The 58,040-nt window shown below is 40.1% G+C and overlaps 3 protein-coding genes and 5 long non-coding RNA genes across 19 annotated transcripts; 5 read left to right on the forward strand and 3 right to left on the reverse strand.

The window, feature by feature from the left end:
• The first annotated feature begins 1,697 nt into the window (after nt 1–1,697).
• LOC109200890 (uncharacterized) lies at nt 1,698–3,366 on the forward strand. Its single transcript, XR_002060946.1, has 3 exons — nt 1,698–1,953; nt 2,097–2,132; nt 2,217–3,366. It is a non-coding gene; the product is annotated as an uncharacterized LOC109200890 (long non-coding RNA).
• Nucleotides 3,367–5,501: 2,135 nt separating this feature from the next.
• On the forward strand, nt 5,502–14,846 carry LOC102079021 (leukocyte elastase inhibitor). 8 transcript variants are annotated; one of them, XR_003218752.1, is made up of 12 exons: nt 5,502–6,046; nt 6,154–6,447; nt 8,392–8,510; nt 8,947–9,060; nt 10,060–10,200; nt 10,542–10,659; nt 11,603–11,748; nt 12,310–12,387; nt 12,518–12,607; nt 13,702–13,882; nt 14,257–14,393; nt 14,514–14,602. XR_003218752.1 is itself a non-coding variant. In XM_025905116.1 (11 exons), exons 1-11 carry the CDS (start codon nt 6,001–6,003, stop codon nt 14,756–14,758), a joined length of 1,572 nt encoding a protein of 523 aa, XP_025760901.1. In that variant the 5' UTR covers nt 5,502–6,000; the 3' UTR covers nt 14,759–14,846. The 8 variants fall into 8 exon arrangements, 7 of the variants coding, with proteins under 7 accessions (XP_025760901.1, XP_025760902.1, XP_025760903.1 ...); XM_025905116.1 differs by lacking the exon at nt 14,257–14,393 and having other exon boundaries at nt 14,514–14,846; XM_025905117.1 differs by lacking the exon at nt 14,257–14,393 and having other exon boundaries at nt 11,606–11,748; nt 14,514–14,846.
• On the reverse strand, nt 7,290–8,331 carry LOC109200895 (uncharacterized). The gene is made up of 2 exons (XR_002060951.2): nt 8,238–8,331; nt 7,290–8,103 (listed from the first exon to the last, which is right to left on the reverse strand). It is a non-coding gene; the product is annotated as an uncharacterized LOC109200895 (long non-coding RNA).
• Nucleotides 14,847–17,644: 2,798 nt separating the features above from the next.
• On the forward strand, nt 17,645–22,526 carry LOC109200897 (uncharacterized). Its single transcript, XR_002060953.2, has 3 exons — nt 17,645–17,767; nt 21,877–21,943; nt 22,396–22,526. It is a non-coding gene; the product is annotated as an uncharacterized LOC109200897 (long non-coding RNA).
• Nucleotides 22,527–22,671: 145 nt separating this feature from the next.
• LOC109200891 (leukocyte elastase inhibitor) lies at nt 22,672–39,905 on the forward strand. 5 transcript variants are annotated; one of them, XM_019356466.2, is made up of 9 exons: nt 22,672–23,066; nt 25,011–25,125; nt 25,501–25,682; nt 34,771–34,868; nt 35,125–35,242; nt 36,410–36,555; nt 37,086–37,163; nt 37,294–37,383; nt 39,512–39,905. In XM_019356466.2, exons 1-9 carry the CDS (start codon nt 22,745–22,747, stop codon nt 39,737–39,739), a joined length of 1,377 nt encoding a protein of 458 aa, XP_019212011.1. In that variant the 5' UTR covers nt 22,672–22,744; the 3' UTR covers nt 39,740–39,905. The 5 variants fall into 5 exon arrangements, with proteins under 5 accessions (XP_019212011.1, XP_019212012.1, XP_019212014.1 ...); XM_019356467.2 differs by lacking the exon at nt 22,672–23,066 and having other exon boundaries at nt 25,011–25,129; nt 34,779–34,868; nt 39,512–39,902; XM_019356468.2 differs by lacking the exon at nt 22,672–23,066 and having other exon boundaries at nt 25,026–25,125; nt 34,779–34,868.
• On the reverse strand, nt 23,909–24,950 carry LOC109200896 (uncharacterized). Its single transcript, XR_002060952.2, has 2 exons — nt 24,857–24,950; nt 23,909–24,722 (listed from the first exon to the last, which is right to left on the reverse strand). It is a non-coding gene; the product is annotated as an uncharacterized LOC109200896 (long non-coding RNA).
• Nucleotides 39,906–47,554: 7,649 nt separating the features above from the next.
• LOC102082812 (uncharacterized) lies at nt 47,555–50,397 on the forward strand. Its single transcript, XM_019356476.1, has 6 exons — nt 47,555–47,693; nt 48,269–48,449; nt 48,559–48,726; nt 48,805–48,959; nt 49,084–49,239; nt 49,437–50,397. Exons 3-6 carry the CDS (start codon nt 48,702–48,704, stop codon nt 49,749–49,751), a joined length of 651 nt encoding a protein of 216 aa, XP_019212021.1. The 5' UTR covers nt 47,555–47,693; nt 48,269–48,449; nt 48,559–48,701; the 3' UTR covers nt 49,752–50,397.
• LOC109200893 (uncharacterized) lies at nt 49,686–54,349 on the reverse strand. Its single transcript, XR_002060950.2, has 3 exons — nt 53,742–54,349; nt 53,240–53,367; nt 49,686–49,859 (listed from the first exon to the last, which is right to left on the reverse strand). It is a non-coding gene; the product is annotated as an uncharacterized LOC109200893 (long non-coding RNA).
• Between the last annotated feature and the right edge of the window lie 3,691 nt (nt 54,350–58,040).

The following is a 58,040-nucleotide window of genomic DNA, read 5'->3' on the forward strand; positions in this document are numbered from 1 at the left end:
GTAATTAGGCCTCAATATATAGAAGTCATGACACAAATATCTGAGATCATGATGGAGCTGTGTCATGTCTGATATGACATGGCTTTATACCAGCTCTGAATCAATTAATGTGTCATGTTATATCCTTGTGCTTTGACTCCTCTCTCCTTGTCTCTTCCTTGCTTCCTTTGTACAGGTTTTACGCAGCAAATGTACAAGTAATCCCTGTGAGCCAAAGCTCAGATTTCAGACTGCTCTAAAGGATCCGTTTTACTTTTTCTGCTCTTATCCCTGCGTGATATTCAGAAAGAGCAGCTTTTACGTTAGGCTTAAAATGTTCCTTTTTGATAAACATATATTAGTGCTTGATCAGGTAAACCTGAATCCTCCCATAGTTATGCTGCAATAGGGTGTAGGCTGCAGCTGGATTTCTTCTTCAGTCATATTCTCACTCAGCAAGGAGCAGACGGCCGAGTTTATTAAACTCCACAGACACAGCGGTGACGCAAATCTGAAGGCTAGACCGTCCCATTTCACAGCCTCGCACTTCCGGCCTTCTCGGTCTTCGAAGGACCCGGCCCACGTAGACCGCGAAGGCCGGGTCCTCCGAAGGATGCAGCCGACGTTTTGGGACACAGCTTATGTGTTAACAGACCTCTCTGCATTGAATCATACTTGTTATTTATACTGGTTCTCTTCTACAGCATTCCTATGATCATGCCAAAGTGCTTGCTCATAGTTTCTGGGGAGGGAGGGGGGGTTACCACTATGTGTCACTTTTTTGGCTCTGGGCCCTAAATGTGCCACTCTGAGGAATTGTTGGACAAATACAAGTAGTTGTATTAAAATACTCACAATCATAAAATTAAATAAATATGACAAACGATTTCCCAACTGTTGCAGTAGAGTGCATGCCCAAAAAATTAGTGTTAAACATGCCAGAGGGAGAGGCAGAGTTTCTCAGGAGTAAAGATGGATAGAAGTTCACTATTCTGCAAAAAACTGTCTACAAATTGTGGAAAACATTCAGAAAATGTCATCAATGTAAATGGTGAAGAAGTCTTTTATGACACAACTCTTTCAAATGTCCTACATTCCTCATCAGTTTCAGTCTTTGTGCTGCTCATTTGCAAGCTCTTCTCGCAAGTAATGCACTAGATCCCTTTGGGGGCTGTCATATTTACACTTTTATTTTAAGTATATTTTTGCAATATAGTTCATATGTCTTTTTCCTCATAGGTCTGATCAGATTAGTTGGATCTGGGTCCACTCTGTGCTCTGGAAGAGTTGAAATATATAAGTATAACTCTTACTCGTCCTGGGGAACAGGGTGCGAATAGTGTGAACAGTATAATAACTGTTTTCTTCATGTACTCATCAATACTTAAATTCTGGTTTCTTTTCATTCCATCATATTTTACTTTCCTAGTTATGAACAGATGTTCAAATGTCTTGCTTGACTACAATTTGCCTTTTGAACATCTCTGCAGTGTAGTGTATATTTAAATAGATAACACCTCATTTGGATCTTTTAAATATATAATTTTAACCTGTTAACTTTCTTATGTAAACATTTTTTAAAGTGTTTTCCAATAAAAATGTAAATACAAATCAAGCTGGTTTTATCTCATTAGAATATGGGCATAACTGCCAGCAGACACTAAATCACGTACAGCAATAAAAGAAAAAAGTGGTAGTCAGCTGCAGAGTGGTTTCAAATAACACTCCTTAAATGAGATTTGTCATTTACATACATAAAGTAGTATCAGCTAAGCCATGAGCCAACATGGCAGGCACTAAAATGACCTGATCTGTGCATGACTGTGCCCTGTCTTATCTAATACAATATCATTTTTTTTAGAAACCCTCCAAGAGCACATGATCTTCTTGTATAGAGATAAGACATCAAGCAGCAGCCTTTTTTCTCAGTCATGGACGGCAGAGAGAAGAGAGCGCTTCACTTCTTGATCTTCGGTAAAACAGATTTTCGATAATGTTTAATACTTTTCTTTATTACAGAGACCCTCTAAAAAACTTTATAACAACTTTTCTTACAGTATTTTTAGACTGAATAACTTTATGTCCTGATAATATTCAATTTTTTTATTTTCCCATAGCTGCTTATCTCGTGGTCTCATCTTCACCTTCTGCAGGTCAGTCTGTTCTAACCTGTCATACTTACATTTTAATTTTAAAGACATTTTGCAACATAGTTCATATTGTCTTTTTCCTGATAGGTCTGATCAGATTAGCTGGATCTGGGTCCACTCAGTGCTCTGGAAGAGTTGAAATCTATAACTCTTACTCTTACCCTTACTATTCCTGGGGAACAGTGTGTGATGATGGCTGGGACTTACAAGATGCTGAGGTGGTCTGTAGCAGAGCTGTGGGATAGCTCTGGAGGCTCTTGGGTCTGCTTACTTTGGTCAAGGTACAGGAACTTTCTTGCACAGTAATGTGGACTGTTCAGGAAGTGAAACTTCTCTAGACAATTGTAGGTACAGCAGCTATATTAGTTATTCCTGTCACCATGGTCGGGATGCTGGCATCGTCTGTTCAGGTAAGAAAACTTTTCTATAATGTTTATGGTCTTATCACTTTACAATAGCTGTTTTTTTCATGTACTTGTCAATACTTAGATTCTAGTTAGTTCTCATTCCATCATATTTTACTTTCCCTGAAAATATGTTCAAATGAATTAAACAAACAAATTTAGGTGTTTGTTTCATTACACTCACTTTGTCTGTTGAACATGTCTGCAGCTTAATGCATATTTAATGAGATAACTGATTTGCATAGTTTAAAGATTCCATGTTAACCTGTTTCTTACTGAAAAAATGTTTTAATAATATTTTCCAATTAAAAAATGTAAATACATATCTTTAACGGTGATTTTATTTAATTAGACAAACAGAATTTTCCACTTCAGCAGCAATTAGACACACCAAACTTTCTGATGTTCTGACCTTTATTTTGAAGGCTTGTGAAGAACTTTGAGCTCAGACGTCACTTAAAGCCTAATTTACAGACTTTTCATCTTGAAAAAGCGTGTTACCGTAAAGATCCTAAAAATGTGACTGTTGACAGTATTTTCTAATTCATGCAATGTTTAGAAAAAGTCATTTTTCTTTTTAGACAGCATTACAATATGTGCAGCGCAGCATTTTCAGTGCTTGTCCAAAAAAGTGAACTCTTTAATTTAAACATTTCTCTTTAGCAGCAATAACTTAAAACTATTGTGTTCAAAAAGCTGCAGGGTTAAAAAAAGTTTCCACCTAAGCCTAGACTTGTAGTCAAGACCGCCTAATCCGAGACCAAGACAAGACCAGAGGGTATCAAGACCAAGACAAGACCAAGACCGAGACAAAAAAAGTCTTTAAACTGCAGCCAGATGCTGCTTCGTTTACGGGTGTCAGGCATATTTATGTGTTTTTGCTTTCGCACAGCCCTCCTCACTGCTGTCTACTGTCTCACTCACTTACTGAGAGGACAGACGCACGCTCCACTTGACTGTCCCGTCTCTCACCCTCAGTGTTTTTCACATAATGATATTATCCTATATCCTTGCATGTGATTGGCCACAATATGGAGGGATTGGAGCATAGCTCAGCCACTGTGTGAGAGCTGAGCAGCGAAAGGAAATTAAGTGAGGGTACAAATGACTGAAAGATTATTAGGCTCAGTTTTGAGTTTTGTTAAAAAAGAATGACTTCATATAGGAAAAAAATATATATCACCTTAAACTAGTTTTTTAATTAAGCAGCAAGGCAGAACAAAGTCGGGGCTGTATCAAGACACGAGGACTAAACCCCAATTCAACCAGACCCAGAACTGATCCAGAATTAAAACAGGACTACAACAGTTCAAAATCAGGACTACTTAGGACTTAACCAAGACAGAACCAGAATCAGAACTAGATGATAGTAGCACTAAAATCATCATAGACCTGCACTACACTTATTTTTAATTCTACCAAATTTAGATTCAGATTCAGAAATGTTTATATAATTATTTAGCCTTGTTGTGCAAACAAGCCTGCATAACTTAACAAATATAGAAGTTGAAAAGTAACAAATGGTATCTTAAAAGTTACACTAGGTACTAGATACATGTTCTGATGAGTTTTGGCAAACAACTATTTGACTAACATGTGTGTCTCACCTGCTCTTGTTCCATCTCCCTCTCTTTCCTCTCTCTCCCTCTTTGTGCTGACAATCAAGCCAAACACCAACATCATCAAATATGCAGTTGAAACCAGATATTTACATACTCTTCAGATAAAAACACAAACACTTTTTTAATTGTAACATCAAATCAGACTAAATGTTTATTTTTTTAGACTGATAAATATAAAAAACATATTTGTTAACTTTAAGAGTAAAGAGAGAAATTGTTTGTATTTCTTAATTGCAAATGGCACCAAATTGTATTTAAAACTGAGCCACACTTATGGAGCTCCACAATTCTTTTCCTGGTGTTTTGGTTGACATCTCTTGATTTTGTCAAAGAAACAGGCTCTGTGTTTTGCCTTATATGCATCCACAGGTGTGTCACCAATTTACTCACATGGACTCTACTAACCAATCAGAAGCTTCTTCAGCTCAGAGTGGAATCTTCTGGAGTTTTATTAATTAACAATAAACTTAGTGTATATGTACTCCTAAATTTGATGAAAGTGATCACAAATAGACAGCTCTCTCTCTCTTTATTCTGACATTTAACTAATTCAAAAGATATTTCAACATTTATTTATCTAAAACAAAACAAGTTTACTCTAAATTGATGTTTAACAGTAAAAAAAAAAGTTTTTATGTTTTCTCCCTAAAGTGTATGTAAATATCTGGTTTCAACTGTGAATATACTGCTGTGTATTGAAATTCCTCTTGTTTTGCATAGAAATATACTGAACAACATACAAAGCATAATATATAAAATAACATCTACCTGAGTTTTTTCTTTGAAAGAAGCCCCTTATTCCATTGTTGTGTACATCAGTACATAACTGAAACCGATTTAGAGAGTTTGTTTAGCCGTGGAGGGTAACAACTGAAAATATGAAATGTAGGCTAAGACTCTCTCTAAAAAAAAAAAAAGACGGCATTGTTGTTTGGCTTTTTATTTATCCATTTGTTGATTCACTCGAAGAGCAAGTAACGCAACCAAGTGATCAGTTTGATATCAATCTTTTGTGATACACCGTCATATTTACATTATTTGTACAGTACGAATGATTTGCTTTGGTACCTGGTCAAACTTAAGCTCTCCTCTGTCTGCAGCAAACTCGCAGGCAGTCGCCTAGTGCCTGAGCTCGGATCATACCAAAATTAGTGGGAATTTACGACGGTGAGCTCTGTGCTTCGTGTGTTGTTTTTATTTTATACAGTTGTCAGTCAGGCATCTAACTAACAAATTACACTCCAAAAGACCCCATGCTTCTGAAAAAATGAGCTGGGCTTAAGCCCAGTAAGCCACCCCCTCCCCCCCCCCGCTCCGCTGATGGCTGACTCCAAATCTCCCGAACACTATGTCGATTTGAGAACGCAAGACCGAGACAGCGAGACCAAAGTCAGTCGAGACCAAGACGAGACCAAGACCACGTAAAAGTGGTCTCGAGACCAAGACCGGTCTCGAGACATCCAACTCTACCTAAGCCCCTCAAGTTACTGAGGTTTTTCATTTCCATACATGCAATGATATCAGCTAAGCCATCAGCCAATACGACGGGCACTAATATGATCTGATCTGAACTTGCCTGTGCCTTGGCTCATGTAACACCATGGCATTTGTTTTTTTTCAGTAAGCAACCCAGAGCCCACCATCTCCTTGTACAGTAATGAGGTCACCTGGGGTCAGGACGTCAGCATCACTTGCTCAGTCTCAGAAAAGTTCTCAGGTGGAACTTTTATCCTCCAGAAGACTTCAGGCTCATTCAGTCAGAGTCAAACATCCTCTACGAGCTCTGTTACATTCAATCTTCACAATGTGAACTTTGATCATGATGGACTGTACCAGTGTCAGTACATGAAAACAAGTCAAAGGTTCAGCTCTTCCTCTGTCAGACTCACTGGTAAGAAAAAAATCCACTTTGCCAAGTTCTTTGTTTCATTCTCTTCTTTCAATAATAGAATCAGTAACCTGGTGAGATAATGCTTTCATATGTTGATATTTTTTCAGTGAGTTTTCCAAAACCTCGTATTTCCATTTGCCCTGTTGGTGAGGTGACCTGGGGTCAGACTGTTGAAATCACATGTTCAGTCTCAACTCAGGTTTTAGGTGGATCGTTCACTCTGAGTCAAATTCAGGGTTCATTCACGAGGAGCCAAACCTCCAACACAAACTCTGCTACCTTCAGTATTCCTAACGTGGACTTTGATAACGAGGGATTGTACCAGTGTCAGTATAAGAAAAGAGGCTCAAGTCGTGAATTCAGCTCCCCATTAAGTGATTCGGTCAGACTCTCTGTTACTGGTAAGAAAAACAAGTATGGACTAACTCTTGGAACAAAGCGAGAATAATAATAGTGACATGAATAAGTGATTACTGCGTTTTTATTATCGATCCTTTGGTTTTTATAAACTGTAACAAAGTTATTAAAAGAGTTTTTCAATCATAGCTTTAAACATATTTAATTGTTGTATAGACAAACAATGTATTAAAGACAGGATCTGTTATTCTCTGTAGTTTTGAGTCACTTTATTTATCTGATATTTTCACTGCTTTCTTTATTTTTGGCCGTTATCAAAAATGCTCTCAAAGCCCACTGTAGCAAGGAGCAATCAGACAGTATTAGAGGTTAGTTATTGGAGACTGAGTGTTTAGCAACCAAGGAATCAAATTTAGAGTTTGCAAAGATCTATAAGAGTGAATTGTTCACTCTTTGTTTCATCAAATCACAAGAAGCATAACAATAATATGTTAATGCTGGTCCATAGCTACCGGGTGTGTAAACAAGAAACTAAGTGTTGTGTTTGATTCTGCTTCCTTCTTAATCCTGGTACCTTTTATTCCCCAGTGAGACTGCAGACACCCAGCATCTCCCTGACCTCTCCTAGTGCAGGTCTGGGCTGGGGTCCTGAAGGTGCAGAGATCACCAGGGGTTACAGTTTTGTCCTCATTCAGGAGTGAATGTGAGTGCGAATGGTTGTGTGTCTCTGTGTGTTAGCCCTGCGACAGACTGGCAACCTGTCCAGGGTGTACCCCGCCTCTTGCCCTATGACAGCTGGGATAGGCTCCAGCACCCCCTTGAAAAGGATAAGCGGAAGCGAATGGATGGATGGATGTTTCTAAAATCATTGAAATTTCACTTTGGAGATGTTTGAAGCAGCTTATTTATTTTGTTGTGTGTAGAAATGTAAAACAGTGTTTCAGGTACAATTCAAATATGTACAAGTGTCCTTCCTGAAATGCCAGCAACAGGGAATAACATCTTTTCCTGTCCAATGTGATGTGTTGAATTTTCTCACAGAATCACATCAATTAAAGGTTGCATCTGATTTTACTCTAAATTAAGTCCTGGGTCATTTGACCCAGCGTTTTGTGTTTATTATTATGATCTTATGTTCCAGTTTATTCTGTGTATGTATTTGGGTTTAGACTTTTTTAGTGTTTAGGGTTTTAGTTCTGTGCTCCCTCTGTTCTCTGTCCAGTCTGTGTATTTCCTGTTTTACTTTGAAGGTCCGTTCCTGATGTCAGTGTATTCAGCTTGTGTCCTCCTTGTCTCCTCGGATTCATTAGGTTCAGCTGTATCTCCCTCCTGTGTGCTGTTTCCTCGTTTCCTTCTGTGTGTATTTATAGCATGTGTCCTCTTGTGTGCGTTATTGATCCGTCTGTGTTACCTCCCTGCGTCACTCCCTCCATGTCTTCCTGCGGATTCAGGGTTTAGTTTTCCCAGTCTGGAGTCGTTCCTAGTTCTGTTTCTCGCCACCCTCGCTTTTGGTTGTATGTCACTCTGCTTCAATAAAGCATCTCACATCTCAGCCAGTGCCTGCGTTTTGGGTCCTTATCTCACCTCCACACGGCTTGCTTCGCTAGCGTGACACGTAGCTTATGACAACAGTATTGTGCGCACAGTAAAAATGCCTCTTTAATGCGTTATCCTCCTGCTTATTCAGAGGGATAAAAGACCTGTGCAAAAATGTTCAGTTATCAAGTTTAAGAAATTATGCCATGCGTAATTGTGCAAATTATTACGAAAAACTATAAACACTGAAGATTTACACAATGTAGAAAAAAGAAAGAAATTTAGATTTCCTACTAACCATTTGGGAAATGTGAAGAGTTTAGACGCTACCGGAAAACTTTAGATCCTCCTACTCCTCAGACAGAGAGATCCGAGGGCATGGTGACGCTGTTTTCCAGTTAACTGATTGGTTAGTAGGTGACGAGTTCATTCCCGTTACTTCTCTTATCCAGAACGTAATCAGTGCCGGGGGAGGTTATGGTCAACGCGAAACCCAAACAAACAAAAAACGCTTCAAGCGGAAGCCAGAAAGAATCCTGACCGTCTGACGACGAAAGAAAAGTGGATGTCAGTAAGTCATGTAACTTTATTCAGTTTTTTTTTTTTATAAATCACGTCTACGTGGTTACTACTCATAAATTACCCCACACAGTGTATCTTGTGTGTATAACTGTAATCCTATTGTAGATTTTTTTTTCCTCCATGTGCACTCAAAGAGTAATGCTAACCCTTTCAGCTGTTTATAACTCATTGACTTATCTGGGAGCTTTGTGACTAAATCTGCATACACACCATGAAGGATATCATTTTAAACAAAAACCCTGAATAACAGCCACCGTAGTTTTTGTTTTGTAATTTTTTGGTAAAGTGAACCTCAGTTAGATTTAATTAATCTTGCTTGGCACATTGAAGAACTCTCTGCCCCCTTCTTTGTACCAGAAACAATGGCATCAGCAACATCTCTGCCCAAGGACAACACTTCCTTCTCTCTGGCTTTGCTCAAACAGCTGAGCAACAACAACAAGACGGGAAACATCTTTTTCTCCCCGTTCAGCATCTCTTCAGCCCTGGCTATGGTGATGCTGGGGGCCAGAGGCAACACAGCCACACAGATGTCAAAGGTACAGTACACATGCTCACACACAAACATTAAAATTATAGTGCAGAATAGTTATTGTAGTGGTACTCATTTAACACATGCAGGATGCTCTGGTGTTAATTTAAGCAGCTGCTGGAAACCACTGTGACCATTATAACTGTATAAATGACCCTGACTTGTCTCCAGTGTATCAGTGTGATATTATTATAGTCTGAAACCTAATGTGAGCGACTGAGCTGGTTAGACATGAGGGCACAGTAAGTCATACAAAAGTGATGATATTGGACCCTTAAAAGAGGTCAAATAAACTAAACTCAAGTCAACATGACAACATAAATGAGCAAAGTAACTCCAGAGTAATGTGGAAAAATAAACTGAGACTGAAACCAAACCAGTTTTCTGAGATTTATTGAAAGTTAAGAAAGAAAGTTCAAATCTTTCCAACGGGATCAATGCTGCACAAACAGTCTTCCTACTAACTTTGAGAAATACACAAAATAATAACAGCTCCATTGTGTGGATACAGTCTTTGTCTGTTCATCTGTAGGAAGCTCAGTTACCACAGTCATGTAGGGACCAGCCTGATAATGAAGACACAAAGTGAGCTTGAATGCAGCTTACAATTAGTTATTTTTATTTTCACAGACTCAGAAAGTTGTAAAAGAAAGTTACAGTTACATACTGTTACCACACAGAGGTTAGGAGAGTGTCTCCTTTAGGCTGTGACACAGTAAGCTCTGTCTTTTGTTATTTGTGGCTTTTATTGGATAGTGAAGATGGAAACGCAGGGCTGTTGTGAGCACTTATTGCCGATGTTAGGCTAAGTGAATCCAGATAACCGAAAGGTTCCCTGGGTATGTTGAAGAAGCTGGGCACTCAGAGGAAACAAATAATAACAAATGATCTCACAACAAAGAAAGAAAATCAAAAGTTAGTTTGATTTTCTTTCTTTCTTGTTAGATCCAGTCCAGTATTTTCTTCTGAGTCCTTCTTTGAATCCACTAATGTGTTTTGTCCACAGTGCTTGCAAACCAAGGATTGTTGGGGTGATGTTCACAGCAGCTTTGCCAAACTTCTCACTGAACTCAACAGGACAGATTCTCCATTTACCTTCACTGTTGCTAACAGACTGTACAGAGAGAAGTCCTGCCCCTTTACTCAGGTCTGTTTCTTCTTCTTATGTAGAGTGTGATTCTTCATGAGCTCGTGTGTTTTGGAGTCAATGAGAGGCAGAGACAGAAATGCTGTGAGTTCTGTAGAGAAGGATGATGAGAGCAGCAGGTCAACATATAAGCAAGTAAAGTAGAAACTCTCATTGTACTCCTCTGGCTCCTCAGAATGACAGATCAGAATCTGTAAATGTGTTAGTGATTGATGTGAGGTATGTGTGATCATGTGATTATAACTGTGTTTTCTTATCATGTCAGCTTGAAGTAAATCAGAATCAGTGATGTCAGAGACTTTGCTGGAGTCAATTTACAAATGTGTCGTCTGTGGTTTCAGGAATTCTTAATACAAAGCAAGAAACATTACAGAGCAGAGCTGGAGTCTGTGGACTTCAAGACCAGGTCTGAAGAGGTCAGGATTGATATCAACAACTGGGTGCAGCAACACACACCAGGTGGATCACATTTACACATGTACACACAATCACTTCATCTAATGTCCAGTTCAAGTTCACATGTTTTCCATGAGCAGGACTCACTGCTCCTGCTAAGTCCCTCTAAGGTGAGGAGTGTGCACCTGTAAGGATACCATGAAAATACTGAATGACTTTTTCCTCTTCTGGTGTTCAGAAGTGATGGTAGATGTACTTAAGATAGTTTTAAAGAGTGAAGAAGCTTTACAGACCTATGACCAGGGTTTGTCAAAGGGCTCCTTCCACCGTTATTCCTGATTTAACCCACAGTGCTTCAGGCAGTTTCAGCAGTGATCTCTGGATCCCAGAACCACCTTCCTCAGTGTCTGCACAGTCCTCTGTTCACTTGTTTCTTTTCAGCCACTGTTTCCCTGCCTGTTTGTGCTGGCATAGCTTTCACTTCCAAGGTCGCTGCCAGGCACCAGAATGCTTTGTTTACATCCAGATGTGTTGACCTTGACTGAAAACTCAGCTCAAGTATATGCAGAGCATTGAGGGTATGCATGAAGAAATATAGAGAGGAGCACCATCTTGTAGAACAGCACATTAATGCTTGCTACCTGCTTACCTGATGTCCCTTGTTTACCTCATTCATCTTATCTCGTGTAGAAAAAGCAGGATTTTTAAATACTTCAATAATGAGTTGTTACATGTGTGCTGTAGTGATTAGCCAGAATGGCTGTGCATCCTTACTTGTTCTAAATATTCACATGTTGTGCTGATGAATAGTATCTTCAGGTTTCACTAATAGTCAAAGAATATACTCTGATTAAACAGCATTTGTCAAACTCATCATGTTTCTCTGGCCTACAAAGGCTGAAAGAGTGTGGGGTCCATCATGTTTCATAGATTTGTGGATGAAAACTTTGCTGCAGCCTTTGAGGCTTTACTTCTCAATGTTTACATTTGGTTTTACTTTGGTCAGCAGGTAACATCACAGAGGTGGTGGATGAAGATGATTTGAATGAACTGACCAGGCTGGTGTTGTTCACTGCCACCCACTTCAGAGGCAGCTGGAAGAAAGATTTCTTGTACTCTAAAACTTATGATGCTCAATTTTGGCTCAACAAGGTAAAAGTGCTCATAAAAACAGAACACTGACTATGAAACTATAACCTTGTAAAGTCTATATACCATTGCACTTGTGGCTGGTCAACATGGACAGTTTAAATCATGAGCAAATATACAAGTAATCCCTGTGAGCCAAAGCTCAGGTTTCAGACTGCTGTTAAGGACCGGTTTCAGTTTCTCTGCTCTGCGTGATGTCAGAAAGATCAGCCCCTCCCCTTTTGTTAAACAGGGACAGCCAATCAAAATGGCCTCAAGAGGAGGGAACTTTAAAGATGAGGAGCTAAAATATTCACGTGAGACTGCATTAAGACCCAGCGTAAGACAAATAAGATTTGTTTGGGAGTGTACGACATGCAAATCTTCTTTACAAACTACTTTAATAAAAGACATGAGAATACATCTGTGACTGGAAATGAGTATTCATGACACACAGCTTCAAAGGCAAATTTTTGTCTTTTTTATTTTCAGAATCATTTAATCCACTTTTGCATCCAAGAAATATTTCAATGTATATATTAAAAGAATGTTATTTCAGGTCAAAAATGTCTTGTTTGTCTTCAGAATGACTCAAAGCCTGTGAAGATGATGAAACAGGAAGAGAACTTCATGTGTACCTTCATCGAAGAAGCAAACTGCAAAGTAACCATCATATTTATCATATTGATATAAATCACTGCATAATCAGATTTCACTGAGAGACTGAGTGATTGCAATGTATGTGTATCAGTAGATTTATGTGCAGTAATGCTTGACACCCTCTGCTGGACAGATTCTAGAGATGCCTTACAGTGGGGAGGAAGTGAGCATGCTCATCTTTTTACCTGCAGAGATCGAGGATGATACAACAGGACTGGAGAAGGTAGAACACTTACACACTCGGGATGTTCCTGGTGACTCATTTCTTAGTCAACTACATAAAGAAAAAAAACTCAGACTAACCGAAAATGTCTAAAACTGACAAACACCCAGATATTAAGTGAAATTTGAAAACTGCTTGACGTCAAAAACTGTGTAAACAAAGTAATTTGAAACTTTTAATGACATTCTTGAATGAATCATGCTGCTTAACTGTGCAGGATCTCACATCGCACATTTACACACGTTAAACTCCAAACAAAAAACGAAGAAGAAAAACACTTGAAATATATTAAATATGATATGAAAACATGTTTCTACAAAAGATGTTCACGCATTGTCAAAATATGAAAAAGTAACAACTGAAAAATGAATAAACTGCGGCTGAAAAGTGTGGCACATTGTGCCATGCATCATGAATGATGGATGTCATTTGAGAATTCATGACAATCACTTCAATAAAAGTTTAAATTTAAAATAACAAAATAATAAATCATCCATCCACTTTCTTGTGCTTATCTGAAGTGTGGTATTACAGACAGCAGAGAAGCCCAAACTTCCCTCTCTCTTTCAGCTTATCTGGGGCCAGTAGATATATTCTCTCCAGCAGGTCACAGTGTATGCCTGGTGGGAACACCTTATCCTGGAGGTGCCCCCTCAGCTGTCTCCTTTCAAGGAGTAGCAGCTCTACTCTGAGCCTTTTTTGAATAACTGAATTCCTTTTAGAGAAAGCTATTTTCCGTCGGTTGCAGGTCCTATTTTTTTCATCTTTAAGTACCAAAATAGGTAATTAAATAAAATAATGTTAACAAAAAGGTCAGGCCAAGAATAACGAATTTATGGCATTTCTCAACAACAGTGCTCTATTTGGCAGCAGATGGCTGCATAACATTTAGGACACAAAAATGTACAATTTATTGGTAAATTTACTTTATCAATAAAATGTAAACAGTAAAACTGATTAAATTACTAGTACATCTGATACTAACTAGTGACAATAGCAATGATTACTTGACTAGTTGTGCACAGCCACCAATACACATAAACAACACACACACACACACACACATCTAATGACTGATATTGTTTCCATCCCAGCTGGAGAAGGAGCTGACCTATAAAAAGTTTGTGGCTTGGACTCATCCAGGCAAGATGCAAACATGTTACATTGATGTGAGGCTGCCTCGATTTACACTGGAGGAGACGTATGACCTGAACACAGTCCTGAGCAGCATGAGCATGGTGGACGTCTTTGATCACACAAAGTGTGACTTCTCTGGTGAGACATACGTTTGCAGTTTATTGATGTTTATGAACAGAGTGTAGAGCAAAGATGCTCCAGCAGTGACAGAGTTCTCCAAAAGACCATGGAGCTGCTTATTTCAGCAGATTGTTTGTCTTGTTTGCTGATCATACTACTGTGAGATTTTGAAAGCAGGATCTAAGCTTTGATGCTGGGTTTTGAATGGACTGGTGGACTTTTATATGACAGTCCTGACACTATACTACACTATACCATAATACTGACAGACAGTCAGGGAGGTGTTCTGGTTCATCCTGCCTAAACCAGCTGTACTCTCTGATACTAATCACTAATGACAGGCTGTTAAAGTGACATTATGAAGGTTTTTTTTTTTCATGGTTATTTTGCAGATATTACACTTTGACAGAATAGTCAAGATAGGAAGAAAGGGAGAGGATGAGTTGAATGGCATGCAGGAAATTATCTGGAAACACTCAAACCCCGGCTCCTGCAGCACCTTTGGTATTTTGGTTGTCAGCTCAGCCAGGTGATCTATATCACCACCTAGCCTTATCAGATTTTAATTTGAAAAAATCCTCTCAGATAACAAATGAAAATGCAGCATTATGTTCATTTAAAATGTTCTCCTTTCACTTCTCTGTCACAGGCATGTCTGGGCACAAAGATCTGGTACTTTCAAAAGTCATCCACAAGGCTTTTGTGAAGGTCCACGAGAAGGCAACTGAGGCTACTTTTGTGGATATGTGTTGGGGTGAGTTCCATTCGGGCAAGAAAAGCTGGAGCAATTTTGATTTAAAATCCTTCATCGCAGACCACCCCTTCCTCTTCTTCATCAGACATAACCCCACTATGAACATCCTGTTTGCTGGTCGGTTCTGCTGCCCTGTGTGAGCTCTGTGTCCTTTAGAGCAGCTCAGTACCAGAAGTCTTTAGTGTTTAGTTGGAGAACCTTTCAAAATCACTGCACAACAGCGCTGTATCCATATTAATATACAGCTCTCTACTATCAGTTTTTGTCTTTTGTTTGTTTGTTATATTGTGTATTTTTCTCATTACAAAACTTTCTTATCTTTAAATGTTATCTGTTCAGATGTTTATACCATACTCTTCTAATGTCCCATCTTCTGATCAGAAATTTATCAAACAGTGTTTAGTAGCTGAAATGAGACAAACTGCTGCATGATGTATAATTTACGTTTGATCTTAATTTTTCATTGACTTCACACTGGCCGGTTCGGGACAATCAGCACATACAATGCCCAGTTCTGCACTAGATGGTGACCAGGAGATGGTATCTGTACATTCTTATCTCATTGTGGCAGGTTGTGAATATCAGTATACAGTAATTAGGCCTCAATATATAGAAGTCATGAACACAAATATCTGAGATCATGATGGAGCTGTGTCATGTCTGATATTGACATGGCTTTATACCAGCTCTGAATCAATAATGTGTCATGTTATATCCTTGTTGCTTTGATTCCTCTCTCCTTGTCTCTTCCTTGCTTCCTTTGTACAGGTTTTACGTAGCAAATGTACAAGTAATCCCTGTTAGCCAAAGCTCAGATTTCAGACTGCTCTAAAGGATCCGTTTTACTTTTTCTGCTCTTATCCCTGCGTGATATGTCAGAAAGAGCAGCTTTTACGTTAGGCTTAAAATTTTCCTTTTTTGATAAAACATATATTAGTGCTTGATCAGGTAAACCTGAATCCTCCCATAGTTATGCTGCAATAGGGTGTAGGCTGCAGCTGGATTTCTTCTTCAGTCATATTTCTCACTCAGCAAGGAGCAGACGGCCGAGTTTATTAAACTCCACAGACACAGCGGTGACGCAAATCTGAAGGCTAGACCGTCCCATTTCACAGCCTCGCACTTCCGGCCTTCTCGGTCTTCGAAGGACCCGGCCCACGTAGACCGCGAAGGCCGGGTCCTCCGAAGGATGCAGCCGACGTTTTGGGACACAGCTTATGTGTTAACAGACCTCTCTGCATTGAATCATACTTGTTATTTATACTGGTTCTCTTCTACAGCATTCCTATGATCATGCCAAAGTGCTTGCTCATAGTTTCTGGGGAGGGGAGGGGGGGGTTACCACTATGTGTCACTTTTTTGGCTCTGGGCCCTAAATGTGCCACTCTGAGGAATTGTTGGACAAATACAAGTAGTTGTATTAAAATACTCACAATCATAAAATTAAATAAATATGACAAACGATTTCCCAACTGTTGCAGTAGAGTGCATGCCCCAAAAAATTAGTGTTAAACATGCCAGAGGGGAGAGGCAGAGTTTCTCAGGAGTAAAGATGGATAGAAGTTCACTATTCTGCAAAAACTGTCTACAAATTGTGGAAAACATTCAGAAAAATGTCATCAATGTAAAATGGTGAAGAAGTCTTTTATGACACAACTCTTTTCAAATGTCCTACATTCCTCATCAGTTTCAGTCTTTGTGCTGCTCATTTGCAAGCTCTTCTCGCAAGTAATGCACTAGATCCCCTTTGGGGGCTGTCATATTTACACTTTTATTTTAAGTATATTTTTGCAATATAGTTCATATTGTCTTTTTCCTCATAGGTCTGATCAGATTAGTTGGATCTGGGTCCACTCTGTGCTCTGGAAGAGTTGAAATATATAAGTATAACTCTTACTCGTCCTGGGGAACAGGGTGTGAATAGTGTGAACAGTATAATAACTGTTTTCTTCATGTACTCATCAATACTTAAATTCTGGTTTCTTTTCATTCCATCATATTTTACTTTCCTAGTTATGAACAGATGTTCAAATGTCTTGCTTGACTACAATTTGCCTTTTGAACATCTCTGCAGTTTAGTGTATATTTAAATAGATAACACCTCATTTGGATCTTTTAAATATATAATTTTAACCTGTTAACTTTCTTATGTAAACATTTTTTAAAGTGTTTTCCAATAAAAAATGTAAATACAAATCAAGCTGGTTTTATCTCATTAGAATATGGGCATAACTGCCAGCAGACACTAAATCACGTACAGCAATAAAAGAAAAAAGTGGTAGTCAGCTGCAGAGTGGTTTTCAAATAACACTCCTTAAATGAGATTTGTCATTTGCATACATAAAATGGATTCAGCTAAGCCATGAGCCAACATGGCAGGCACTAAAATGACCTGATCTGTGCATGACTGTGCCCTGTCTTATCTAATACAATATCATTTTTTTAGAAAACCTCCAAGAGCACATGATCTTCTTGTATAGAGATAAGACATCAAGCAGCAGCCTTTTTTCTCAGTCATGGAGGGCAGAGAGAAGAGAGCGCTTCACTTCTTGATCTTCGGTAAAACAGATTTTCGATAATGTTTAATACTTTTCTTTATTACAGAGACCCTCTAAAAAACTTTATAACAACTTTTCTTACAGTATTTTTAGACTGAATAACTTTATGTCCTGATAATATTCAATTTTTTATTTTCCCATAGCTGCTTATCTCGTGGTCTCATCTTCACCTTCTGCAGGTCAGTCTGTTCTAACCTGTCATACTTACATTTTAATTTTAAAGACATTTTTGCAACATAGTTCATATTGTCTTTTTCCTGATAGGTCTGATCAGATTAGCTGGATCTGGGTCCACTCAGTGCTCTGGAAGAGTTGAAATCTATAACTCTTACTCTTACCCTTACTATTCCTGGGGAACAGTGTGTGATGATGGCTGGGACTTACAAGATGCTGAGGTGGTCTGTAGAGAGCAGAGCTGTGGGATAGCTCTGGAGGCTCTTGGGTCTGCTTACTTTGGTCAAGGTACAGGAACTTTCTTGCACAGTAATGTGGACTGTTCAGGAAGTGAAACTTCTATAGACAATTGTAGGTACAGCAGCTATATTAGTTATTACTGTCACCATGGTCGGGATGCTGGCGTCGTCTGTTCAGGTAAGAAAACTTTTCTATAATGTTTATGGTCTTATCACTTTATAATAACTGTTTTTTTCATGTACTTGTCAATACTTAGATTCTAGTTAGTTCTCATTCCATCATATTTTACTTTCCCTGAAAATATGTTCAAATGAATTAAACAAACAAATTTAGGTGTTTGTTTCATTACACTCACTTTGTCTGTTGAACATGTCTGCAGCTTAATGCATATTTAATGAGATAACTGATTTGCATAGTTTAAAGATTCCATGTTAACCTGTTTCTTACTGAAAAATGTTTTAATAATATTTTCCAATTAAAAAATGTAAATACATATCTTTAACGGTGATTTTATTTAATTAGACAAACAGAATTTTCCACTTCAGCAGCAATTAGACACACCAAACTTTCTGATGTTCTGACCTTTATTTTGAAGGCTTGTGAAGAACTTTGAGCTCAGACGTCACTTAAAGCCTAATTTACAGACTTTTCATCTTGAAAAAGCGTGTTACCGTAAAGATCCTAAAAATGTGACTGTTGACAGTATTTTCTAATTCATGCAATGTTTAGAAAAAGTCATTTTTCTTTTTAGACAGCATTACAATATGTGCAGCGCAGCATTTTCAGTGCTTGTCCAAAAAAGTGAACTCTTTAATTTAAACATTTCTCTTTAGCAGCAATAACTTAAAACTATTGTGTTCAAAAAGCTGCAGGGTTAAAAAAAAGTTTCCACCTAAGCCTAGACTTGTAGTCAAGACCGCCTAATCCGAGACCAAGACAAGACCAGAGGGTATCAAGACCAAGACAAGACCAAGACCGAGACAAAAAAAGTCTTTAAACTGCAGCCAGATGCTGCTTCGTTTACGGGTGTCAGGCATATTTATGTGTTTTTGCTTTCGCACAGCCCTCCTCACTGCTGTCTACTGTCTCACTCACTTACTGAGAGGACAGACGCACGCTCCACTTGACTGTCCCGTCTCTCACCCTCAGTGTTTTTCACATAATGATATTATCCTATATCCTTGCATGTGATTGGCCACAATATGGAGGGATTGGAGCATAGCTCAGCCACTGTGTGAGAGCTGAGCAGCGAAAGGAAATTAAGTGAGGGTACAAATGACTGAAAGATTATTAGGCTCAGTTTTGAGTTTTGTTAAAAAAGAATGACTTCATATAGGAAAAAAATATATATCACCTTAAACTAGTTTTTTAATTAAGCAGCAAGGCAGAACAAAGTCAGGGCTGTATCAAGACACGAGGACTAAACCCCAATTCAACCAGACCCCGAACTGATCCAGAATTAAAACAGGACTACAACAGTTCAAAATCAGGACTACTTAGGACTTAACCAAGACAGAACCAGAATCAGAACTAGATGATAGTAGCACTAAAAATCATCATAGACCTGCACTACACTTATTTTTTAATTCAACCAAAGTACACTGTTTAGATTCAGAAAAGTTTATATAATTATTTAGCCTTGTTGTGCAAACAAGCCTGCATAACTTAACAAATATAGAAGTTGAAAAGTAACAAATGGTATCTTAAAAGTTACACTAGGTACTAGATACATGTTCTGATGAGTTTTGGCAAACAACTATTTGACTAACATGTGTGTCTCACCTGCTCTTGTTCCATCTCCCTCTCTCTCCCTCTCTCTTCCTCTCTCTCCCTCTTTGTGCTGACAATCAAGCCAAACACCAACATCATCAAATATGCAGTTGAAACCAGATATTTACATACTCTTCAGATAAAAACACAAACACTTTTTTAATTGTAACATCAAATCAGACTAAATGTTTATTTTTTTAGACTGATAAATATAAAAAACATATTTGTTAAATTTAAGAGTAAAGAGAGAAATTGTTTGTATTTCTTAATTGCAAATGGCACCAAATTGTATTTAAAACTGAGCCACACTTATGGAGCTCCACAATTCTTTTCCTGGTGTTTTGGTTGATATCTCTTGATTTTGTCAAAGAAACAGGCTCTGTGTTTTGCCTTATATGCATCCACAGGTGTGTCACCAATTTACTCACATGGACTCTACTAACCAATCAGAAGCTTCTTCAGCTCAGAGTGGAATCTTCTGGAGTTTTATTAATTAACAATAAACTTAGTGTATATGTACTCCTAAATTTGATGAAAGTGATCAAAAATAGACAGCTCTCTCTCTCTTTATTCTGACATTTAACTAATTCAAAAGATATTTCAACATTTATTTATCTAAAACAAAACAAGTTTACTCTAAATTGATGTTTAACAGTAAAAAAAAAAGTTTTTATGTTTTCTCCCTAAAGTGTATGTAAATATCTGGTTTCAACTGTGAATATACTGCTGTGTATTGAAATTCCTCTTGTTTTGCATAGAAATATACTGAACAACATACAAAGCATAATATATAAAATTAGAGATGGCACGATACCACTTTTTTATGTCCGATACCGATACCGATATCATAAATTTGGATATCTGCCGATACCGATATGAATCCGATATAGTGTGTTTTTTAATCAATAAAACTGTTTTTTTAATATCTTGCTGCATTTTGTATAAGTTCATCCTCAAGTTTAAATAAACAACAACACTAAAGCTATTCTGTTTTACCTGTATGTAAAAAATACACTGCACCCAAAATATTTCATAGTTCAGCAACACTGATCAATCTAATAAACTTAAACCTGCTCCATCCTCCCTATTCTGGTATTTTAAAGAGTACTTAGCAGAAATATTAAGCAACCTTACTAATAGGGTTGCAAACTCCCAGCAAAAAAAAAATAGGGAACCACCCCCCACCCTCCACCTCATGATGCATAATCGACGTAATCAACTTTAATTTGATGCAGTGTGGAAAAAAAATGCACAGAATTAAATTATTTTTCAAGACTAATTAAATAGATTCAACATCTTTCTTCAACAGAATTGCAGACTGCACAGATGGTACCTTCCCAAAGGAAAAAGTACTATAGCTTACTAGGGTATATTAGACTTAACAGTTACTATATACAGTAATGGACTTCTATATATTTTACATCAGATTAAAACTTTGGGTGTAAGATTCAGATAATTATTTATTAAAAGCTAGACATTTTAAATGAGAATAAGAAAGAAAAGTATGTCTTTGTGCCCCCTTTTCCCTGTTCATGCCCTATCGGCCCCCCTGGCTAAACTTTGCTAGATCCGCCCCTGCACAGTTACCAGCCGTCAGCTACGTAGAAAAGGATCCTGGTGTAGAAAGTAATATTAAATACATTCTAACAACAGCTTATCAAGCTTAAACGTGCTGCTGTTGTTCAGCCGCTGGTTTCCTCTTTCTGGTGCAAAGTGGGCCAAAAACAAAGAAGAGAGACGGACTCGGGACAGAAAAGCCGATCAGCTGATCATTAAGCAGTTTCATGAAGTAGCGGCAGGAGAGGGAGAGAGAGAGAGAGGCACTCGCTCCATATATCGGTTGTTAAGCTTAACATGGGAACGCTTTACAAACATTCAGAGATGAACTTACACACTTGCTTTACTTCTCTCTGGGATAACTTCCTCGGATATGAAATGCTGGTTTGGTAGCGAGGCTACAAATACACACAGCCGCTCTATAACATGAGCGCACTGCTCCGACGGTTATGAGGCGAGTTACGCCATGTCGCAAGTTTTGTGAGGTGTTTTTTTTATATATTTAATGGATCGGATTACATTTTTAATTTCTCACCGATATCCGATCCAGTAATTTAGGTCAGTGTCAGACCGATACCGATACGTAATATCGGATCGGTCCATCTCTATATAAAATAACATCTACCTGAGTTTTTTCTTTGAAAGAAGCCCCTTATATCCATTGTTGTGTACATCAGTACATAACTGAAACCGATTTAGAGAGTTTGTTTAGCCGTGGAGGGTAACAACTGAAAATATGAAATGTAAGCTAAGACTCTCTCTAAAAAAAAAAAAAAGACGGCATTGTTGTTTGGCTTTTTATTTATCCATTTGTTGATTCACTCGAAGAGCAAGTAACGCAACCAAGTGATCAGTTTGATATCAATCTTTTGTGATACACCGTCATATTTACATTATTTGTACAGTACGAATGATTTGCTTTGGTACCTGGTCAAACTTAAGCTCTCCTCTGTCTGCAGCAAACTCGCAGGCAGTCGCCTAGTGCCTGAGCTCGGATCATACCAAAATTAGTGGGAATTTACGACGGTGAGCTCTGTGCTTCGTGTGTTGTTTTTATTTTATACAGTTGTCAGTCAGGCATCTAACTAACAAATTACACTCCAAAAGACCCCATGCTTCTGAAAAAATGAGCTGGGCTTAAGCCCAGTAAGCCACCCCCTCCCCCCCCGCTCCGCTGATGGCTGACTCCAAATCTCCCGAACACTATGTCGATTTGAGAACGCAAGACCGAGACAGCGAGACCAAAGTCAGTCGAGACCAAGACGAGACCAAGACCACGTAAAAGTGGTCTCGAGACCAAGACCGGTCTCGAGACATCCAACTCTACCTAAGCCCCTCAAGTTACTGAGGTTTTTCATTTCCATACATGCAATGATATCAGCTAAGCCATCAGCCAATACGACGGGCACTAATATGATCTGATCTGAACTTGCCTGTGCCTTGGCTCATGTAACACCATGGCATTTGTTTTTTTTCAGTAAGCAACCCAGAGCCCACCATCTCCTTGTACAGTAATGAGGTCACCTGGGGTCAGGACGTCAGCATCACTTGCTCAGTCTCAGAAAAGTTCTCAGGTGGAACTTTTATCCTCCAGAAGACTTCAGGCTCATTCAGTCAGAGTCAAACATCCTCTACGAGCTCTGTTACATTCAATCTTCACAATGTGAACTTTGATCATGATGGACTGTACCAGTGTCAGTACTTAAAAACAAGTCAAAGGTTCAGCTCTTCCTCTGTCAGACTCACTGGTAAGAAAAAAATCCACTTTGCCAGGTTCTTTGTTTCATTCTCTTCTTTCAATAATAGAATCAGTAACCTGGTGAGATAATGCTTTCATATGTTGATATTTTTTCAGTGAGTTTTCCAAAACCTCGTATTTCCATTTGCCCTGTTGGTGAGGTGACCTGGGGTCAGACTGTTGAAATCACATGTTCAGTCTCAACTCAGGTTTTAGGTGGATCGTTCACTCTGAGTCAAATTCAGGGTTCATTCACGAGGAGCCAAACCTCCAACACAAACTCTGCTACCTTCAGTATTCCTAATGTGGACTTTGATAACGAGGGATTGTACCAGTGTCAGTATAAGAAAAGAGGCTCAAGTCGTGAATTCAGCTCCCCATTAAGTGATTCGGTCAGACTCTCTGTTACTGGTAAGAAAAACAAGTATGGACTAACTCTTGGAACAAAGCGAGAATAATAATAGTGACATGAATAAGTGATTACTGCGTTTTTATTATCGATCCTTTGGTTTTTATAAACTGTAACAAAGTTATTAAAAGAGTTTTTCAATCATAGCTTTAAACATATTTAATTGTTGTATAGAAAAATAATGTATTAAAGACAGGATCTGTTATTCTCTGTAGTTTTGAGTCACTTTATTTATCTGATATTTTCACTGCTTTCTTTATTTTTGGCCGTTATCAAAAATGCTCTCAAAGCCCACTGTAGCAAGGAGCAATCAGACAGTATTAGAGGTTAGTTATTGGAGACTGAGTGTTTAGCAACCAAGGAATCAAATTTAGAGTTTGCAAAGATCTATAAGAGTGAATTGTTCACTCTTTGTTTCATCAAATCACAAGAAGCATAACAATAATATGTTAATGCTGGTCCATAGCTACCGGGTGTGTAAACAAGAAACTAAGTGTTGTGTTTGATTCTGCTTCCTTCTTAATCCTGGTACCTTTTATTCCCCAGTGAGACTGCAGACACCCAGCATCTCCCTGACCTCTCCTAGTGCAGGTCTGGGCTGGGGTCCTGAAGGTGCAGAGATCACCAGGGGTTACAGTTTTGTCCTCATTCAGGAGTGAATGTGAGTGCGAATGGTTGTGTGTCTCTGTGTGTTAGCCCTGCGACAGACTGGCAACCTGTCCAGGGTGTACCCCGCCTCTTGCCCTATGACAGCTGGGATAGGCTCCAGCACCCCCTCGAACAGGATAAGCGGAAGCGAATGGATGGATGGATGTTTCTAAAATCATTGAAATTTCACTTTGGAGATGTTTGAAGCAGCTTATTTATTTTGTTGTGTGTAGAAATGTAAAACAGTGTTTCAGGTACAATTCAAATATGTACAAGTGTCCTTCCTGAAATGCCAGCAACAGGGAATAACATCTTTTCCTGTCCAATGTGATGTGTTGAATTTTCTCACAGAATCACATCAATTAAAGGTTGCATCTGATTTTACTCTAAATTAAGTCCTGGGTCATTTGACCCAGCGTTTTGTGTTTATTATTATGATCTTATGTTCCAGTTTATTCTGTGTATATATTTGGGTTTAGACTTTTTTAGTGTTTAGGGTTTTAGTTCTGTGCTCCCTCTGTTCTCTGTCCAGTCTGTGTATTTCCTGTTTTACTTTGAAGGTCCGTTCCTGATGTCAGTGTATTCAGCTTGTGTCCTCCTTGTCTCCTCGGATTCATTAGGTTCAGCTGTATCTCCCTCCTGTGTGCTGTTTCCTCGTTTCCTTCTGTGTGTATTTATAGCATGTGTCCTCTTGTGTGCGTTATTGATCCGTCTGTGTTACCTCCCTGCGTCACTTCCTCCATGTCTTCCTGCGGATTCAGGGTTTAGTTTTCCCAGTCTGGAGTCGTTCCTAGTTCTGTTTCTCGCCACCCTCGCTTTTGGTTGTATGTCACTCTGCTTCAATAAAGCATCTCACATCTCAGCCAGTGCCTGCGTTTTGGGTCCTTATCTCACCTCCACACGGCTTGCTTCGCTAGCGTGACACGTAGCTTATGACAACAGTATTGTGCGCACAGTAAAAATGCCTCTTTAATGCGTTATCCTCCTGCTTATTCAGAGGGATAAAAGACCTGTGCAAAAATGTTCAGTTATCAAGTTTAAGAAATTATGCCATGCGTAATTGTGCAAATTATTACGAAAAACTATAAACACTGAAGATTTACACAATGTAGAAAAAAGAAAGAAATTTAGATTTCCTACTAACCATTTGGGAAATGTGAAGAGTTTAGACGCTACCGGAAAACTTTAGATCCTCCTACTCCTCAGACAGAGAGATCCGAGGGCATGGTGACGCTGTTTTCCAGTTAACTGATTGGTTAGTAGGTGACGAGTTCATTCCCGTTACTTCTCTTATCCAGAACGTAATCAGTGCCGGGGGAGGTTATGGTCAACGCGAAACCCAAACAAACAAAAAACGCTTCAAGCGGAAGCCAGAAAGAATCCTGACCGTCTGACGACGAAAGAAAAGTGGATGTCAGTAAGTCATGTAACTTTATTCAGTTTTTTTTTTTTTTTTATAAATCACGTCTACGTGGTTACTACTCATAAATTACCCCACACAGTGTATCTTGTGTGTATAACTGTAATCCTATTGTAGATTTTTTTTTTCCATGTGCACTCAAAGAGTAATGCTAACCCTTTCAGCTGTTTATAACTCACTGACTTCTTTGGGAGCTTTGTGACTAAATCTGCATACACACCATGAAGGATATCATTTTAAACAAAAACCCTGAATAACAGCTGCCGTGGTTTTTGTTTTGTAATTTTTTGGTAAAGTGAACCTCAGTTAGATTTAATTAATCTTGCTTGGCACATTGAAGAACTCTCTGCCCCCCTTCTTTGTACCAGAAACAATGGCATCAGCAACATCTCTGCCCAAGGACAACACTTCCTTCTCTCTGGCTTTGCTCAAACAGCTGAGCAACAACAACAAGACGGGAAACATCTTTTTCTCCCCGTTCAGCATCTCTTCAGCCCTGGCTATGGTGATGCTGGGGGCCAGAGGCAACACAGCCACACAGATGTCAGAGGTACAGTACACAAGCTCACACACAAACACTAAAATTATAGTGCAGAATAGTTATTGTAGTGGTACTCATTTAACACATGCAGGATGCTCTGGTGTTAATTTAAGCAGCTGCTGGAAACCACTGTGACCATTATAACTGTATAAATGACCCTGACTTGTCTCCAGTGTATCAGTGTGATATTATTATAGTCTGAAACCTAATGTGAGCGACTGAGCTGGTTAGACATGAGGGCACAGTAAGTCATACAAAAGTGATGATATTGGACCCTAAAAAGAGGTCAAATAAACTAAACTCAAGTCAACATGACAACATAAATGAGCAAAGTAACTCCAGAGTAATGTGGAAAAATAAACTGAGACTGAAACCAAACCAGTTTTCTGAGATTTATTGAAAGAAAGTTCAAATCTTTCCAACGGGATCAATGCTGCACAAACAGTCTTCCTACTAACTTTGAGAAATACACAAAATAATAACAGCTCCACTTTGTGGATACAGTCTTTGTCTGTTCATTTGTAGGAAGCTCAGTTACCACAGTCATGTAGGGACCAGCCTGATATGAATGAAAACACAAAGTGAGCTTAAATGCAGCTTACAGTTAGTTGTTTTTTATTTTCACAGACTCAGAAAGTTTTAAAAGAAAGTTACAGTTACATACTGTTAGTACACAGAGGTTAGGAGAGTGAAACACACACCAAGAAAACATTGTCAATCAATAAAATTAATTCACTTTTATTTGTCAAGAAACTAAAGTGATTTTAAAGTGTGTCTCTGTCGGGGGAAATCTCCCAAATAGAAGGCTGCCAAAGTAAAACAGAGACACAGTGAGACAATATAATCAATCACATGTACATGGGTGAACGTCTCAGAAGAGAGTCACACAGTGTACTTCTTTATTCGTGCATTTATAGTCACTGGTGACAACAGTGAATACGTCTATTCATAGGCAGAGGAATGTTAGTGCGTAGGGAGTGAAGATAAGAGTGGTTCAGGTGTATGTGTGTGTGTTGTGAGATTCAGAAGGACGCAGCCCTTCTTCTTGTTAGAGAGCGCAGATAAAAGTATCCAGCTCTCCTCTTCCTGCTTGTTCAGCTATTATCGCTGTGAGAAAGAATTTATAAAACAGTCTTGTAGTGGACAACAGTCTAAGTCATCAAAAGGTCAACATACAGTATTCTATCATATGCAAACTTATATCATTAAAAGCTTATACTGACTACTAAGTACAATTTTCCATTGACATTCCCTCCTGTTGTCAGTATAACTTTCAAGTGAGATATCAGTATGTAACATCTTGTTGTACAGTTTCTACACCATCATTAATCACACAAAGTCTTCATGCTCCAACAGGTCGGGGTCATCATCATCATCATTTGTCACGGCTATGTATGCAGCAACAGTGGAAACAATTATACAGTTAATCATGAGTTTTAGACATGGCAGGATACATGTTACAAAAACACAAAATAAAAGTGAAAATACAAAAAGGGATAAATAGAATAAATAAGAATAAGAATACAAAGGAATTGCAAGTATTTCAAGTATTTCAAGTATTGAAGTCTACTGCACCGTTGGTTTTTAACAAAAAGTATTACACAGTGAAAAGGGAGTAGTAGTCTTTTTAGCAGTCACTTGTATTATTTACATAATCCTGATTTTGGGCCTGCTGGATCCGTCTCAAGGCGTTCAGGGCATCAGTCATGTTTGATGAGTGTACATTGTCTGATGTGTGTATGTGTCATTTCTCACTCAATCAACAAGTGCACGTCTGTTCAGGTGTGTGTTTCTCTTCATTTTGAGTCAGTGTGTGTAGATGTGTATGTTTGTGTATGTTGGCGTGTTTATCACTTTCCTGTTCTGGTGTTTTGGGTAAACCACGGCCTGAAGCGTGCCCTGGGGTCCTGTGGCTGCACTGCAGAGACATCTCTTCGTCGTCGAGTCCTCGTGGCGTTTCCCGTAGTTATTCTGAAGGTGTGGTCAGAGATGAAGATTGGGGCGCAGATGCCAGTCCATCCTGGGGGCAGTATGAAATAGGCACGTTGTCCACACAGCCAGGCCATTCCTTGCACCCAGTAGGTGCCATTAGAGGGGTTGGCTGTGTTCACAGGGGCACCTTCTCCGTTTCCAGCGGTCCGATTACAATTAGTTGTGTTTCCCAGCGGTCTGTTACCGTTGTCTTGTCGGTAGCACATGGAGTGGTTCTTCCCTGGGGTTTGGTCCAAGAACACTGGGAAGTGAATGGATGTGTTCCGGTTCGTCACGTTGAAGTTGATCCAGAAAAGTTGATCACACGTTCCATTGTCAAGTCCAGCGTCTTCAATGGTGATTATCTCGTGTTGGGGTGGTCCCTGAAAGATACTAAGGAAGTTAAGCGAGTAGATGGTAGATGAGCTTGTCTCGTTGATGATGATTTTATTATGCTGATAGCCAACACCCGAAAAGCTGGCGGCACGTTTGGCTTGTGTTTTATTCTTTATTGTCCTCGAAAAGTGCGAGGAGTCCTGCTAGGAGCAGGAGGACAACTGCTAGGACGGCGAGTGTCTTCATGACAGCCAAACACACCTAGATCCTCGGGTGAGTAGACTACTGGCGAGAAGTAGAGGGCGGGATATACCCAATCAGCCCTCTCTTCACCAGGTAGATCACCAGAAGGTAGGGGTGCTGGAGTCTATGAGTCTGGGCTGTCACTCACTTTCTTGCAGTGACTTTGGTGAATCCAAGATGGTCTCTCTGCTATCTTACAGGCGGTTGGTGTGGTGATAAGCACTTGGTATGGGCCTTCCCAGCGGGGCGAGCTCCAATTCTTTCTCTGGAGAACTCGAATCAGGACCCAATCACCTGGCTTCAACCTGCAAGATACTGGAGAAGATTCAGAAGGCAGTTTATTGTTCAAAACAATATCTTTGTTTTCTAGTAGCTTCGACATCCATTCTGCTAGTGTGGTCTCTCTGATTGATTTATCTAAAGGTTCACTTGTGATTGGCAGTGGAAATGGTCTGCCATAAATGATTTCAAAAGGCGTAAGTTTTTGTGAACCTTGTGTTAATCTCATCCACATTTTTACTAGGCCTATGCACTCTGGCCACGGCCTTCCTGTTTCTTCCATACATTTTCAAAGTCTCTGTTTTATTGTGCCGTTAGTTCTTTCCGCTAATCCTGCACTTTGCGGGTGATAAGCACAGTGATTTTTGATGCTGAATCCTAGTGCTTCAGAGACTTTGCTGATTACCTCATTGACAAAGTGTGTCCCATTATCTGATCTTATCAGAGTGGGGATGCCATATGTTGGAATAAAATGGTTACATAAGCATTTTGCTGAAGTTTCGAAATTTAGAGTGTAAAAGTGTTTTGGAGATTATATCTCCTATCCCTCCTGTTGACGCATGGAGAGTAACTCCATGTGTCACTAAGGCTGCTGTTTTGTGTAGAGATTTTGGAAGTATTGGTTTTCCTTCACAAATCATCAAGTCATCTCTTAGTTGCGCTCCGCATTTCAGCCATTTCTTTTGCTCAGCTGTGGGAGCTGCTTTTTGTTCATCCTTTGTCAGTAAAATTGTTTCCCTTTGTAATTTCATAGTCATTCTTCTGATGTGCTGCACACTTGCAAACTGCTAAATGTCGCATCACATGAGGAGTTTCCTCCCATGTAAACAGATGTGTGCCATGATAAAACCTTCTCCACACACTAGAAACAAAAAACTAATTTCAACCGTTGTTACATCTTATTCACTTATTTTATAATACAGTTATTTTTTCAAATCTAATATCAATCAACTAATTTGCATATCAGCTTATAATGCGCTAAGTTGACAGGTCAACAGAAATGCACGTTCAAAAGATTATCACAAAAGAGAATTTCCTCCATACAGTAAATTACTTGTGTTGCATCAATCAAGCAGAAAGCATCTCACAATTTATTGTATTACCAACTAAATTTATTGTCTGATTACTGCTTGGTCATACCAGACTCTCAGCTGTGTCTTTATTTTTCCTTCTCTGTTTTCACAAACGTTTCACCTATTGTCCTGCAAGCTGGAGAGTTAAATGTCAGTAGTGGGTAAATTCAGCAGTTGATAACAAAACTATTAAGTTTTTTCCTGTTTTAGCACCAATGTGAGATATAGAGGCGCACATATAGTGTGTGCTCTAGTGTAAGCTGCTCTTCATTGCATGTATGTGTGTTAGTACGCTTGCATGCAGGGCCTCTGGGCCTGTCTCACCCAAAAGGGCATTTTCTTAACAGTTGCCTTTCACTCGCGTGTGTTAAGAAAGGCAAATGTGCTTGTAGCAGTTGTGAGATTATTATGCTGTCATATATTACATTATACCTGTAATCAAAATGAGTGAATCATGATACTGCTGTAGGCCACATCATACTTCTTGTGTAATCAGTATGTAGTTTTAGTTTGCATCACACTTCTTAGTTAAAAGAATTTGAAAATCATTAGATTTATTAGATAGGTTTGTATTATCCTATACTGCTGATTCACTGCTGATTTACTGTGAGTGAGTTACACTGTTTCATGACATTTCATACTGCCGAGTTATGAAGAGAATATTGTATTCAGAGAGTAGGGGCCTCTCTCTCTTTTTTTTCTTCTTTGTGATAGTAAAGAGAACAGAGCACATGCCACGGGAGCGTCACCCCCACCCTTGGTGGAAGCAGAAAAACAGGGAGCCAAGGTCATAACTCAGGCTCACAAAGAGTCAGAAAGAATGTGAATACTTAGTTTTGTGGCTGTGGCGCATTTTGTATAGCTTCTTTTCTTTGTTTAGTAGCTTTCTGCCTTCACCTGAGGGTGTGCCCTAAGCATGTGACTTCCAGTCTCCATAATTGGAGTTTATTTAAAGATAAATAAAATGATTTCATATATTGCTCGCAGATCATGCACTAAATGGTATTTTGCAGTATTAGCTGTCTTCACCACTTAAACAAAACATCACTCTTTGTTTTATTATCATTATTATTATTATCATTATTATTATTATTATTATCCTGTCTCAAAACAGAAAATGAAATTGTAGTTGTTCTTGGCTGAGAAACACAAAACCTCTCTCTTTTTTTTTTTTTTCTTCTTTTTTTTTCAAAACAAGAAACTAAGTTTTAATTTTTCATCCTTGTCACATAAAACAAAACAGACAACCCAGCTCTCAGCTGGCTCTGGACTTATCATCAAGGACGCATGGTGAGAGCTACTTCAGAAGTTACAGTGCTCATCACTCAAGCAACATTTCAAAAAAAGGAACAAAAAACAAAACTCAGCACACTACACAGAGAACAACAACAAGACACAACTGAAGGTGTTGTTCTTGTTTGTTCTCCTTGAATTTTAGAATAAAGTTATTACATCTGCATTAGTAAATCATATGCCTAATCATTATGTGTCACTGTGATCCACAAGTATGATCACAAATTTATTCATTTTTCAACCCAACAAAACAAACAAACAAAAACAAAAAACAAATTGCCTATGGCATCAAGGTTTTGCGTTCATATTAATTGAGTGTAAGCTGCTTTCTTCATTGCAAGTATTTATTACAATACGGTTTAATTCATGCATCTTATCACTGAGTTCTAAATTCAACCTATCTCCTCACACACACACGGTTTCCTGTCACTGACAGGCACACATTTCCTGTTTCTGCAGACTCTGTCTTTCATTGTATTTATAGTCTAAAAACCCTCTTTAATTCTACTAAAAACAATCTAAATCCCTTGATCTAAAAACGATACACCTTTATTTCACACACACTTTTAAATTGAGCTTTTTCAGACATCAGGAATCATCACACACACTGCCTTTTCTCTCAAACTTCCACTTGTTCACACACTCTACTATGAACCTTTGTAGTGTTATTATTATTTATGTTTTATTATTTTTGTACAAATCACACCCAATCACTCAAAACCTACTACTCACAGCATTCACACAGTTAAAATCACTCAAAATATGCTTTCATACGAGTATTTCAGACATGCTTTTCAAGATATATAGAGGTCACTCACTGTACATCCACAGTAATGAATTCAAACTCTATTTATACAATTGTAGTGAGCAAAACCAGCATCTCCATGCGCGTCACCGCTCCTCATTAGCTTGGTAGTGTCCACATATTTAATTCAGCTTCTCAATCTTGTAGCTTTAGCTGTTGTATACAGGGTTTGGCTCATTAGTTGTTAGTATAGGTTTGCTCTTCATCTTAACAAAGTCTCATCTAAGATGACAGGTTTACAAGCAGGTCAAGTGTCTCTATGCACCTGATTAGTGTAGTTATTTCCTTATTTTCTTCATCTCCTATATCATTGTACTGAGTTTGAGCAAACCTTAAGCTTGAATCAGACTACTTTTAACAATCTTCCACCTCACATCATAACTGACTGAGGTGCCTCTTCATATTAATATTATGTTATTATTAATGTTATTATCTTTTTATATAACAGCAATAGTATATTACAATATTTTATTTATATTTTATTTTGCATCCATCGAGGGATGGGGGTGATCTGCAGTTTCACCCCCTCCCAAGCTGGAGACATTTTCCTTTTCACACACTTTCCTTGGCTGAACAATGACAAAACCTTAATATACCTTATACATCTCTCTATTTCATTTAATATGTGTTTGTGTGAGTTATGTATTTTCTTTCATTCTATTCATTCTGGGCATGGTCTTCATCCTAACTATGTTTCATTGTTAAACCTTCTGTTAATGATTTCACACTGGTGTGCCCTGATGCAGATTTAACTATCAAGGTAGTACTTTAAGCTTTTGGGCTTTTGGTTTAATACTGTTTTGCATGCTCCAGTATCACAAAGCATGGTCATTGGTTGACCGTTGACATGGATGGTTACTGTGGGCTTATGCTCAGATCCTAGGAGTAACTGTTCTATATTGAAGATTTCAGTTTCTCCCTCCCCTTCCCGTTCTAGTCACTTACTCTGGTCTTCACTTCTATTCCTGCAATCTCTTGCAAAATGCCCTTCTTTTCCGCAGTTATAACAACGGTTATCTCTATCATTCCTGTCCCTTCTTTCTTCCTTAAAATCTACATTTCTCCTTCTTTTATTGCCTTAAAAATATTGTAGCTCTTGAGAGCCGTTTTATTTTCTTTTTTGGATCTTTTTCAGTATTTATTTCTGCCTGTAAGGTTTCTTTTAGTTTTGTTAAAGCGGAGGGGCTACACTTTCCCTCCCATGTCGGGCATTTTGTTTTCTTAGGATTTCTCCATCTACATGCACTAATTTGTCCGGCGCCTGGACATTTCTTTTCTAACCACTGCTCGTCAGCAGTGAGTTTTGTTGTTTTATTACCCATTATTAGTTTATGCTTCTTTTAGCGCTTAGTAATACACACACACACCTGCGGCGCTTTCACTGGCACGAGAACAGAGAGAGGTGGCTGACACGCCCTTCTACTTTTGAGCTATTCTCAAAAGCGGTGTCGACTTTATGTGATAAAACACGACCTTCCTCTCAGTTCACCAGTACTTCAGCGACCAACAGTAAACAAATCAGTGGAATAGTTCAGCCTCCTTATTGTGCTGTAAAAATCAACTTATTCCACCACAAAAATAGACAATAAAAGACAGACAGTTTCAACGCGCGTTCACGCTACCAGCTTCCTTAAAGCGAGCGTAGTGCTTCCAGCCACTGTGGGCGAGCTAGGCCTATTTTACCCTTTCGGGGAGCTACCAATCACTTATGACGAGCTCAATCTTTATTTTAGTGCTTCCAACCCTCTGCGGGCGAGCTGACTACCAGTCCTCAAGACGAGCTTAATGCTTCCAGTCTCTCTTGGACGAGTCTATTTTCTTTTAAGTTTCGTTTTTGCGCAAACCTTTATTATCTCAAAGTAGTCTGTCTTACCTTGGCGCTGGTTTCTTCAGATGCACCTGATCAGCCCCCGATGGTGCGGACCGCTTGTAAAACGTTGACCAAGACCCGAATTCACGCTCTTGGGTTTTATCACACACCTAGTGCGTGAGCTGCCGGCAGGCTTCAACGTGGGCTTCTCGCACCGACGGGACCTGATGAGGTGCTCTCTGTGAGAGCTGCTTTAAATAGGCTGTCTCATCCGGCTCGAAGGACCAAGAAATGTCAGGGGAAATCTCCCAAATAGAAGGCTGCCAAAGTAAAACAGAGACACAGTGAGACAATATAATCAATCACATGTACATGGGTGAACGTCTCAGAAGAGAGTCACACAGTGTACTTCTTTATTCGTGCATTTATAGTCACTGGTGACAACAGTGAATACGTCTATTCATAGGCAGAGGAATGTTAGTGCGTAGGGAGTGAAGATAAGAGTGGTTGAGGTGTATGTGTGTGTGTTGTGAGATTCAGAAGGACGCAGCCCTTCTTCTTGTTAGAGAGCGCAGATAAAAGTATCCAGCTCTCCTCTTCCTGCTTGTTCAGCTATTATCGCTGTGAGAAAGAATTTATAAAACAGTCTTGTAGTGGACAACAGTCTAAGTCATCAGAGGTCAACATACAGTATTCTATCATATGCAAACTTATATCATTAAAAGCTTATACTGACTACTAAGTACAATTTTCCATTGACAGTCTCCTTTAGGCTGTGACACAGTAAGCTCTGTCTTTTGTTATTTGTGCCTTTTATTGGATAGTGAAGCCAGAGAGCAAGAGAGAGAGAGCGAGAGAGAGAGAGAGAGAGAGAGAGAGAGAGAGTGAGAGTGAGGGGAAGGGGGAAGAGAAATGACCACAGGTCAGACTCGAATCTGGCCACGTTTCTCCCACCATGTGCTAACCTACTTATTTAAAGTTGCACTTCATGGGACAGTAACCTTCAATGTTTAAATTGAGCCAGTTGAAAGTTGCTGCCATCACCTTAGAAATACAGCAGCACTGAGAGAACATTCAGTGATAAGATAATAAAATAATCAGCTGGATTTCTGCTCTGTGCGATTAATCACAAGATTATTGATTTTCTGCAGCATTAAGCATGTGTACTTTAAGAAAGTGTTTTACTCTAGTTTTTCATGTTCTTTATAGATTTTTTTATCACTATTTGATAACTTTTCTGGAATTGTTGGCACTCACAGGGACTATTTTTTGTGACCCTTTTTTGAGACATGCAGGGTTCATGTGACCAATCATTGCCAGAGGCTCCATTTACCTTCAGTGTTGCTAACAGACTGTACAGAGAGAAGTCCTGCCCCTTTACTCAGGTCTGTTTCTTCTTCTTATGTAGAGTGTGATTCTTCATGAGCTCATGTGTTTTGGAGTCAATGAGAGGCAGAGAGAGAAATGCTGTGATTTCTGACTGATCAGAATCTAAAACTGCGTTAATGATTGATATGAAGCATGTGTGTTCGTGTAGCTATAACAGTTTTTTCTTATCATGCCAGCCTGAAGTAAATCAGAATCAGTGATGTCAGAGACTTTGCTGGAGTGAATTTATAAATGTGTCGTCTGTGGTTTCAGGAATTCTTAATACAAAGCAAGAAACATTACAGCACAGAGCTGGAGTCTGTGGACTTCAAGACCAGGTCTGAAGAGGTCAGGATTGATGTCAACAACTGGGTGCAGCAACACACACCAGGTGGATCACATTTACACATGTACACACAATCACTTCATCTAATGTCCAGTTCAAGTTCACATGTTTTTCATAAGCAGGACTCACTGCTCCTGCTAAGTCCCTCTAAGGGGAGGAGTGTGCACCTGTAAGGATACCATGAAAATACTGAATACATGTTTTTTTTTCCTTCTGGTGTTCAGAAGTGATGGTAGATGTACTTAAGATAGTTTTAAAGAGTGAAGAAGCTTTACAGACCTATGACCAGGGTTTGTCAAAGGGCTCCTTCCACCGTTATTCCTGATTTAACCCACAGTGGGTCAAGCTGTTTCAGCAGTGATCTCTGGATCCCAGAACCACCTTCCTCAGTGTCTGCACAGTCCTCTGTTTACTTGTTTCTTTTCAGCCAAACCCACTCACTGCTGCTTCTCATATTTTTTAATCTTCTTGTTTATGTATCTTTATTTTATATTTTATCTGTCAAACTCTTCCTGTCCCACTCTCTCAGGGTAATATGAGTTTAGGCAGTTGAGTTTAATGAGTTCTGTGAAAGTTGGACTACAGCACAGCTTAAAATACCATCAGATTTTAATATTAACTCTTTCCTTCTATGAAAAGCGTTTTTGGCTCCCTTCCTGTTTGGGCTGGCATAGCATTAATGGTAGTCTCATTCACTTCCAAGGTGACTGCCAGGCACCAGAATACTTTGTTTACATCCAGATACAGATGTGTTGACCTTGACTGAAAGCTAAGCTCAAGTATATGCAGAGCATTGAGGGTGTGTATGAAGGAATTTATAGAGAGGAGCGCCATCTTGTGGAACAGCACATGAATGTAACTTTACCTGCTTACATCATTTATCTTATCTCGTGTAGAAAAAGCAGAATTTTGAAGTACTTCAATAATGAGTTGTTACATGTGTGCTGTAGTGATTAGCCAGAATTGCTCTGCATACTTACTTGTTCTAAATATTCACATGTTGTGCTGATGAATAATATCTTCAGGTTTCACCAATAGTCAGAGAATATACTTCGATTAAACAGCATTTGTAAACTCATCATGTTTCTCTAGCCTACAAAGGCTGAAAGAGTGTGGGGTCCATCATGTTTTCATAGATTTGTGGATGAAAACTTTGCTGCAGCCTTTGAGGCTTTACTTCTCAATGTTTACATTTGGTTTTACTTTGGTCAGCAGGTAACATCACAGAGGTGGTGGATGAAGATGATTTGAATGAACTGACCAGGCTGGTGTTGTTCACTGCCACCCACTTCAGAGGCAGCTGGATTAAAGATTTCTCGTGGTCTGAAACTTATGATGCTCACATTTGGCTCAAGAAGGTAAAAGTGCTCATAAAAACAGAACACTGACTATGAAACTATAACCTTGTAAAGTCTATATACCGTTGCAGTTGTGGTTGGTCAACATGGACAGTTTCAAATCATGAGCAAATATACAAGTAATATCTGTGAGCCGAAGCTCAGATTTCAGACTGCTCTAAAGGATCGGTTTCAGTTTTTCTGCTCTTACCTCTGCGTGAGATGTCAGATATTGGCCTCTCCGCCTCTGTTAAAAGAGGGACAGCCAATCAAAATGGCCTCAAGAGGGAGGAGCTTTAAAGATGAGGAGCTAAAATTATTAATGTGAGACTGCATTAAGGCCCAGTGTGAGATAAAAACTACTTTAATAAAAGTCATGAGAATACATCTGTGACTGGGAATAAGTATTCATGACACACAGCTTCAAAGGCAAATTTTTGTCTCTTTCATTTTCAGAGTCATTTAATTCACTTTTGCATCCAAGAAATATTTCAATGAATATATTAAAAAAATGTTTTTTTTAGGCCAAATGTAATTTCTTTTGTCTTCAGAATGACTCAAAGGCTGTGAAGATGATGAAACAGGAAGAAGACTTTGCGTGTACCTTCATCGAAGAAGCAAACTGCAAAGTAACCATCATATTTATCATATTGATATAAATCACTGCATAATCAGATTTCACTGAGAGACTGAGTGATTGTAATGTATGTGTATCAGTAGATTTATGTGCAGTAATGTTTGACACCCTCTGCTGGACAGATTCTAGAGATGCCTTACAGTGGGGAGGAAGTGAGCATGCTCATCTTTTTACCTGCAGAGATCGAGGATGATACAACAGGACTGGAGAAGGTAGAACACTTACACACTCGGGATGTTCCTGGTGACTCATTTCTTAGTCAACTACATAAAGAAAAAAAACTCAGACTAACCGAAAATGTCTAAAACTGACAAACACCCAGATATTAAGTGAAATTTGAAAACTGCTTGACGTCAAAAACTGTGTAAACAAAGTGATTTGAAACTTTTAATGACATTCTTGAATGAATCATGCTGCTTAACTGTGCAGGATCTCACATCGCACATTTACACTACACGTTATCCTTCAAACAGATGACAAAGAAGAAAAACATTTGAAATATATTAACTATGATATGAAAACATGTTTCTACTAAAGATGCTCATTCATTACTGAAATATGAAAAAGTAACAACTGAAAAATGAATAAACTGCGGCTGAAAAGTGTGGCACATTGTGCCATGCATTATGTATGATGGATGTCGTTTGAGAATTCATGACAATCACTTCAATAAAAGTTTAAATTTAAAATATGAAAACAATAAATCATCCATCCATTTTCTTGTGCTTATCTGATGTTGGGTAGCAGGGACAGCAGCCGAAGCAGAGAAGTCCAAACATCCCTCTCTCCTCCAGCTTATCTGGTGAAATATCAAAGTGTTTCCAGTCTGGCTGATAGATATATTCTCTCCAGCAGGTCACAGTGTATGCCTGGTGGGAACACCTTACCCTGGAGGTGCCCCCTTAGCTGTCTCCTTTCAAGGAGTAGCAGCTCTACTCTGAGCCTTTTTTGAATAACTAAACTCCTTTCAGAGAAAGCGATTTTCCGTCGGTTGCCGGTGTCATGGCCCTGTGAAGTGGAATGGACTCATGCGCAGAACCAAAAGACCGGAGGCTTGAAATGATTTGCAAAAACTTTTATTTACAAGAATTCCTAACTTAGATACTCAAGACAAAAACAAGATTAAACTTTGTGCACAAGCGTGGTGTCTGTGAAGTGCTGGGCTTAGGCTAAGCATGGAACTGTCAGGTCACTAAACTGCTGAGGCTGGAGTGGGGCAGGTGGAAACTGTGGCAGACCAGGGTCACTGAAACGAAGGACAGGATAATCAGAACGGTCCAAGGAGTTGTGAGAGTTTCCCAGTTTTATAAGCTGAGATGGCTTACGTGTTCGCAGGCGGGGATAAGCTGGAGGTGGAGGTGAGGCGAGGTCCGAGCGAGTACCGAGTCCTTTACGGGTGCGCAGGGAGGCAGGCTGGTGTGAATGGCAGTTTGCCTGAAAAGGATTAAGCAGCAGCTGACCGGAATCCAGAATCGTGACTATGGCAGGGTTTGGATGACGAGTCCAGGTGCCGATGAGGTTAGCAAACAATCTGGTGAAGACTCATTGTGTGCGTTGCTCCTAAATACTGCCAGAATAATTGCCCGCAGCTGAGGAACGGGGAGGGGCAAGAAGGGCTCCACCCAGAGGAGGAGAACTGATACTGTGGAAAGTTACTCACTCACCCAGACCATGACAGCCGGTCCTATTTTTTTCATCTTTAACCTCCTAGGACCTGGCGTCCACTAATGTGGACATCACATTTTGGGTTATTTAGACCAAAATACTCAATTTTGCTCTACAAGGGCCTGATATCGACTAACGAGGACATTATACTGCTACTGTTCTATCGACATTTTAAAAAAATATCCTCATATGTGGCTCTCATTTTCCTTAAAAACAAAAATTAGGTAAAAAAAAATAAAAATCTGGTAATTCTTTATTTTTACATTCATCGGGTCCCAATCAACCCAAATATCAAAGAGAAATTAAAAAATTCATGCTGTGGAAGAGTTCGAGTCTTAGGAGGTTAAGTAGCAATAATAGGTAATTAAATAAAATAATGTTAACAAAAAGGTCAGGCCAAGATTAACGAATTTATGGCATTTCTCAACAACAGTGCTCTATTTGGTGGCAGATGGCTGCATAACATTTAGGACACAAAAAAGTACAATTTATTGGTAAATTTACTTTATCAATAAAATGTAAACAGTAAAACTGATTAAATTACTAGTACATCTGATACTAACTAGTGACAATAGCAATGATTACTTGACTAGTTGTGCACAGCCACCAATACACATAAACAACACACACACACACACACACAATCTCTAATAAGTGATATTGTTTCCATCCCAGCTGGAGAAGGAGCTGACCTATGAGAAATTTGTAGCTTGGACTCATCCAGGCCAGATGAGTACATGTTGTCTTGATGTGAGGCTGCCTCAGTTTACACTGGAGGAGACGTATGACCTGAACACAGTCCTGAGCAGCATGAGCATGGTGGACGTCTTTGATCACACAAAGTGTGACTTCTCTGGTGAGACATACGTTTGCAGTTTATTGATGTTTATGAACAGAGTGTAGAGCAACAATGCTCCAGCAGTGAAAGAGTTCTCCAAAAGACCATGGAGCTGCTTATTTCAGGAGATTGTTTGTTTTGTTTGATGATCATACTACCATAAATAGACATTTATTTATTCACTTCACATAAAATGTAATAAATAAATCATATAATACAAAAACCAATTATTCACATTTCAACTTTTAACTATTTAAATTTTCAGCTTTTTCCTTTTAAACAAATTTAAAGTGAAACAACACAAAACACTGCAAACCACAACACAATTAAATATAAATTAAAATATGAAAACAAAAAGAACATGCATATTCTTTGTCATATGGGCCTGCATGAATAAACTTTCTGAATCCTTTATCATCTGCAACTGAAAATAGTTGTGGATGATTACTATACCTTTCTAATGTGACGTTGTTGTCCCTGGCTCTCTTTCTCTGTCTCTCCCTCCCGCTCTGTTCCTGTGCTACTGAGTGTAACTACAGGAGCAGCTAACATTTGGAAATGGAAGCTTAAATACTGGAAACTCTGATAAGCTAATGCTGCTAATGGGCTGTGTTAAAATCAATATTTCATTCTCATTCTGTTGTTTGACACAATAACAAAAAATATATACTTGAGAACACATTGACGATTCAGCTGTGAATGTAGAGTTTGTCAGAGCACACAAATCCTGAGCATAGCAAAGTGGCCTACTTAGCATTAACTGCTCATGTGGTAGAAAGCAAGGCAAAACAGTATTAGCATTAGCTGCTAATGGCAGCCTACTTAGCATAAACTCCTCACATCGTTGTAAACCAAGGGAAAACGTATTAGCATTAGCTACTCTCATTGTTAGTAAGGGAAAACAGTGTTACCATTATCGGATAATGCTACGATATGAGCATTAGGTTGTAATGCGTATTTGCCTTAAATTAGACGTAGGCGCTAATTGCGGCCTATTTAGCATTAGCTGCTCCGATTGTTATAACCCAAGGGAAAACAGTCTTAGCATTAGCGCATAATGCTAATTCACATCAAAATAACATTAGCTGCTAACATCATCCTACGTAGCACTAGCTGCTCACATTGTTATAAGGCACAGGTTCCCAAAGTGTGGGGCCCGCCCCCTAGGGGGGCGCAGAGCCATTGCAGGGGGGGGGGCGCGGTATGAAAAGAAAAAAAGAAAAAAAAGAGCGCTTGGACACTGCTAGCATAATGGACAGGTTTTTGACGGGGCTCCCACACAAACGCAAAGCAGGAGATGAAGCATCGCCAAATATGTTTCTAAACCAACTTCCTTCCAAGCCAAAGACAGGAAAATATGGTGAAGCATATCTCCCCTTTGGCTTCACCTGCACAAGTGCTAAGGTAGGCCTCCCCTGCAAAATTAGTTTCTCTGCGTCGGGAGCACGCGCTGGGCTCTCCAAATCACGGACAAACAGTATCCCACATTCTTGATTTTTAGTTCACAAACACTTCTTGTAATAACTACTCCTGACATTTTGGACATGTTAGCTCTTTATGCAGTAAAGTTACAGTGGGATACAAAATGGTAAAAATGGCCTGTATTTGTATAGCGCTTTACTAGTCCCTAAGGACCCCAAAGCGCTTTACACATCCAGTCATCCGCCCATTCACACACAGGTGATGGCAAGCTACGTTGTAGCCACAGCCACCCTGGGGCGCACTGACAGAGGCGAGGCTGCCGGACACTGGCGCCACCGGGCCCTCTGACCACCACCAGTAGGCAACGGGTGAAGTGTAAAATAAACGTAAAATAATTACACCGTGACGCCTCTGCCTTTCTAAATGGAGAGACAGTAACTGCGTGTGTATATGTAAGCGTGTAAAAACTGCAGATAGATTAACAGTATTTTGTCTCTATCTGCCATTCTGCAGTTCATCTCATGTAAACATGTAAACATTAACGTGGCGCACAGCGTGACGTGAAAAGAGGCACATACCGTTGACGTTGCGTGACGAACTCTGTAATCCTCGTCCACACGTAAACGCAAAAAAGGAGTTTTAAATAATCTCCGTTTTCGGTGAATTACAACGCCGTTTACGTGTTGACGAAAAGCCCAAACGCATAGAAACAGCTGCGTTTTCAAAAATACCCGTGTAGGTGTGGACGCAGCGTAAAAGAGTTAGTAGTATATTTTATTACTACCTGTAATTTATTGCCGTTTACTTGTATTTGCTTAATTGTTTAGTAAATGTTTGAGGTGTGAAATAAACCGCAATGGAGTTTGTAAACAAAATATGGGTGCGTGTGTTTGGAGGATGTGTTTGTGCGGGGGGGACATTTTTCTTGTAAAAAAGGGGGGCCTGGCAAAAAAAGTTTGGGAACCACTGTTATAAGGAAAGGGAAAATAGTGTTAGCATTAGCTGCTCACATTGTTATAATGCAAGGGAAAATAGTGTTAGCATTATCGGATAATGTTGACCTTGGCTCACTGGAAAAGTTCAGGACTCTGTTTGCAAAAGATTTAGGAGTGTTTCTCGATAGCTCTTTCTCATTTGAGAAACAAAGAAATTCTGTTATTAAAACCAGCTTTTTCCAGCTTTTTACACTGGTTACCAGTACGTCATAGAATCGACTTCTAGATTTTGTTGATTGTCTTTAAAGCTCTGAATGGATTAGCTCCATCTTATCTCTCTGACCTTTTAACAAACTATTTTTTGCAGTGGCACAAATCATTTGTGTGGCTTCTTATTTGATGCAGAACACCTGATTGTTCTGTAAATAGTTTGAAATGGTTGTATAAAAACCGCCTGAGGCCTCGGCTGCATTTTTAGGGAAATAGTTGTTGTTTGCAAAACTTGTGCATCATTTTTAAAATGTACAAAATGATTGGTTAAACATGTTTGTGGTTTTTCCAGTAAAAATGTGACTTTTTTTCTCCTCTGATATTTTCTCCAATGACTGGAGATATGGTGTTGATGAATGTGTCAGAACTCATTCAAAGATATAACCCTCTGGAGAAATGGCCATCATCCAGTCTGTCCTGTTTCCATCAATCACTGTCTGGTTGGCCTCAGTCATGAAGCATGACGGGGTCAGACAATAAGGTCTTTAGAGAGGCTCATCTGTGCTGTCTTTCCTCCATCCAGGACCTGTAAAGGTCCAGAATGAGAGACAAACACATCTCTACAGACCTTTCACATCATGGAGATAAACTGTTCACATTTCTTCCTTCAGGCAGACGATACACAGTCTTGTTAACAAAAAACAGACACCACAGACATTTCATTCCCCGGGCTTTCACTTTGATGAACACTGTGAATGTTCATGTGTATGAGAGCCATGTAATGTCCATGTGTGCATGCTGACTGTGCTGGTCTGACCCCCTCTTCCTTTCAGGGTGGAGCCTGCTGGAGTCCGATGGTTGAGACCAGGTCTGAGGAAGCGTAAGTGTGTTTTTTAATGTGATTCATGAAAACAAAGCAGCACACATTCAACCATCTTCATCATTCTGATGTCAGGAGTCATCATCAAACTGTCAATCAATGAACAGATGATGGATCAATAACTGCAGCTGGATTGTGTTTGTTCTCTCCATCACAAAGCTCCAACTGTATGACAACAACAGGAAGGAGCAGACCTGTGGAGCTGTGGGGGTGACAGCTGTCTGAGACGGAGCGTCTGCCTCTGCTGTGAGTCTCCTTCATGTTTCTCCACATGTATTATCTGTGTTTCCACCACTGGAGGGCGCTGTGGAGTATTGACGTGTGGGAACAGTAACCAATCACTGCAGTCTGAATGGTTCTCTTTGGTCATGTGACCATTTGACGTTTGATCAGTGTGTTCTTCAGTTTCAGGTCTGTTTCTGCTGACTGCTGCAGGTGAGCTGATGTTCCTACACTTGTCTGTCCTCATGATGACCTCTGACCTTTGGTGACCCTCAGTGACCTCTGTCCTCCTGTTACAGGTGTGTGTGTGTGCTGCTGCTGTCTGCTCTGACTGTTCCTGCAGGTGAGTTGATGATGAGGAAAAAACACTAATACATGAAAGAGGAGGAGGGAGGAAAGTCCTCCTTGATTAGAGAAGCACTCCTTAGAGGAGCTCTGACATGATGCAGCAGGACAGATGTTGTCAGTCTGCGTCACCTTTTAGATAATTTAGATAGATTTACATAAAGCACCTTGAGGTGACTGTTGTTGTGATTTGGTGCTATATAAATAAAATTGAATTGAATTTTAGATCCCCCTCATGTTTGGTCCTGAGCAGCCTGTTGGGGGTCATGCAGTGTAATGTTCTCAGAGCTTTTCTGCTCTCATTGACTGCTCAGAGTATTTGAACTAAAGCTCACACAGATACCTGCCTCACCTCCACAGCTGATCCAGGATCAGCAGTTGCAACCTTCCTACTGTGAGGGGACAGAGCTGACCACTGCTCCTCTGTGCTGTGTTTAATTGACCAACACTCCTCCTCTGCTTCTTCCTTCTTCAGATGGTCCTCCTCTTCTTCCCTGTGAGTCTGTGCTCAGACTCTTCTGCCATCTAGTGGTTCTCTGTCCGTACTGCATCTCCACTGGTCTGCTGCTGTCCATCTGCTGCAGCAGGAAGACACTGATCAAACTAGCCATCTCCATGGAGATGACCCAGCATCGCAGAGGTCAGGAACTGGATGAAGACTACGATGACATCACTGCTGATGTCAGCACTGAGCATGAACAACATTAGCTAATTGTTATTTACTAACTAATCTTAAAATGACTGTTCAGTACAGAAATGAAGCCCAACAATCATGTTTTACAGTCCCGTGGTCTCAGCCTCAGATACTCAACTAATCAAAGTGATGTCATGACAAAAATGAATGACCAACAAAACATTTTTTCTCCTTCATTTCTGTTAAACAATGCTGTATGTAACGTTTCTCGCGGTTAGTATCATGGTTGCTAGGCAACCTGAGCAGCACGACGAAGGCTAGACCGTCCCATTTCACAAGCCTCTCACTTCCGCACTTCTCGTACTTATAGTACGCACCGTACGTAGTACGCGTAGTGCGTGTACTTCAAGCGTGCAGACCCTGAATTGGGACACAGCCTATGTTAGGCAGGTGCTTTCCCGGCATTATTTTTACGAGTTGGACCAAGAAGGAGGCAGCATGTTTGTTTTAAATGAGTTGTTCAAGCGACAATGACAATAAAGATATTCATTCATGTATTCTTTTAAATAGTGAGCTCTGTGCTCCACTACACACGCACTGCCTGAAAAGTGTCTGCGTAGGAGTTGAAACGCAGTTTTTGTATCGATAAACTGTTTTTTAGTGTAGAAACAATTAGCAGTGGTAGATTCTGTACTAAGTCAAAGTCATAATCCTTAAACTCTACTACAAAAAAATTCAGCATCAAATTACACTTACATATCTAAAGTAAAACCAGCGGATATCCAGATCCTCTGTGGGGACTCCTAAAGGAAAACTTAGTGAAGAGGCTCATATCTAAATACGCGGGTAGTGCATTCAAACACTTGCGTACACCCTGCACTACACTGCATACTTTCAGTATCCCTGTTTTTATTTGTTCTTACTTCTTATTTAAGGTGGACCTATTCTGCTTCCAGCACAATTTTTTATTCCAATATACTAGAGTAGTTTGGCATGGCCGGCAGCTCAAAATAACCCTTCTTTAGCCTATACTGGGCTTTGGTGAACCGAATCGGTTCATCGGCTATCTATAAGAAAACCAATTAAACCCCTCCCCCTTCAAGCCAGCTTACTTTTGATTGGCTCCTGCTCGTAAGCTGGAGTGGGTGAAGCTTCTGTATCTGCATATCTCCTCTCTATTACATCATACAGAGAGTTGAAAAAACTGTGCAAAACTGAGTGTTTTTGGATCAGTCGGAAGACTGAACTCTAGGCCCTCAGGTGTTACATTACACACACCGACCTCTTTATCAGCAGGTTTAACACAGGAACAGGATAAATATGACAGAAAATAAAGAAGAACAGAATAGGTCTCTACTTTCTGTCCCTGCAAGTCATAAATAGATATTTTCACATTAATTAAAATTTAATAAACCTGTAAATATGCACATAGGAATCAAAACCACTGTAATGATGATGATTCCTCTTCGTTTTAATTGGTAATTTAATTTGGTATCTGAAGAGGCGGTTCAGTGTTTTTATAGGGACAGGTATGTAGCTTGAACCAGTCCATACACCACAGGATTTATAGCTAACCCCATCCATCGCTCATCCCTTAAATAATCTCAAATATCAAATTGTGACTTTTGACGAGACTCAACTTTTCTCTCCTCCTATCATTGATTAGATGGTCAGCGGGGGCGGGACGGCAGTGGCAGCAGGTGGAAAGGTTCCCCTCTCGCTGTTATCATGAGTCAGATCTGCAGGAAGCGCACGGCCTCAGACAGGAAGCCCTTAGGACGCTTCCTGTCGTGGACCTCGGACCGGCCTGGGATCCCCGAGGACGGAGAGTCGGAGATGAAAGAGGACAGAGGACCGAGCTCAGGTTTGTATTGTTCAAAGCAGCACGAGATTTTAACTTAGATTTTTTTTTAATGGGTTTTTAGTTCAAGGTTACACTGAGGGAAGGTTGGTGGTTTGAGCCCTGACTGCTCCGGACTGCATGCCAAATATCCTCGGGATAGATGCTAACCCCAAGTTGCTCTCCGATTGCATCCATTGGAGTGTAAATGTCAGATAGAAAGCCTTTATGTGAAGAAAAAAGCGCTCGGGTGAATGACGCGCTTTAAGTGCTCAACTAGAAAAGCTGTATACGAACCAGTCTGTTTAGGAGAAGCAACCATACAGAGACCTTAAACAACAGCAGAAATACACATTAGACAACCAATTCAGGACAGAAAGTGACTTAAAAGATAAAAAATGACAATTTAAAAGAGAGAAAGAGAGAAAAATCCTAGTATTTCAAACATGTCCTAGTTTTTAGAGAGGAACGCATAAAGAGGTTGCTTTATTTTTTTTAAAAAAGGTGAGTGAAATCAGAGGTTCAGAAACAAAATACAGAGCTCAAGAAAATAGAGTTTACTGTGGAAAATCAGGTTACAGTGACATGCTGAGGCCTGTGGGTGTGTATCGTGTGTTTCAGGCTTTGCAACGTCAGCAGAGAGCAAGCGGGACGTCGGCTGGGGTCGAGTGTGTGTTTTCCTGAAGAGACTCGGGAAGAAAGGCGACAGCAGGAGCCTCAGTTTGGCTCACTGTGATCTGACGGCTACAGACCTGCTGGAGCTTGGTACAAAAACACACATACCTGTCACACAAGACAGACACGGTATCTGTCAGATAACTGCATTAAAAATACTCCCAAAGGCACAAACACAACGGAGCCCAGCAGACAGCTAGTTGATGCAGCTTCATTTCAAGAGGCGGAGCATCTAAAATTAAGTCTGAATAAAGTAATGTGACTTCATTGTAAGGTGTCAGCTGGCAGACAGATGTTTTTCTTGCCGTTTCTTCTCAGCAACGTTGCTGCAGTTCCTCCCCAGGTGGAAGAGATGGACATCTCCTGGAACGAGTTGATCGGTGGATCCCTGACGGCTCTGACGTCTCATCTGCAACACGTGGGCGAGGTCAGGACGCTGAGGCTCTGCAGCTGCAGGCTAAATAGCGAAGACGTTGTTGCTCTTGGTGGGATCTTCAGTGCAGACTCTGCTTTATTTATTCTTATTTATAGCTATAACAGAACAACCTCTTTATGCAATCAAGTTATTTTTTCTTGATTTCCTTCCTCACTACAGCTCCCATGAGGCTTTGCTGAATGGTTCACACTCTTGCCTTGACAAAAAAACTTTTGTCTGATCACATGTCGTTGGATTTTTCCGTGTCTTGTGCAGGTGAAGCTCTCAGCCACATCCCTGCTCTGGAAGTTCTTGATTTGTCCTGGAACAGCGGCGTTGGGGGCGGTGGTCTACAAGGCCTGCTGGGGAACCTTCACCCATCACTGAGGGAGCTCCACCTGGTGGCCTGTCGGCTCACTGCGGCCGATGCTACAGTGCTGGGTAGTAACTTTAAATCTATGGAGCACATTTCGAGCTCCATAGTTTTATTCCTCAAGTAGAATAGAACAGAGTAGCTTTGCATCATTTACAATTCAAATAATCCTTCTTTATCTTACATTGGGTCGTGCTTCACCCCTACAGTTCATCCACTGAGCATAAGCCCTCAGTTTTACAGCTTTGATCATTCATTTTGATTTACTGGCTCACAGAGAAATTTCAAACTAACTCACAGAAAAAAATTCTGTCTTGAGCGGATAGCTTTAGCTAATTTATCTGAACTCTGTTTACTTTATGAGGTAACGATGACCATATAAGGAATATCCCCTCTCTGTGAGATGATAAAGACTCAAGGGTAAAAAGATGGGCTGAAGATTAGTTTACCTACACCGACCTCATTATTAGTTATATAGATATATATTATAGTTATATTATAGAACAGAACATAAGGAGTAGCAGTTTGGATCCATTTTAACAGTGCTGTCAGTTGGTGTTTTATTATTTTCTTGTCTGTTTTTTGCTGTCTCTTCATTGATACATTTGTATGGATGAGGTTTTCCTGTTCATAAATCTCTCAGGAGGAATGGTGGCTGCTCTGCCCAGACTGAGTGCTGGACGTCTCTTGTAATGCTCAGCTCACACAGGAAGTGGACACTGGTGGCTTCAGGGAATTGGTCAGCTCTCTCTCTCACGCCACCTCCCTCACCACGCTTCGACTGCAGGCCTGCGGTCTAACGCCTGACAGCCTTGATGCTCTCGGTACAAAGATCTCTGGATTTTTCCTTTTTATTGCTACTTTTGTTTTATGTCCTTTAGGAGTCTCGGAGGGGTAAATTAAAAAAACCCCACACCTCTGGTTGTCCTGCAGGTGGTTCACTCCGTTGCCTCCCCTCTGTGGGAGAGCTGGACCTGTCCTGTAACAAACTTCTAGCTGGTGGACTGAGCCGCCTCACCTTTCACCTGGCTCACGTCACACACCTGGAGAGACTCGACCTCCACCTGTGTTGCCTCATGCGAGATGATCTAGAGGCTCTGAGTGAGTTGCTACGAATCTCACACGCCGGACACTAATCGCATGCACGCTGCAGCAGTCATGTGACTCGTTGTTTTCCAGTCCAGGTGCTGCCCTCTCTCACTGCACTGACGGAGCTTGATGTGTCATCCAATAAGGAAGTGGGAGGTGTGGTCCACCCGCTGGTCTCCGCCCTCCCTGTGACACAAATGAGGCGGCTGCCATTCAACAGCTGCTACCTGAGCAACGAGTCCTGGGTAACACACACACACACACACACACACTTGTTTAGTTGTAGAAGTTTTCCTTCAAGTCATTCTCCCCGAATACCTCTTCCACCCTCTAGCCTGAAATGGTGAAAACTTTGTGTTTATGCATCAGCCCTGGCGGTGCCCTATCTGCGCACGGTGGATATTTCCTGGTGTAAAGTGGTTGGCGGTCACTTGGCGCTCCTGCTGGATGCTCTGCAGCCATCAGTCGTCAGCGAGCTCCATCTTTGCAGCTGCGAGTTCACCACTGATGACATGCAACATCTGGGTAACTAACACACAATGACATTATACTTTTTCTTTTTTAGTCTGTAGTGGATCATTAGGCTACATAAATGTATATTAAGACAAGTAAAGCCTGAAGGAAATTAATATTTCTTTCATTTATTTTATGCTGCCAGCATCTGTAGCTGTCGTATAAAACAAAACAATGAAACTATTGGGTGTTATTTTTGTCTCCATCAGAAACATTGTGAACAAAACAGTAAAGTGAACAGACAAAGTGATCAGTTATCAATGGGTCCTCTTCCTCTGTGCAGCTGCCGTGTGCAGACGGGGCTGTCTCTCCTCACTTCGTGCACTGGATCTGTCCTACAACAGCTTGGTCGGAGACGACGGTTGGTGCAGTCTGTTTGCAGCAGGTGGTCTGGGCTCTCTGGAAGACGTGGATGTCAGTTTGCGACCTTTAACCTCTGCTCCAAGCTCTGCCTCAAATGCCGGCGCTGGCTCGACTGGCCATGCAGAGGTGGACAGCTGACTGTCAGGAGAGAGAGCAGCTGAGGTACTGTCTGAAGAAGAGGAGCGTCCTGCTGGAATGGGATCCAGATTTACAAGACACATCATCAGCATGTAAAGGGAACAGTCAGGAGAGCCTAGAAGAGAGTCAGCCTGAGGAGTAGGGAGCAGAAAGCCTGAGTTATCCGATCTCAAATTAAAAATCATCACAGAGAGATTTCAAAAGAGCACTAGGGAAGAAAAACGCAATCAGCTCTGAAAAACCTTCTGATTACAAGTAAATTTGTCCAAACATTTGTACACTGTGTTTACAGTATCGTTTAATACTCTTCTTTTGTTCTTGAGCATGTTTGGAGTCTTTATTCCGCGGGGTTTATCCCTGTGTCTGTTTCCCTCTTTAGTTTGATATTCGCACCGGATGTGTCCCATTTTATTTTGGCGGTCAACTGTCAGAAACATGTTTCATGTTTAGTTTTACGTCCCTCTCCTCTCTCATTGTCATTGATCATCTGCACCTGTTTTGTTGGCTTTCTGTGTTTAAATGGTGGTGTCTTCTGTTTATGAAGGACAGTGGAATTAATTTGCTTTTTAATCTCATGAACTTTATCATTCTGCATTTGGCTCCTCATTTCATGGACTTTGTAATTCTGCAGTCAGACAACAGCCTAAATAAAGATTCACCTTTGTTACATCTCCCACTCATTTTCAATTGTGCAAAAACTGCGTTCAGCCATTACAAAAATACTTAACTTTGTTGTTACAATTTTTCAACAATTCATGATGAACATTCATGCCACAACAACTCAGCTGACAGACGGGTTTAATGGTTTTTGTTGCAGTTTGATTACAATCGGGACATCGGAACAGAATCAGAGATACTGATTAGATACAATGTAGCTTGCTTCAAAACAATGCTCAGGCTCTGGAACCAGTTTCCCAGATAGGGTCTGTGCAGCGGGGAGTGGTTTGTGGCGCAGCTGCAGGGGAGGCGGACAGACTGCAGCTCCATCAGTTCATCACGCCTCCCCTGCATAAGACGTGTCGGGACCTGAGGTGGTTGTTGTGTGTGGGGTTGCAGCTGAAAAGCAACCGAGTATTGTGCGAACAAGCAACAGAATAAAGAACTGTTAGAGCGAACTATGTGGTCGCGTAGGGGATTCGCTTGACACAGTGCGAGACTTTCTCGAATGGTCTAACTCCAGCATGGATGAGCTGATGTGTTTTTAAGTGACTAATTTGATGACTAATTGATTAAAAGACTTCCCACACTGATCACAGCTAAAGGGTCTGTCCCCACTGTAAATTTGTTGTCGTCTTTTTGGCTGCTTCATGGTGGTAATTTTCTTTCCACAGGGATAAACTGTGTGGTTTCTCTGTTTACGGGGGCTGAGTGACTTCTGTTGGTGTCATCAGAGCACCGAGGTATCAGCTGGGTTACACCCCTTTGCTCCTGTAGTGACAAAAGCCGTGAGTTACGGAACAATAGTAATAGTAATGATAGAATAGTTACATTTATTTCTTGCATTTCCACAACACTCTATCCCAGTGGTTCCCAAACTTTTTTTGCCAGGCCCCCTTTTTTTACAAGAAAAATGTTCGCGCCCCCCCCCCCCACCCCACCCCACCCCCACAAACACATCCTCCAAACACACGCACCCATATTTTGTTTACAAACTCCATTGCGGTTTATTTCACACCTCAAACATTTAGTAAACAATTAAGCAAATGCAAGTAAACGGCAATAAATTACAGGTGGTAATAAAATATACTACTAACTCTTTTACGCTGCGTCCACACCTACACGGGTATTTTTCAAAACTCAGCTGTTTCTATGCGTTTGGGCTTTTCGTCAACACGTAAACGGCGTTGGATTCACCGAAAACGGAGATTATTTAAAACTCCTTTTTTGCGTTTACGTGTGGACGAGGATTACAGAGTTCGTCACGCAACGTCAAAGGTATGTGCCTCTTTTCACATCACGCTGTGCGCCACGTTATTGTTTACATGAGATGAATTGCAGAATGGCAGATAGAGACAAAATACTTTATACACGTAAAATACTTTATTTTACGTGTAGTTTTTTTTTTCCTGTGTAATAATATTCAACATTGCTATCAATACATTTTCAAAAAATGTCTCTCTGTGCAAAATGGGTTTAAACACATAAACAGCTGTGGGATACTGTTTGTCTGTGATTTGAACCGGGGGAACAAATTACGGCAGGATCAGCCTGATATTATTTGTATCCCGCTGTAACTTTACTGCATAAAGAGCTAACATGTCCAAAATGTCAGGAGTAGTTAGTTATTACAAGAAGTGTTTGTGAACTAAAAATCAAGAATGTGGGATACTGTTTGTCCGTGATTTGGAGAGCTCAGCGCGTGCTCCCGACGCAGGGAATCTAATTTGCAGGGGAGACCTACCTTGGCACTTGTGCAGGTGAAGCCAAAGGGAAGATATGCTTCACCATATTTTCCTGTCTTTGGCTTGGAAGGAAGTTGGTTTGGAAACATATTTGGCGATGCTTCATCTCCTGCTTTGCGTTTATGTGGGAGCCCCGTCAAAACCTGTCCACAGTATCCAAGCGCTCTTTTTTTTTTTTTTTTTTCTTTTCATACCGCCCCCCTGCAATGGCTCTGCGCCCCCCCTAGGGGGTGGGCCCCACACTTTGGGAACCTCTGCTCTATCCATAGTCACATACTGTGTATGCTACTGTTGGATATAGTGTATTATCTTATGTATTTTGTAGTTGTTTATATTTTATTTCTATTTTTGTATTTTCTTCTGCTGTCTCTACCTGAGCTGAGTTAATGTACAAATTTTCCTGCCATCGATCAATAAAGTCTCATCTTCTCATTGACTGCATTTCTGATGGAGATGAGACGTCATGCAGCACAGAGGTGAGAGCCGTGACATCATGGTGCTGTGACAACAACCTGGTGCTTAACATCAGCAAAACCAAGGAGCTTATTGTGGGTTACAGGAGACTAGTGTACCCTTTTTAACTGAGTAGTCAAAAAAATCAGTCAAATCCACAGTAATCTGTCATACAAAGTCAAGAAAAAAAACAATATTTCAGAATCTACTCTTGTTGGGTTCAGTTAGGATCGTAAGGAGACTGGCAGTGGTAACTTAAAGAAGGAAAAACCTCCACTCAGAATGAGACACTGACAACAACTTAAAGGGAAAAAAGTGATTTGAGTGTATTCAACATTTAAATGGTCCAAAACATAGGCATGAACAAAACATTTAAATCATTTCAAACATGTAAATCTCAACAATGTACAATATATCGCTTAAAGTGTCCATAAATGTATTAGGTAGGCTGTCCATTTCAGTTCAGTGCACTTAGTATTCAGTGTTCTTAGTAAGTGTTAATTGTCTTTAGTCACTGGTTTGCTTTTTGATGCATCAGTTTTTTGTGTTAAGTGGAATCACATCTGACCCAAAAGGAAAAAGTAACAACATAAAGCGTCCTGAGATCTCAGTAAAAACGTTAATCCTTAAAAACATTGCAAATCGTTGTATCCTACCACCCTCCAAGGAAACAGGTGGCCTTCAGATTGAGAACGTCCTTTCTAGGCACCTCCAGTGGCATCCAGTCCTTCGATGGCACCGCTCAGTCCTTGCAGCAGATTTCTACCACATAAAAAAAAACAGCCTGCACACAACGTGCAGGGCAATCACTTCACTTGTAAAATAAAACACGTATTTCTCTAGTGTTAACCCCTTTTTTTTTTTTTGTCTTCACACATCTATACAGTTCTTATTGGCCAATAACAATTTATCAACGACAAAATACATTTCACTGCAAATCATGAAGCATGAAAAGTGCCTCACGTGGTGTATTAGCTAAAACTTCCCATGTAAGCGCGTTAGCCCAGGGAGCACATGTAGGTACGCTAGCATACCTTCCACAGGTTAACATAGCGAAGGAAGCTAAGGAATCGTTAGCATGACAAACATATCCTGACTGGTTTTATACTCAGAAACTGGACTGTGAATCACAACTTAAACTGCAACTGTGAGACTTACCAGGATATTCTTCAAGAAAACATTAATTCCATAGCGCAACACGTTACAGGACTGAATCTTCACACAGCTTTGCGCATCTAGCTCCGTGCAGGCGGATGCAGTGAAAGAAAGTCACCACGCACAGCGCTATCTCAACCCATTTGAGAGATTCAAAGAACTGGCTACAGGTATGATTGAAAGTTTGACAACACGGACTTCAACCCCGGCGCTGAAGCTAAAACACTGTTTATGCATCTGTGATTTATTAGTGATCGCTCACTTGTGTGCACGTGCATGTAGGTGAACGCTCACCGCATGACGTCACACAGCTCAGTTCCTTTCTGCTTTGATCTAGCGGTACGTGCCTTTGATCTTCCAGCACGTGACCTCCACCTGAAGCCATAAATAGGGGTGTCGTACGTTAAATGTACAGACCGCGATCTTCCCTTTCTGAAAGCTTTCTGAAAACGGATTTCCAACGTAATTGTAGCGAAGCTAAGTCATTGACAATGTCTTTATCCAGTGTTAGAAACCCTACCCTCATTAATTCAGAGGATATTTTACCTGCTATCAGCGGGTGTTTCGATAGGCTCTCTGGATTACAGTGGGGCTTGATAGAAAATGGATCTGGGACTCCGATGTCCAAGTAGCACTGGCTGATATGATTACTGATGTCATACAGTCAGTTAGCGCAAGCACCATAAAAACTTCAATTCTAGGAGGTCAGGACCAATTAAATGATGCGTCATTCCAGACAAGCCTTAGCATAGCCGTGACAAAAATAAGCCCCATATTGGGAAACTCTCTCTCAACCAGCTTTGCTGCCGCTCTTAATGTCACCCATGAGGAGTGTGACAGCGCTGTGGAGCTGACACAGATGGTTGAGGAGGAGATCTCGAATAAAGTCAACTCGGGTTGGGTTCTAGTCCAGAAAACCCGAATCTATTTATGTCACCAGAAAAATAACAAACATAAAAAACCTCAGATGCATGGTTTCTCATGCTTTCTCATATCTGAAGAGATATAAAGGTAAGCTGAGCTGCCTGTGCATGAAGACTTTACCCAGCTCCTTTAGTTCAAGCGTTGAGAGTCTTGAATCCAAGCTCTCTGAGATGGGAACAATTAAAAAATAAGTATGGATCTCATGAGGTGGAGTACAGACAGAGCAATAAGTAAAGATGACGAGGACTGTCACATAGAACTGCAACCCATGGAGGAAAAAGAAAGTGATGAGTTTGCAGAAGCTGAGGAGAAAGCTCGAAATGATATTGAAACAATCCTCAACAGTCTGAATTATTTACATGATGAAGATGATGCAGATAAAGCTGCAGCTGACATTGTAAATGTGTTAATTGCTAACATTCAGTATCCTGATGCAGAAGATATCACATTAAGTGAGAAGTGTAGCTCACCCAAGCCTGCTTTTGATGTGGACCTGGTGATCAAAAAGGTGAAAGACTTTTTGCATCATGCGCCCTAATTATAAAACCAGATGAAGTAAAACAACACTCTTCAGGTTTGCTAAAAAGGAATTTGAAAAAATGAACAGTGAGCTGAAAGATCAGGTGAAGAAAAGCAAAGGATATTTGACCTTTCACAGACAACAGGCAAACTCCGCTGAGAGTGAGAGAGCTGACTCCAGGAAAAGCGTACACATGAATCCCTCAGAAGTTCCAGAAAATCACCAACCTTAGAAACCACAGTTAAAAGTTCTTCTCCACTCAAATTTAGAACAGTCATGCCGGTTATGGATAAACTGTTTAGTAAATTAACACAGGCAGGACACCTTGACCTGACAAGTAAGGAAATCGAGATGTTTTCAAGGGAGTTGACAGATAAAGTGTACGACCATGTTGAGTCAACATATCCAGCTCCCATGATGCAAATGGGTAAAAGTCTCTCAGAGTCTGACATGTCTAAGATTTCACAGGGTGACTGTAACGTACCCTCTGCTCCTAAGGTGCCATATGTGCTCGTAGAAGATTCAGTGGAAAGGTTCTTACAAAACCTTCTTTTCTGGTTGGAGAATGAAACTTTAACCCAAACTATTATAAATGACAAAATTTCTGGTGCCGTGGAAGATATAGTAAGAGTGCTGACCCCATCAAAGGAAGAAGTTATGATTGGACCAGATGCTGGTGAAACAAGTGACAGACTGTTTACATCACAGTCAAGTCCAGTTACTGATCTCACTAATCAACCAGTCTGTGTGAGTGCAGAACACCCGGACCTGGTTTCAAATACAAGCAATGATCAGGCATCAGTGTCTCACTCTGAACCCACAGAGGGTCAAAGTCAGCCAGCAACCTCTGAAAAAAACAGAGGAAGAACTATCAGAAACATTAGTGTCACCTGATGATAGGCTAATTGCCAATCAATTTAGCACTCTTCTAGTCATGAGAATCGCACGCAAATTGCCCAAAAACATCAAACATCTTCTGGATACAGAAAAAATAGACTTTGCTACCAACCATCTGACAGAGTTGGTACTTTCTGAAGTGAGACGCACAAATCCCTGGAATTCTTAAAATAACAGCGTTAAATTAGTCAAGGCCACAGCTAAAGGCCTTATCAAGGAGTTTGGATCTTCAGAGAAGTTCTTCGATGTAATAATATCAGAAGATTCATCTTTTTACGACACTATTCTGAATCACCTAACAATCATCTCGGTGTCTTCATGAATCCTCCAAAGAAATCCAAACTCGCCAGGTTTTTTTCAGCAGTGTTAAAAGCTTTAAGAAGCCGTTCAGCTGCTGCTTTAAAGGCAGTACAGATGACTAAATTGTCATCTTGATTTTTTCAAATACCTCTTTTAAATCTTAAAGCAGTCTGGCCTCAAGTTAACATCTGAGGTATATTTATTTTAAAACTATTTCATTCGACTTTAATTAGACTGAGAAATATTCTTCATCGTGTCTCCTCATTATCGTTACCATCACCCCCACCGGCCGCGGCAGATGGCCGTCCCTTCTGAGCCTGGTTCTGCCGGAGGTTTCTGCCTGTTACAGGTAGTTTTTCCTCCCCACTGTCGCCAAGTGCTTGCTCATAAGGGATTATTAATTAATTGGGGTTTTCTTGCTGCTACTGTAGGGTCTCTATCTTACAGTATAAAGCAACTTGAGGAGACGGTTGTGATTTGATGCTATATTAAAATCTTAATTCAACTGAATCTTAAAACATGTAATATAGCATCACATCACCATCAAATCAACAACTGAAAAATAAAACAAAATAAAAATAAAAACCTAAATTAAAAACAGTTTCTGATTTGTCTTGTGCTTTCAAAATATATTGTCAAATATGAAAAGTGTTGCATTTATATGCTCTGGTCATTAGTACTGGTATTTTAATGTAAGCAAACATAGGGAACATACACCGATGCGTAAGTACTACAGATGAAGATGCAAAGAAACCATGAAATAATTAATGAAATAGTGAAGTTGTGAAAAGATTTTGTTTATTATTCAAATATGCTTTGCTTGTGATTGTGTAAACTCTGAATGACGATTCACCCTGATAAAACATGAAACCTTGCCTATGCTTATCAAATGCCTGTGAAGACAAGTTCCTGTGCAAAGAGCAACGGAAAATGCCACTTAAGCAGACGTTTAGTATAGTTCGGACAGAATGAGTAAGATATGCATTTGTCAGTTAAGCAATCTATATTCTGAGAACAGGCGGAGACTGCCTCCGTCTGCTGTGTAACCTACATGCCTATATAACTGCAATAAAGAAGAGTACTGGTGTGACTGTCTCTTGAGACGCTCACCCCATGTACATGTGATTGATGATATTGTCTCACTGTATCTCTGTTTTACTTTGGCACCTTCTATTTGCGAATTTTCCCCTGACAGAAGTTTATGAATAAAATAAACAGCTATTTTGTTTACAAATCTTGTCAACTTGTAAAACAATCTGAGCTCTTCAGTCATCAATATCTCTCCTGAATACCTGAAGCTTCTCTCTGAAGTGGATATGTTGTCGCGGCCCATGTCAGCTCTACTTGTGGCCCGCATAATGACGTGACGAAATATTTTTTAAAATTATTATTCAAAAAATTATTTAATATGAAGGCAATAGGCAGAGTGTTACAGGCATAGACTTAAAGAATGTAGCCTCATGGGCAGTGTAGCCCAGTGCTATTAGGACTCGACTGTACACTGTGTTCGTGTACATTGCACATTGTTCTTTGCAGTAGGAAGAGTTCAGTCTTTGTGAGCTGCATGGATGACATGCTGCACAGGCTTCCTTTTATGGGCGTCTAAGTTAATGTTGGGTGATTCACATTAGCAACCATACGTTGCCTTTCTTGTGTAGAAT

Source organism: Oreochromis niloticus, unplaced genomic scaffold (assembly GCF_001858045.2).
Source record: "Oreochromis niloticus isolate F11D_XX unplaced genomic scaffold, O_niloticus_UMD_NMBU tig00008779_pilon, whole genome shotgun sequence".
NCBI lineage: Eukaryota > Metazoa > Chordata > Actinopteri > Cichliformes > Cichlidae > Oreochromis > Oreochromis niloticus.

Excerpts from the sequence above, each read along its gene's own strand:
- LOC102079021 (XM_025905116.1), top strand. The coding sequence starts at position 6,001 with ATGAAAACAAGTCAAAGGTTCAGCTCTTCCTCTGTCAGACTCACTG. Across the intron at positions 6,047-6,153 it reads TTCCTCTGTCAGACTCACTG|TGAGTTTTCCAAAACCTCGT; the intron begins GTAAGAAAAAAA and ends ATATTTTTTCAG. Across the intron at positions 11,749-12,309 it reads CTCAATTTTGGCTCAACAAG|AATGACTCAAAGCCTGTGAA; the intron begins GTAAAAGTGCTC and ends GTTTGTCTTCAG.
- LOC109200891 (XM_019356466.2), top strand. The coding sequence starts at position 22,745 with ATGCTTTCATATGTTGATATTTTTTCAGTGAGTTTTCCAAAACCTCGT. Across the intron at positions 23,067-25,010 it reads GGTCAGACTCTCTGTTACTG|AACGTAATCAGTGCCGGGGG; the intron begins GTAAGAAAAACA and ends TCTCTTATCCAG. Across the intron at positions 37,384-39,511 it reads ATACAACAGGACTGGAGAAG|CTGGAGAAGGAGCTGACCTA; the intron begins GTAGAACACTTA and ends TTTCCATCCCAG.
- LOC102082812 (XM_019356476.1), top strand. The coding sequence starts at position 48,702 with ATGCGAGATGATCTAGAGGCTCTGA. Across the intron at positions 48,727-48,804 it reads AGATGATCTAGAGGCTCTGA|TCCAGGTGCTGCCCTCTCTC; the intron begins GTGAGTTGCTAC and ends GTTGTTTTCCAG. Across the intron at positions 48,960-49,083 it reads ACCTGAGCAACGAGTCCTGG|CCCTGGCGGTGCCCTATCTG; the intron begins GTAACACACACA and ends TTTATGCATCAG.